The sequence below is a fragment of the Chiloscyllium punctatum genome, chromosome 30 (genome assembly GCF_047496795.1).
Source record: "Chiloscyllium punctatum isolate Juve2018m chromosome 30, sChiPun1.3, whole genome shotgun sequence".
NCBI classification, from domain to species: Eukaryota; Metazoa; Chordata; class Chondrichthyes; order Orectolobiformes; family Hemiscylliidae; genus Chiloscyllium; species Chiloscyllium punctatum.
Window position 1 is genome coordinate 11114962 of NC_092768.1, and position 70592 is coordinate 11185553.

General features: G+C 51.1%; 1 protein-coding gene and 1 non-coding gene across 4 annotated transcripts; both read left to right on the plus strand.

Annotated features, from left to right (window-relative positions):
• Positions 1 to 9517: 9517 nt before the first annotated feature.
• LOC140455160 (uncharacterized) lies at positions 9518 to 47865 on the plus strand. 3 transcript variants are annotated; one of them, XM_072549860.1, is made up of 8 exons: positions 9518 to 9977; positions 28798 to 28911; positions 29007 to 29108; positions 30108 to 30236; positions 38928 to 39008; positions 40058 to 40165; positions 43981 to 44073; positions 47522 to 47865. In XM_072549860.1, the coding sequence occupies exons 1-7, from the start codon at positions 9755 to 9757 to the stop codon at positions 44052 to 44054; spliced, it is 831 nt and encodes a 276-aa protein (XP_072405961.1). In that variant the 5' UTR covers positions 9518 to 9754; the 3' UTR covers positions 44055 to 44073; positions 47522 to 47865. The 3 variants fall into 3 exon arrangements, with proteins under 3 accessions (XP_072405961.1, XP_072405962.1, XP_072405963.1); XM_072549862.1 differs by lacking the exon at positions 40058 to 40165 and having other exon boundaries at positions 9526 to 9977; XM_072549861.1 differs by lacking the exons at positions 40058 to 40165; positions 43981 to 44073 and having other exon boundaries at positions 9524 to 9977.
• Positions 35206 to 35278, plus strand: trnam-cau (transfer RNA methionine (anticodon CAU)). The gene has a single exon. It is a non-coding gene; the product is annotated as a tRNA-Met (tRNA).
• Positions 47866 to 70592: the final 22727 nt, after the last annotated feature.

Sequence of the window (70592 nt, forward strand, 5' to 3'; positions counted from 1 at the left end):
CTCCCTCGCGCGCACGCTCTCTCTCGCTCTCCATCGCGCGCACGCTCTCTCTCGCTCTCCCTCGCGCGCACGCTCTCTCTCGCTCTCCCTCGCGCGCACGCTCTCTCTCGCTCTCCCTCGCGCGCACGCTCTCTCTCGCTCTCCCTCGCGGGCACGCTCTCTCTCGCTCTCCCTCGCGGGCTCGCTCTCCCTCGTGGGCACACTCTCCCTCGCTCTCCCTCGTGTGCATGCTCTCTCGCTCTCCCTCGTGCGCATGCTCTCTTTCGCTCTCCCTCGTGCGCACGCTCTCTCTCGCTCTCTCTCGCTCGCCCTCATGCGCACGCTCTCTCTCGCTCTCCCTCGTGCGTACGCTCTCTCTCGCTCTCCCTCGTGCGCACGCCTTCTCCCTCGCTCTCCCTCGTGCGCACGCTCTCTCGCTCTCCCTCGTGCGCACGCTCTCCCTCTCTCTCCCTCGTGCGCACGCTCTCTCGCTCTCCCTCGTGCGCACGCTCTCCCTCTCTCTCCCTCGTGCGCACGCTCTCCCTCGCTCGCCCTCGTGCGCACGCCTTCTCCCTCGCTCTCCCTCGTGCGCACGCTCTCTCTCACTCTCTCACGCTCTTGCTCTCTCTCGCTCTCTCACGCTCTCGCTCTGTCTCGTGCGCACGTTCTCTCTCGCTCTCTCTCGTGTGCACGCTCTCTCTCTCGCTCTCTCTCGCTCTCTCACGCTCTCGCTCTCTCTCGTGCGCACGTTCTCTCTCGCTCTCTCTCGTGTGCACGCTCTCTCTCGCTCTCTTTCGTGCGCATGCTCTCTTTCGCTCTCCCTCGTGTTCACGCTCTCTCTCGCTCTCTCTCGCTCTCTCTCTTGCTCTCTCTCGCTCTCTCTCGTGTGCACGCTCTCTCTCTCTCTCTCTCTCTCGCTCTCTCTCGCTCTCTTTCGTGCGCACGCTCTCTCTCGCTCTCTCACGCTGTCGCTCTCTTTTGTGCGCACGCTCTCTCTCGCTCTCTCTCTCGCTCTCCCTCATGCGCACGCTCTCTATCTCGCTCTCTCTCGTGTGCACGCTCTCTCGTGTGCACGCTCTCTCTCTCGCTCTCTCTCGTGTGCTCGCTCTCCCTCGTGCGCACGCTCTCTCTCGCTCTCCCTCGTGCGCACGCTCTCTCTCGCTCTCCCTCGTGCGCACGCTCTCTCTCGCTCTCCCTCGCGGGCACGCTCTCTCTCGCTCTCCCTCGCTCTCCCTCGTGGGCACGCTCTCCCTCGCTCTCCCTCGTGGGCACGCTCTCCCTCGCTCTCCCTCGTGGGCACGCTCTCCCTCGCTCTCCCTCGTGGGCACGCTCTCCCTCGCTCTCCCTCGTGTGCACACGCTCTCTCGCTCTCCCTCGTGCGCATGCTCTCCCTCGCTCGCCCTCGTGCGCACGCTCTCTCTCGCTCTCTCTCGCTCTCCCTCGTGCGCACGCTCTCCCTCACTCTCCCTCGTGGGCACGCTCTCCCTCGCTCTCCCTCGTGGGCACGCTCTCCCTCGCTCTCCCTCGTGGGCTCGCTCTCCCTCGTGTGCACACGCTCTCTCGCTCTCCCTCGTGCGCATGCTCTCCCTCGCTCTCCCTCGTGCGCACGCTCTCTCTCGCTCTCTCTCGCTCTCCCTCGTGCGCACGCTCTCTCTCGCTCTCCCTCGTGCGCACGCTCTCTCTCGCTCTCCCTCGTGCGCACGCCTTCTCCCTCGCTCTCCCTCGTGCGCACGCTCTCTCGCTCTCCCTCGTGCGCACGCTCTCCCTCTCTCTCCCTCGTGCGCACGCTCTCTCGCTCTCCCTCGTGCGCACGCTCACCCTCTCTCTCCCTCGTGCGCACGCTCTCCCTCTCTCTCCCTCGTGCGCACGCTCTCTCTCGCTCTCCCTCGTCCGCACGCTCTCTTTCGTGCGCACGTTCTCTCTCGCTCTCTTTCGTGCGCACGCTCTCTCTCGCTCTCTCTCGCTCTCCCTCGTGCACACGCTCTCTCTCGCGCTCTCTCGTGCACCCGCTCTCTCTCGCTCTCCCTCGTGCACACGCTCTCTCTTGCGTTCTCTCTCGCTCTCCCTCGTGGGCACGCTCTCTCTCGCTCTCCCTCGTGGGCACGCTCTCTCTCGCTCTCCCTGGTGGGCACGCTCTCTCTCGCTCTCTTTCGTGTGCACGCTCTCTCTCGCTCTCTCTCTCGCTCTCCCTCGTGCACACGCTCTCTCTCGCTCTCCCTCGTGCACTTGCTCTCTCTCGCTCTCTCTCGTGCACCTGCTCTCTCTCGCTCTCCCTCGTGCGCACGCTCTCTCTCGCTCTCTCTCGTGCACCTGCTCTCTCTCGCTCTCCCTCGTGGGCACGCTCTCCCTCGCTCTCCCTCGTGGGCACGCTCTCCCTCGCTCTCCCTCGTGCGCACACTCTCCCTCGCTCTCCCTCGTGTGCACACGCTCTCTCGCTCTCCCTCGTGCGCATGCTCTCCCTCGCTCGCCCTCGTGCGCACGCTCTCTTTCGCTCTCCCTCGTGCGCACGCTCTCTCTCGCTCTGTCTCGTTCTCCCTCGTGCGCACGCTCTCTCTCGCTCTCCCTCGTGCGCACGCTCTCTCGCTCTCCCTCGTGCGCACACTCTCCCTCTCTCTCCCTCGTGCGCACGCTCTCTCTCCCTCTCCCTCGTGCGCACGCTCACCCTCTCTCTCCCTCGTGCGCACGCTCTCCCTCTCTCTCCCTCGTGCGCACGCTCTCTCTCGCTCACCCTCGTGCGTACGCTCTCTCTCGCTCTCCCTCGTCCGCACGCTCTCTCTCGCTCTCTTTCGTGCGCACGCTCTCTCTCGCTCTCTATCTCGCTCTCCCTCGTGCACACGCTCTCTCTCGCGCTCTCTCGTGCACCCGCTCTCTCTCGCTCTCCCTCGTGCACACGCTCTCTCTCGCGCTCTCTCGTGCACCCGCTCTCTCTCGCTCTCCCTCGTGGGCACGCTCTCTCTCGCTCTCCCTCGTGCGCACGCTCTCTCTCGCTCTCCCTCGTGCGCACGCTCTCTCTCTCTCGCTCTCCCTCGTGCGCACGCTCTCTCTCGCTCTCTCTCGTGCGCACGCTCTCGCTCTCTTTCGTGCGCACGCTCTCTCTCGCTCTCTCTCGTGCGCACGCTCTCGCTCTCTTTCGTGCGCACGCTCTCTCTCTCGCTCTCCCTCGTGCGCACGCTCTCTCTCGCTCTCTCTCGTGCGCACGCTCTCGCTCTCTTTCGTGCGCACGCTCTCTCTCGCTCTCTCTCGTGCGCACGCTCTCGCTCTCTTTCGTGCGCACGCTCTCTCTCGAGCGCACGCTCTCTCGCTCTCTTTCGTGCGCACGCTCTCTCTCTCGCTCTCCCTCGTGCGCATGCTCGCTCTCGCTCTCACTCGCGCTCTCTCTCGTGCGCACGCTCTCCCTCGCTCTCTCGTGCACACGCTCTCTCTCTCGCTCTCCCTCGTGCGCACACTCTCTCTCGCTCTCCCTCGTGCGCATGCTCTCCCTCGCTCTCTCTCTCGCTCTCCCTCGTGCGCGCTCTCTCTCTCTCGCTCTCTCTCTCGCTCTCCCTCGTGCGCACGCTCTCTCTCTCGCTCACCCTCGTGCGCACGCGCTCTCGCGCTCTCGCTCTCGTGCGCACGCTCTCTCTCGCTCTCTCTCGTGTGCACGCTCTCTCTCGTGTGCACGCTCTCTCTCTCGCTCTCTCTCGCTCTCTATCGCTCTCTCACGCTATCGCTCTCTCTCGTGCGCACGTTCTCTCTCGCTCTCTCTCGTGCGCACGTTCTCTCTCGCTCTCTCTCGTGTGCACGCTCTCTCTCGCTCTCCCTCGTGCGCACGCTCTCTCTCGCTCTCCCTCGTACGCACGCTCTCTCTCGCTCTCCTTAGTGCGCTCGCTCTCTCTCGCTCTCTCTCTCTCGCTCTCTCTCGTGTGCACGCTCTCTCTCGCTCTCCCTCGTGCGCACGCTCTCCCTCGCTCTCCTTCGTGCGCACGCTCTCTCTCTCGCTCTCCCTTGTGCGCACGCTCTCTCTCGCTCTCTTTCGTATGCACGCACTGTCTCGCTCTCTCTCGCTCTCTTTCGTGCGCACGCTCTGTCTCGCTCTCCCTCGTGCGCACGCTCTCTCTCTCGCTCTCCCTCGTGCGCACGCTCTCCCTCGCTCTCCTTCGTGCGCACGCTCTCTCTCTCGCTCTCCCTTGTGCGCACGCTCTCTCTCGCTCTCTTTCGTATGAACGCACTGTCTCGCTCTCTCTCGCTCTCTTTCGTGCGCACGCTCTCTCTCGCTCTCCCTCGTGCGCACGCTCTCTCTCTCGCTCTCCCTCGTGAGCACGCTCTCTCGCTCGCTCTCTCTCGTGCGCACGCTCTCTCTCGCTCTCCCTCGTGCGAGCTCTCTCTCTCGCTCTCCCTCGTGCGCGCTCTCTCTCTCTCGCTCTCCCTCGTGCGCGCTCTCTCTCTCTCGCTCTCCCTCGTGCGCGCTCTCTCTCTCGCTCTCCCTCGTGCGCGCTCTCTCTCTCGCTCTCCCTCGTGCGCACGCTCTCTCTCGCGCGCACTCTCTCTCTCTCGCCCTCTCTCTCACATTCTCTCTCGCTCCCTCTCGTGCGCGCACTCACTCTCTCGCTCTCTCTCGTGCGCACGCTCTCTCTCGCTCTCCCTCATGCGCGTGCTCTCTCTCTCGCTCTCTCTCGTGCGCGCACACTCTCTCTCGCTCTCTCTCGTGCGCGCACTCTCTCTCGCTCTCTCTCGTGCGCGCGCTCTCTCTCGCTCTCTCTCGTGCGCGCGCTCTCTCTCGCTCTCTCTCGTGCGCGCGCTCTCTCTCGCTCTCTCTCGTGCGCGCGCTCTCTCTCGCTCTCTCTCGTGCGCGCGCTCTCTCTCGCTCTCTCTCGTGCGCGCACTCTCTCTCTCGCTCTCGATCATGCGCGCGCTCTCTCTCGCTCTCTCTCGCTCTCCCTCGTGCGCATGCTCTCTCTCGCGCGCACTCTCTCTCTCTCGCCCTCTCTCTCGATCTCTCTCGTGCGCGCGCTCTCTCTCGCTCTCCCTCGTGCGGATGCTCTCTCTCGCGCGCACTCTCTCTCTCTCTCGCCCTCTCTCTCGCTCTCCCTCGTGGGCACGCTCTCTCTCGCTCTCCCTCGCGCGCGCTCTCTCTCTCGCTCTCCCTCGCGCGCGCTCTCTCTCTCGCTCTCCCTCGCGCGCGCTCTCTCTCTCTCTCGCTCTCCCTCGCGCGCGCTCTCTCTCTCGCTCTCCCTCGCGCGCGCTCTCTCTCTCGCTCTCCCTCGCGCGCGTTCTCTCTCTCGCTCTGCCTCGCGCGCGCTCTCTCTCTCGCTCTCCCTCGCGCGCGCTCTCTCTCTCGCTCTCTCTCGTGCGCGCGCTCTCTCGCTCTCGTGTGCACTCTCTCTCGATCCCCCTCGTGCGCACGCTCTCTCTCGCTCTCCCTCGTGCGCACGCTCTCTCTCGCTCTCCCTCGTGCGCAGGCTCTCCCTCGCTCTCTCTCGTGCGCACGCTCTCCCTCGCTCTCTCTCTCGTGCGCACGCTCTCCCTCGCGCTCTCTCTCGTGCGCACGCTCTCCCTCGCTCTCTCTCGTGCGCACGCTCTCCCTCGCTCTCTCTCGTGCGCACGCTCTCTCTCGCTCTCCCTCGTGCGCGCGCTCTCTCTCGCTCTCCCTCGTGCGCGCGCTCTCTCTCGCTCTCCCTCGTGCGCGCGCTCTCTCTCGCTCTCCCTCGTGCGCGCGCTCTCTCTCGCTCTCCCTCGTGCGCGCGCTCTCTCTCGCTCTCCCTCGTGCGCGCGCTCTCTCTCGCTCTCCCTCGTGCGCGCTCTCTCTCTCGATCTCTCTCGTGCGCGCTCTCTCTCTCGCTCTCCCTCGTGCGCGCGCTCTCTCTCGTGCGCGCGCTCTCCCTCGTGCGCATGCTCTCTCTCGTGCGCGCGCTCTCTCTCGCTCTCTCGTGCGCGCGCTCTCTCTCGCTCTCTCTCGTTCGCGCGCTCTCCCTCGTGCGCGCGCTCTCTCTCGTGCTCGCGCTCTCTCTCGCTCTCTCTCGTGCTCGCGCTCTCTCTCGCTCTCTCTCGTGCGCGCGCTCTCTCTCGCTCTCTCGTGCTCGCGCTCTCTCTCGCGCTCTCTCTCGTGCTCGCGCTCTCTCTCGCTCTCTCTCGTACACGCGCTCTCTCTCGCTCTCTCTCGTGCGCGCGCTCTCTCGCTCTCGTGCGCGCGCTCTCTCTCGCTCTCTCTCGTGCGCGCGCTCTCTCTTGCTCTCTCTCGTGCGCGCGCTCTCTCTCGCTCGCCCTCTCTCTCACATTCTCTCTCGATCTCTCTCGTGCGCGCGCTCTCTCTCGCTCTCCCTCGTGTGCATGCTCTCTCTTGCGCGCACTCTCTCTCTCTCTCTCTCGCGCTCCCTCGTGGGCACGCTCTCTCTCGCTCTCCCTCGCGCGCGCTCTCTCTCTCGCTCTCCCTCGCGCGCGCTCTCTCTCTCGCTCTCCCTCGCGCGCGCTCTCTCTCTCGCTCTCCCTCGCGTGCGCTCTCTCTCTCGCTCTCCCTCGCGCGCGCTCTCTCTCGCTCTCCCTCGCGCGCGCGCTCTCTCTCGCTCTCCCTCGCGCGCGCGCTCTCTCTCGCTCTCCCTCGCGCGCGCTCTCTCTCTCGCTCTCCCTCGCGCGCGCTCTCTCTCTCTCGCTCTCCCTCGCGCGCGCTCTCTCTCTCGCTCTCCCTCGCGCGCGCTCTCTCTCTCGCTCTCCCTCGCGCGCGCGCTCTCTCTAGCTCTCCCTCGCGCGCGCGCTCTCTCTCGCCCTCTCTCTCGTGCGCGCACTGTCTCTCGCTCTCTCTCGTGCGCGCGCTCTCTCTCGCTCCCTCTCGTGCGCGCGCTCTCTCTCTCGCTCTCTCTCGTGCGCGCGCTCTCTCTCGCTCTCTCTCGTGCGCGCGCTCTCTCTCGCTCTCTCTCGTGCGCGCGCTCTCTCTCTCGCTCCCTCTCATGCGCGCGCTCTCTCCCTCGCTCTCTCGTGCGCGCGCTCTCTCTCTCGCTCTCCCTCGCGCGCGCTCTCTCTCTCGCTCTCCCTCGCGCGCGCTCTCTCTCTCGCTCTCCCTCGCGCGCGCTCTCTCTCTCGCTCTCCCTCGCGTGCGCTCTCTCTCTCGCCCTCCCTCGCGCGCGCTCTCTCTCGCTCTCCCTCGCGCGCGCGCTCTCTCTCGCTCTCCCTCGCGCGCGCGCTCTCTCTCGCTCTCCCTCGCGCGCGCTCTCTCTCTCGCTCTCCCTCGCGCGCGCTCTCTCTCTCTCGCTCTCCCTCGCGCGCGCTCTCTCTCTCGCTCTCCCTCGCGCGCGCTCTCTCTCTCGCTCTCCCTCGCGCGCGCGCTCTCTCTAGCTCTCCCTCGCGCGCGCGCTCTCTCTCGCCCTCTCTCTCGTGCGCGCACTGTCTCTCGCTCTCTCTCGTGCGCGCGCTCTCTCTCGCTCCCTCTCGTGCGCGCGCTCTCTCTCTCGCTCTCTCTCGTGCGCGCGCTCTCTCTCGCTCTCTCTCGTGCGCGCGCTCTCTCTCGCTCTCTCTCGTGCGCGCGCTCTCTCTCTCGCTCCCTCTCATGCGCGCGCTCTCTCCCTCGCTCTCTCGTGCGCGCGCTCTCTCTCTCGCTCTCCCTCGCGCGCGCTCTCTCTCTCGCTCTCCCTCGCGCGCGCTCTCTCTCTCGCTCTCCCTCGCGCGCGCTCTCTCTCTCGCTCTCCCTCGCGTGCGCTCTCTCTCTCGCCCTCCCTCGCGCGCGCTCTCTCTCGCTCTCCCTCGCGCGCGCGCTCTCTCTCGCGCGCGCGCTCTCTCTCTCGCTCTCCCTCGCGCGCGCTCTCTCTCTCGCTCTCCCTCGCGCGCGCTCTCTCTCTCGCTCTCCCTCGCGCGCGCTCTCTCTCTCGCTCTCCCTCGCGCGCGCTCTCTCTCTCGCTCTCCCTCGCGCGCGCTCTCTCTCTCGCTCTCCCTCGCGCGCGCTCTCTCTCTCGCTCTCCCTCGCGCGCGCTCTCTCTCTCGCTCTCCCTCGCGCGCGCTCTCTCTCTCGCTCTCCCTCGCGCGCGCTCTCTCTCTCGCTCTCCCTCGCGCGTGCTCTCTCTCTCGCTCTCCCTCGCGCGCGTGCTCTCTCTAGCTCTCCCTCGCGCGCGCGCTCTCTCTCGCCCTCTCTCTCGTGCGCGCACTGTCTCTCGCTCTCTCTCGTGCGCGCGCTCTCTCTCGCTCCCTCTCGTGCGCGCGCTCTCTCTCTCGCTCTCTCTCGTGCGCGCGCTCTCTCTTGCTCTCTCTCGTGCGCGCGCTCTCTCTCTCGCTCCCTCTCGTGCGCGCGCTCTCTCTCTCGCTCTCTCGTGCGCGCGCTCTCTCTCTCGCTTTCTCTCGTGCGCGCGCTCTCTCTCGCTTTCTCTCGTGCGCGCGCTCTCTCTCGCGCTTTCTCTCGTGCGCGCGCTCTCTCTCGTGCTTTCTCTCGTGCGCACGCTCTCTCTCTCGCTCTCCCTCGTGCGCGCGCTCTCTCTCGCTCTCTCTCGTGCACTCGCTCTCTCTCGTGCGCGCTCTCTCTCTCGATCTCTCTCGTGCGCGCTCTCTCTCTTGCTCTCCCTCGTGCGCACGCTCTCTCTCGTGCACTCTCTCTCTCTCTCGCCCTCTCTCTCACAATCTCTCTCGCTCTCTCTCGTGCGCACGCTCTCTCTCGCTCTCTCTCGTGCGCACGCTCCCTCTCGCTCTCTCTCGTGCGCACGCTCTCTCTCGCTCTCTCTCGTGCGCACGCTCTCTCTCGCTCTCTCTCGTGCGCACGCTCTCTCTCGCTCTCTCTCGTGCGCACGCTCTCTCTCGTGCGCACGCTCTCTCTCGATCTCTCTCGTGCGCACGCTCTCTCTTGCACACTCTCCTGTATGCACTCTCCCTCGATCTCTCTCTTGCACTCTCTCCTGCATGCACTCTCTCTCAATCTCTCTCTTGCACTGTCTCCTGCATGCACTCTCTCTCGATCTCTCTCTTGCACTGTCTCCTGCATGCACTCTCTCTCAATCTCTCTCTTGCACTGTCTCCTGCATGCACTCTTTTTTGCACACTCTCGTGCGCATGCTCTCTTTTGCACTCTCTCGTGTGCACGCTCTCTCACGTGCACACTCTCTCTCGTGCACATGCTCTCTCTTGATCTCTCTCGTGTGCACGCTCTCTTGCACTCTCTCCTGCATGCAGTCTCTCTCGATCTCTCTCCTGCATGCACTCTCTCTCGATCTCTCTCGTGCGCACGCTCTCTCTTGATCTCTCTTGCTCGCACGCTCTCTCTCGATCTCTCTCGCTCGCATGCTCTCTCTTGATCTAATCTCGTGTGCACGCTCTCTTGCGCACTCGCTGTCTTCCGTACACTCTCGCTCTCGCACACACTCTCTCACTTGCATTCTGTTTCGCACGTGATCTCTCGCTCGTGCTCTCTCTCTTGCTGTCTCACTTGCACTCTTTTATGCGCTCTGTCTGACTCGTGCTCTCTCTCGCACAGTCCACACGTTCTCTCTCTCGCACTCGCTCTCTCTCATGTGTGCTCTCTCGTGCTCTCTCTTTAGCTTGCACTCTCGCTCGTGCACGTGTGCTCTCTCTCTCACACGCACACTTTCTTGCTCATGCTCTCTCTTGTGCTCCCTCTCGTGCTCTCATTCTTGCTCATCTCTCACCCGCGTGCTCTCTGTCCCACACGTTCTCTATCCCATGCGCGCTCTCTCCTGCTGGAACATGAACGAGCCAAGGCTGGCACCAGGGTGATCTCTCAGTTGAATTGAGCAAGCTTTTGTAACTTTCCTTCTTTTTAACAGAGAAACTGCGAATCCCACAGATCATCCAGGAGCCTGCCCATATAATGAACTATGTCTGGTTGAGTTGTATTGTGAAAAAAGCAAAAGTAACTCACATCAGTTGGTGGAAGGATAACAAACAATGGGACTTGTGGGGTGCCAGTCTATCATTTGGAAACAGGACGTTGTTCATTCAGGACATGGAAGTGACCGATTGTGGTGTATATACCTGCATCGTGGAAAACGAGGTCAGCTCTAACAGAAACTCACATGTGCTCACAGCAGATGGTAGGACTTCACCGGTTGATACAATGTAAAGTAGATAAATATATTCTAAATAATCAAGGATGAGAAAAAGTACCACTCTCAGCTACTGTCTGAGCTACTTTGGATTATATTCTAACTGATGACCACTGAGATAGGCAATGTTTTGAGGAAGGGTCACTGGACTCCAGATGTTATCTCTGATGTCTCTCCACTGATGCTGCCAGACCTGTTCAGCTTTTCTAGCGATTTTTGTTTTTGTTTCTGAGGGGAAATGTCTTCCCCCAGAGAGTGGGGAGTTTGTGGAACTTTCTACTACAGAAAACAGTTGAGGCCAAGCCATTGAATGGTTTCAGGAAGGGGTTAGATATAGGTCTTAGAGCTAAAGGAATTTAGGGTTCTGTGGAGAAAGTTGGAACAGGGTACAGAGTTGGATGATTAATCATACCTGCTCGGATTATCACTATGGTCTTGAGGTTCAAATGGCACATTCCTGTTCTGATTTTCTATGTTTTGAAGTTATTGTGTTACTCACAGAGACCATAACTTTAAATAAAGATGAATTTCTGTTAGAAACGAAAATCGCTTCTTAATAATCGCTCTAGACAAATTCAGGAAAACAAAGTTTTATTAACAAGTCTGCAGAGTCGGGCACCCTTCTGAGTAAAAGGCGCGCTGAGGCTTACAAAGTTTCTCATTATATACAGTACAAATCCCTCCCCTCCTTGGCTCTAACAAGCCATGAGGTTCACATTCTTAAAAACATCATTATTCTTCGATTTACACCCTTATCACAAAGTCTGCAACAAATGTCTCCAGACCCTCCCCTCCCTGGCTCTAACGAGCCATGAGGTTCACATTCTTAAAAACATCATTATTCTTTGATTTGCACCCTTATCACAAAGTCTTCAGAGTCTCCAAAGTTGTTTCTCTCACCCTGCAGTATTATCAGTCAAGGCCTCATTCTTCCCTGCCTGTGTTAATGGTTTCATCAATCAAGGGCCTGTTTGTTTTTACTCTGCTCACAAATTGTCAGCATTCTGCACAATTTAAACTATTCTACTTTTGAGTATACAAAATGTTTTAGAAAAGAAACAAAAGTTTTGTCTTTTATTATAGATCAGTCTGTGGTCCAGGCACATCTTAAAGTTTAAACCGAAATTACCTCTCACAATTCCACCCTTTTCTTTCTTTAAGATGTGCCTGACCAATATAGCCCCCCCTCCTCAAGGGCCCGGGAAATCCTTGGTCTTTCGCAGCAACATCACTTTAAGTTCACGCGTCCCATGTTGTGGAACCACCACTGCCTGGAGTCGGGAAATATTTTTCTGAATTAAAAACTGAATACAGGGGGTTAGGCAGGGTAGTACGAGAAGAAGAATCATGCCCCCCCCCAACCACCAGCAACGCCGTGCGCCACCAGCTACCACCTAGGAGACCATCCCACCATCCGATGCCACTAAGAGGACGCCAAGATTGTACTGGCACATGGGCCAATTTCCGAATTTCATCGGAAATTTTCAAAACCGCTTTACCATTGTCGTCAATTTCTAGACAGCAGTTAGTCAGGTTAAACTTCCCGCACACGCCCCCCTCCGAGGCCAACAGATAATCCAAGGCAAGTCGGTTTTGATATATAGCAGCCCTCATCTGATCCTGCTGCTTAGCCAGCAACTCCAGGGCCAGAGCGGTCTGGTTAGTAATGACCTCTACGACTGCTTGGAGCCTGATAATTCGATTTAACATATAGATAGGAGTACGATATCCCCATGATCCGTCCTGTGCCCATGTAGCCGGCCCGTAGTATTCAATAATCCGGGCCGGTGGCCACTCATCCCCCCAATCACCGACTTGGATACCTCTTGGCGACCTACGCAGGGAGTCAAATAGTTTAATTCCCAAATCATCGCCTTCCTCCCGGGGTAATAGGAAGAATTCAGGTCGTATTAGACCCAGGAAGCATACTCCAGCCCATCCCATGGGGAGTTTGGAATATGCCTGATTACCGCATATCCAAAATAGGCCATCTGGAGCAGGCCCCCCCTGTTTCGCAACTTTATTCCACACCTCTTTTACCCCAGGAATGCCCTCATAAGGGCCGGAGCCGCTACAATTCCAAAACCGAGAGTCATCACCCAGCCTCACACAATTGCGGTTCTCCTGTTTTGCAATGTACCATGTGATATCCTTAGGCCACCAGACTTGTGTGGTTGCATTCAACACACTCTGACAGGGGCTGATACCCACCTCAATCTTCCCTTTCCCTTCAACACACAACTGGCCTTCCGGGCTGTTAGTCAGTCTCCACCTCTGTCCTTTTCTTTCGTTGACATGTGTCCAATTATACTGATGTAACTCCCATATATCTAAGCTATGACCAGACCACGGCCATTGTTCAGTCATATGCGGCCCCCCACAAACCCAGCAATTGCTAATATTTAACACGGTGGCTATCCTAGACGTAAGATCAATAAACAGGTTCTGTGTTACATCGGGAAGTTTGATCTCCTCTTCTACCTCCTTGTATATAGACGGCACCTTGGAGACAACGACCGTCCTTTGACGGTCCTGCTCTTTCTCTAACTTCCGTACAGTATTCTGTACTCTGGTCTCCCTGACTCTGTCCACATGTTCCTTGAGCAACATGGAGGGTAGGCCCCACTGCCCAGCTTTGTTAACACACACCCAGTGGTCATTTTTAGGGCATCCACGGACTTTGCCACCGTATCCTTTATTATACACCTGATAATAGGGTCTTCCACCCTCCCGACATTCTTGCCGTGCACTCACATCGTAACACCTATCGTCCACATAGGAATGGGACACAATGTTCCCGAGTAGATTCAAATCCCAAGTCTTACTATAGTTCGACATTTGTCACATCTCCCCTCACCCTCCCCCACATACAGGAGTAAATTGATCAATATCCCCACCAATACAGTCCAAGTAGAGTTCATTATTGCTGTCTTTTCAGTTTTACCACCAACGGCTTGTCCCCTTGCTCGCATGTCCAAGTGCTTTCTTCTTCAGATGGAACAGGCCCCTTTATCCTCGATGCGTGGACCCACCCTTTCTCTTTCGTCCGAACAGCTGCTTCAGTTGTTAACAGAACCAGGAACGGTCCTTCCCACCGCGGCTGGAGCTTTTCGGCCTTCCAGGTCTTAACAAGTACCCAGTCTCCGGGCTCCACCTTATGCAAGAGGAAGTCGAGCGGCGGAGTGTGAGCCAGGAGACCTTTCTTCCGGAGTTCTCTTGGGCAAATTTGACCTCAGTGGGATCCCTCCTGCGCCACGTGGTGTACCACAGATTGAGGTCACCTTTGATATTGACGCAAATGGCATCTTGAATGTCTCTGCTGTGGACAAGAGCACTGGCAAAGAGAGCAAAATCACCATCACCAATAACAAGGGCAGGTTGAGTAAGGAGGAGATCGAGAGGATAGTGCAGGAAGCGGAGAGGTACAAAGGTCAGGATGATATGCAGCGTGAGAAAATTACAGCCAAGAATTCCCTGGAGTCGTACGCATTTAACATGAAGAGTTCAGTGGAGGAAGAGAAAACGAAAGGCAAGATCAGTGAGGAAGATAAGAACAAAGTCATTGAAACGTGTAACCAGGCCATCTCCTGGCTGGAGGCAAACCAAACAGCAGAGAAGGAGGACTTTGAGCAGCAGTTGAAAGATTTGAAAAAAAAAAAAATGCAAGCCCATCATTGCCAAACTTTACCAGGGAGGTATGCCCGAAGGGCCATTCTCAGAACAAGTCAGAAAGGACCCTTCTGGTGGACCAACAATTGAAGAGGTTGATTGAAACTTTAACTCTCTTCAAAGTAATATCATTTTCAGTTGGTCTCTCTTCTCCACCATTCCATCCCCCCACCTCCCTGAAATTGCAACAGTCCTTTAGAATTTCTCGGGGCTTCTGTAAACCCAGTTGATTTGGACATTTGCACAGTTAGGTAAATGATGGCCTACATTTCTGAAGTTTGGGTGTTTGAATGGTAGCAATTAAACGTGTCAATGGTGAATTTTTCTGCAAACTGTTTCCTGTATGTTTTATACATTGAGTAGTTTACACCCTTTTAGCTGCTAATGGAGTTCTTTCTCAGTTTTCTGCACACTACAAGAATGCACCGTATGATTCAGAAATTCAGTCAGTTGTCACTAATCCTGAGAAGTTATTGTTTAGACAGGTTATACTTACAGTTAAGCAAGCCAGCTATTCTTTCTGTCATGTAGTTGGAACAGTGTTCCCTTATAATAAATAGTATACAACAGAGATTCTATTTTCATACAGACCACAAGAAGGTGGTGTTATAACAATTGGCAGCCTTTGCAGACTTAATTTGTATGCAATTATTGGGGAAAGTAATCACAATTAAATATCTTTGGTGGAAAATGCATAACATCCGAGCAGTGGCTATCAATAATACAATTTCTCTCCGTGCACAACCAATTTTCAGATGATGTCCTTTGTGTTCTCCAAAAGCTTGTTTAACCATTTGAATCATTAAGTGGATAGGACCAATTTTCATGCATTGTGTGTCTGTTGCTGTCATAAATGTTTTTTTGTTTGCAGCAAAATTTAAGTTTTTTTTTTGATACCTTCCAGACATTGATTCTCTCACAATCTTTTCCATTTTTATGACTTTTCTTTCAACTCTGTCTGTTTTTTTCCTTGGTTAATCATTCTTTGATATTCCCTTCCTGGAATCATTTTTCCTCACTGAGGAAACTGGGAGTCATGAACTATTTTCATAAAAGTGTGCAGTTGTTCATTAGTTGTCTTTTCTATTAAACTTCTTTCTGAGTCCACTCCAGTTAACTCTGCACAATGCCTACCTTCTTCGAGTTTATAGCACAGTTGTTTTCAACCCAAGTTTCTTACTCTTAACATGAATGCTAACTTCTATCATATTATGGTCACTGTAACCTTTAGAGTTTATTTTTACTTTGTGATCATGTATTAAACCTTCCTCAGTATATATTATCAGACGCAAAATAGCTTGATTCCCATTTGGATGTAGAACATATGATTCTAGAAAAGTGTCCTTCTGACTTCCTTAGGCAACTTGATTTTCCCAATCTACATGAAAATTAAAATCACCAGTGATAAATATACTGCCTGTTTTTTTACACACCTTATTTTCTCCCTGAACTATTCTGTCCCAAAGAAAGCTACTGTTGATGGGTCTGTGGACAACTCCCAGCAGCATCTTTACCCATTATTTTTATAAGCTCCCACTTATATGGATTTTACAACATATGTTTCCAAGATCATTTCCTGCTACTTATACTTATTCTATCTACAAATAACAAAACATACCCCAGCCCATCCCTTAATCGCCTTAGATCCCTTATTTCCCATTTCCGAGGACTTCGTATTTTTCCCGTGATAATCTATCACAATGTAGCCAATTCCCGGACCTTCAGTCCCGTGATCGCCCAGGTTCCTTTGCAGGCACCCCCGGTCTTTGGATTCCTGTGTCCTACGTCTCTGTGACACAGATCACAGGCACCCCGTAGGTACACGTTCCTCCTCAAACACGGTCTCTGCAAAATCCCTCACAGGCAAGCCCCGGTCTCTAGATACCTGAGTCCTACGTCTCTGTAGAAAAATCCACAGGCACCCCGTAGGTCCCCAGGCGTCCGGAAACACGGTCCCCGCAAGTTTTTCTTACCTGGGTTCGGTGCACCAAAATTACTCGATCGTTAACCGTCCCCACTGCCTCGGTTACACCCCTCCTTTGTTTTCCTGAGCCTCCCGGATATCACTCGCTCAAGCCGCGCGGGGCGACAAGCAAGGAATCAGGGACTGCTGAAATCAGCAGGGTGCACCTTCTCCGATGTCCTTCCTCAGCTCCCCCCGCGGCCGGAGTGTTGATCCCGGACGACGAGCCCCCAAGTTGTTAGAAACGAAAATCGCTTCTTAATAATCGCTCTAGACAAATTCAGGAAAACAAAGTTTTATTAACAAGTCTGCAGAGTCGGGCACCCTTCTGAGTAAAAGGCGCGCTGAGGCTTACAAAGTTTCTCATTATATACAGTACAAATCCCTCCCCTCCTTGGCTCTAACAAGCCATGAGGTTCACATTCTTAAAAACATCATTATTCTTCGATTTACACCCTTATCACAAAGTCTGCAACAAATGTCTCCAGACCCTCCCCTCCCTGGCTCTAACGAGCCATGAGGTTCACATTCTTAAAAACATCATTATTCTTTGATTTGCACCCTTATCACAAAGTCTTCAGAGTCTCCAAAGTTGTTTCTCTCACCCTGCAGTATTATCAGTCAAGGCCTCATTCTTCCCTGCCTGTGTTAATGGTTTCATCAATCAAGGGCCTGTTTGTTTTTACTCTGCTCACAAATTGTCAGCATTCTGCACAATTTAAACTATTCTACTTTTGAGTATACAAAATGTTTTAGAAAAGAAACAAAAGTTTTGTCTTTTATTATAGATCAGTCTGTGGTCCAGGCACATCTTAAAGTTTAAACCGAAATTACCTCTCACAATTTCCACACACCTATAGAAATAAACTGAAGGACTGTACTTCATGTTGCTTCATTCTTATGGGAACAAACAAAAATCATCAAAAATCAAATGTTTTACTGAGCTTGCAATCTCCAAATTACTGTCAGTAATGAGAACAGGAATAGGGAGGTAGGGCAGATGAATGTGTACCTAAAGAGATGGTGTAGGAGGGAGGGCTTTAGAGGTTTGGATCATTGTGATAGCTTCTGGAGTAGGTGAGAACTGTCCAAGCACCTGAAGCAGGAATGGGTCCAGTATCCTTGCTGGGAGCTTTTCTGTGCTGTTGGGGAGGTTTCAAACTGATAGGACATAGAATAGATGTACATTCAGGAGCAAAAACCCAACCAGACATCAAAGGAATGCAATGGCAGGTGGCTGTGAGCATATACTGCCTTCAGAGAGGTGTGCTGTGCTGTTCCTCTTACACAGGAATGGCGTCACTCACAGTGGTGCCAACATGTCTCCTTCAGACAGACCATTTGGAAACGGCTTCTCTGTTCTCCCAGTTTTGTAAAATGAGACAAAAGGATGATGAGTGAGTGGCCTCAGGGATCCCCACCCCCCCACCACCGAGCCACGAAGGCAGGCACGTTTGTTTTTGGTTAGTTTGTGGAGAAGGGTTTTGTTGGGCTGTAGTAGCTGTGTGCTTGACTTCTGTACTACCTGAGTGAAGTCTCAGTCACTGAGGCTTCCTCGTAAAAAGGCCAGAGTGACCACAGAGAGAGAGAGAGAGACAGCATGTTAGAGTTCTAATTGTTCTGCTGAGGTGTGTTTATGAGATGCTGCCTATATTGGAACAGTTAATGATTAGTAGTTAAATAATACATTAGCTTGTGAATTATTTCAGTAAAGTTATGCCAATTCTTCTTTTTGTTTTATTTTAACTGCATTGTAAGAATAAGGTGTGTTTTGATTCATGATGGACCAATCATAGAGATGTCCAGCACAGAAACAGACCCTTCGGCCCAACCCCCCATAGAGATGTCCAGCACAGAAACAGACCCTTCGGCCCAACCCCCCATAGAGATGTCCAGCACAGAAACAGACCCTTCGGCCCAACCCCCCATAGAGATGTCCAGCACAGAAACAGATCCTTCGGCCCAACCCCCCATAGAGATGTCCAGCACAGAAACAGACCCTTCGGCCCAACCCCCCATAGAGATGTCCAGCACAGAAACAGATCCTTTGGCCCAACCCATCATAGAGATGTCCAGCACAGAAATAGACCCTTCGGCCCAACCCCCCATAGAGATGTCCAGCACAGAAACAGACCCTTTGGTCCAACCCCCCATAGAGATGTCCAGCACAGAAACAGACCCTTCGGCCCAACCCCCCATAGAGATGTCCAGCATAGAAACAGACCCTTCGGCCCAACCCATCATAGAGATGTCCAGCACAGAAACAGACCCTTCGGTCCAACCCCCCATAGAGATGTCCAGCACAGAAACAGACCCTTCGGCCCAACCCCCCATAGAGATGTCCAGCACAGAAACAGACCCTTCGGCCCAACCCATCATAGAGATGTCCAGCACAGAAACAGACCCTTCGGCCCAACCCCCCTTAGAGATGTCCAGCACAGTAACAGACCCTTCGGTCCAACCCATCATAGAGATGTCCAGCACAGAAACAGACCCTTCGGCCCAACCCATCATAGAGATGTCCAGCACAGAAACAGACCCTTCGGCCCAACCCGTCAATGAGATGTCCAGCACAGAAACAGACCCTTTGGTCCAACCCCCCATAGAGATGTCCAGCACAGAAACAGACCCTTCGGTCCAACCCCCCATAGAGATGTCCAGCACAGAAACAGATCCTTTGGCCCAACCCATCATAGAGATGTCCAGCACAGAAACAGACCCTTCGGCCCAATCCCCCATAGAGATGTCCAGCACAGAAACAGACCCTTCGGCCCAACCCCCCATAGAGATGTCCAGCACAGAAACAGACCCTTCGGCCCAACCCCCCATAGAGATGTCCAGCACAGAAACAGACCCTTCGGCCCAACCCCCCATAGAGATGTCCAGCACAGAAACAGACCCTTCGGTCCAACCCATCATAGAGATGTCCAGCACAGAAACAGACCCTTCGGCCCAACCCGTCAATGAGATGTCCAGCACAGAAACAAACCCTTCGGCCCAACCCCCCATAGAGATGTCCAGCACAGAAACAGACCCTTCGGTCCAACCCGTCAATGAGATGTCCAGCACAGAAACAGACCCTTCGGCCCAACCCATCATAGAGATGTCCAGCACAGAAACAGACCCTTCGGCCCAACCCCCCATAGAGATGTCCAGCACAGAAACAGACCCTTCGGCCCAACCCCCCATAGAGATGTCCAGCACAGAAACAGACCCTTCGGCCCAACCCCCCATAGAGATGTCCAGCACAGAAACAGACCCTTCGGTCCAACCCCCCATAGAGATGTCCAGCACAGAAACAGACCCTTCGGTCCAACCCCCCATAGAGATGTCCAGCACAGAAACAGACCCTTCGGCCCAACCCCCCATAGAGATGTCCAGCACAGAAACAGACCCTTTGGCCCAACCCATCATAGAGATGTCCAGCACAGAAACATACCCTTTGGCCCAACCCATCATAGAGATGTCCAGCACAGAAACAGACCCTTCGGCCCAACCCATCATAGAGATGTCCAGCACAGAAACAGACCCTTTGGGCCAACCCCCCATAGAGATGTCCAGCACAGAAACAGACCCTTCGGCCCAACCCCCCATAGAGATGTCCAGCACAGAAACAGACCCTTTGGCCCAACCCCCCATAGAGATGTCCAGCACAGAAACAGACCCTTCGGCCCAACCCATCATAGAGATGTCCAGCACAGAAACAGACCCTTCGGCCCAACCCATCATAGAGATGTCCAGCACAGAAACAGACCCTTCGGCCCAACCCCCCATAGAGATGTCCAGCACAGTAACAGACCCTTCGGTCCAACCCATCATAGAGATGTCCAGCACAGAAACAGACCCTTCGGCCCAACCCCCCATAGAGATGTCCAGCACAGAAACAGACCCTTCGGCCCAACCCCCCATAGAGATGTCCAGCACAGAAACAGACCCTTTGGCCCAACCCATCATAGAGATGTCCAGCACAGAAACATACCCTTTGGCCCAACCCATCATAGAGATGTCCAGCACAGAAACAGACCCTTCGGCCCAACCCATCATAGAGATGTCCAGCACAGAAACAGACCCTTCGGGCCAACCCCCCATAGAGATGTCCAGCACAGAAACAGACCCTTCGGCCCAACCCCCCATAGAGATGTCCAGCACAGAAACAGACCCTTTGGCCCAACCCCCCATAGAGATGTCCAGCACAGAAACAGACCCTTTGGCCCAACCCATCATAGAGATGTCCAGCACAGAAACAGACCCTTCGGCCCAACCCATCATAGAGATGTCCAGCACAGAAACAGACCCTTCGGCCCAACCCCCCATAGAGATGTCCAGCACAGTAACAGACCCTTCGGTCCAACCCATCATAGAGATGTCCAGCACAGAAACAGACCCTTCGGCCCAACCCCCCATAGAGATGTCCAGCACAGAAACAGACCCTTCGGCCCAACCCCCCATAGAGATGTCCAGCACAGAAACAGACCCTTCGGCCCAACCCATCATAGAGATGTCCAGCACAGAAACAGACCCTTCAGCCCAACCCCCCATAGAGATGTCCAGCACAGTAACAGACCCTTCGGTCCAATCCATCATAGAGATGTCCAGCACAGAAACAGACCCTTCGGCCCAACCCCCCATAGAGATGTCCAGCACAGAAACAGACCCTTCGGCCCAACCCCCCATAGAGATGTCCAGCACAGAAACAGACCCTTCGGTCCAACCCCCCATAGAGATGTCCAGCACAGAAACAGACCCTTCGGCCCAACCCATCATAGAGATGTCCAGCACAGAAACAGACCCTTCGGCCCAACCCATCAACGAGATGTACACCTTCGCTCCAACCCGTCCATGCCGACCAGATATCCCAACCCAATCTAGTCCCACCTGCCAGCACCCGCCCCATATCCCTCCAAACCCTTCCTAATATACCCATCCAAATGCCTCTTAAATGATGCAATTGTACCAGCCTCCACCACATCCTCTGGCAGCTCATTCCATACACGTACCACCCTCTGTGTGAAAAAGTTACCCCTTAGGTCTCTTTTATATCTTTCCCCTGTCACCCTAAACCTATGCCCCTCTAGTTCTGGACTCCCCGACCCCAGGGAAAAGACTTTGCCTATTTACTCTGTCCAAGCCCCTTCTAATTTTGTAAACCTCTATAAGGTCACAGCTCACTCTCCAACGCTCCAGGGAAAACAGCCCCAGCCCCAGTCAAATCATATCTGGAACATAGCACCTTATCATTGCTTTTTAAAGATTATAAAAGTTAGGGTCTAGACTATCTCCATAATCTACTTTGGCAGGGTGTCTGGTCTGGTGCATAACATAGGATAGGGCACATGGGAGATCTAGAAAGTTCAGTTATATCTATTTTAATGGAAGGAGCTTGACTGATGAACTTAGAACATTGTTCAGCATGTGGGAATATGACTTGTTGCAATCACTGAGTTATAGTTGAAGGAAGGACAGGACTGACAGCTCCACATTCTAATTCCTGAAGAAGGGCTTATGCCCGAAATGTTGATTCTCCTGCTCCTTTGATGCTGTCTGACCTGCTGCGCTTTTCCAGCAACACATTTTCAGCTCTGATCTCCAGCATCTGCAGTCCTCACTTTCTCCTAGCTCCACATTCTAGGCTATCGAAATTTCAGGGCCGATAGCTGGGGGGTATTGCATTATTGATAAAGGGAACTATCTAAGGCTGCAGTTGCCCTTCATTCTGAGAGGAACATACTGGCCCTGAATTCTCACTATACTACCTTTAAAAGGCACCCATTTTCCAAATATCACACAGGTTTATTTGGAACATAGAGCACAGAATTTACAATGAAAGATCAAAGTGTCATACAACTGATGCGATGTATTGAACAAACCCAGATGCTGTAAAGTCTTTAATCACTTAGATGGCGTACAGATTTTGATTAATTAATATGCAAATCCCAGAATTTCTTTTAAGTCTGTGTCCTATGACCCTACCCCTGATGAAGGAGCTTCCAATTAAACCTGTTGGACTATAACCTGGTGTTGTGGGATTTTTAACTTTGTACACCCCAGTCCAACACCTGCTTCCAAATGTGGGTCTACCTGCAAGTACCTGCTCTCAGGTTATGTGGGCCAGATTGAAGCTCCTGATCTTGAAATTGGCTTTCCCCCAACTTATATACCTCTGCAGTGTTCTTATTCCTTTGTATGTTTCAAAAGCATTATAGTGAGTTATGGTCACTATCGCCAAAATGCTTATTTACTGAAACTTGACCAACCTGACTGGCTTCATTCCCTCGGAGTAGGTCTAACACTGTCCCATCTCTAGTAGGACCACTACATACTGACACAAAAGGCCCTTTTAGATGCCCTTTCAAAAGTCTACAGCTTACTAAGGCAATCCCAGTTAATGTTGGCAAAGGTGAACAATAACTCTGAGAAAGTAAGGACAACAGATGCTGGAGATCAGAGTCGAGTGTGGTGCTGGAAAAGTACAGCAGGTCAGGCAGCATCCGAGGAGCAGCAGAATCAACATTTCGGGCAGGAGCCCTTCATCAAGAATGCCTGGAACGTCGATTCTCCTGCTCCTCAGAAGCAGCCTGACCTGCTGTGCTTTTCCAGCACCACACTCTTGAATCTGAACAATAACTCTGTTTTGCTCACCTCTTTCTGATATCCTAGATATCTGCTGCTCTATCTCCTTCTGACTGTTGGAAGGAGGACATGCAAGGAAATCGGGTTAGTATGGAAGACATTTTGTGTGGGCCGAACGGCCTGTTTCCATGCTGTGGCATCGTATGACTTGCTATGACATCCTAGATCTTCCACTGAGACCCTCAGGCTAGAGCTTAGAAACAAGAAAAGGGTAATCAATTTGCTGGGATTATTGTACTGGCCTCCCAACAGACACGAAATATGAACAAGTATTCGACAGTTTAGTGAGCATAAAGCTGCATCTATCCTGAGGCTCTGATAAGATACTGTATATCCCCCAGGCTGCAAGGCAAGGCAAGGAGATTGTTGGGACCCTGTCAGATATATTTAGTACTCACTGGTCCAGGCGATTTGCCAGAAGGCTAGATGATAGCTAACTTGGTTCCTTTGTTCAAGAAGGGCAGCAGGAAATTACAGACTATTCACTCTGATCTCAGTAGTAGGGAATTATTCGTAAAAATTCTCAGACAGGATAAATCAATATTTGGAAAAAGAGGGATTGATCAGAGATAGCAGGGACTTGTTGGAGGGAGACCTGTCTGACTAATTTAATGGGGTTTTTGGAAAATGTGCCCAACTATATTGATGAAGGGAATGCAGTTGATGCCGTTTGTATGGACTTCTGTAAGTCCCTGATGGAAAGCTGGTCTGAAATGTACCGCCAGAATCCAAGGCGAGTTGGTAAACTCAATCCAAACCTGGTTTACAAACAGTAGGTAAAGAGGATGGTGGAAGGTTTTTGTAATTGGATGGAAGCCTGCAATCAGCAGCACACTAATGCAAACTACAGGGGACTACTAGGATGTGAATGTTCAAAGGTTTAATTGATGAAGGGAGGTGACATGAAAATTTGGTGAGCTATATATATTGAATCCCTACAGTGTGGAAACAGGCCATTCGGCCCAACAAATCCATACTGGCTGTCCAAAGAGCATCCTACCCAGAGCCATCCCTATAATCCTGCGTTTCCCATGGCAAATGCACTGAACCTACACATCCTGAACACTGTGAGTTCCCATGGCCAATCCTGCACATCTTCGGACTATGGGAAGAAACCCACGCAGACACAGGGAGAATGTGCTAACTCCACATTGACTGTCACCTGAGGGTGGGATTGAACCCAAGTCCCTGGTGCTGTGAGACAGCAGTGCTAACCACTGAGCCACCGTGCTGCCCTGGATGGTGCAGAGGATAGTGTCAGGGTACAGTCTGATATTGATCAGCTAGAGATTAGGCAGAACAGTGGCTGGTACATTTTAATCCTGATAATAGTGATTTTGGAAGGAACAATAAGGGAAGAATCTGCCCAATGAATGGCAGGTTTGTAGGGAATACTGAGGAACAAAGGGATCTTTGTGTACAAATCCATCGACCCCTGAACGTGTCAGCACAGGGAGATGGGATGGTGAAGAAGGCATTGAAAAGGTTTGCCTTCACTAGCTGGAGCAAAGAGGACTTGTTGCAACTTCGTAAAGCATCGGTTAGGCCACAGATGGAATAACTGTGTGTAGTTCAAGTCGCCACACTATTGGGAAGGATATGATTGCGTTGGAAAGCTTGAAGAGGAAACTCACCGGGATGTTGCCTGGGATGAAGAGGCTCGGTTAGGAGGAGAAACTAAATAGGCTGGACTTGTTCTCCTCAGAGGAGATCTGATTGAAGTATATGGAATTGTGAGATGTATCATGAGATGAATGGACAGCTCATATATTAGAGTTGATCTCTCTGCGACCTCTGTGTAGCCGTAACATTCTATTCCACACTCTGTTCTATTATCCTAATGTACTTACATAAGGTATGATTAGTCTGGTTAGCACGTAAAGCAATACTTTTCACTGTATCACGACGCCAGTGACAATAGTAAATCAAAACAAAGCCATGACAGATGTCTCTGAGAGGAGATTCGAGAAAAAGATTTTTCACTAAAATTAAGGAGAATCCAAAGAGTTTTTACAAATACATTAAGGACAAAAGGGTAACTAGGGAGAGAATAGGGAATAAGATCAGCAAGGCAGCCTTTGTGTGGAGCCGCAGAAAATGAAGGAGATACTAAATGAGTATTTTGCATCAGTATTTACTGTGGAAAAGGATATGGAAGATATAGTCTGTAGGGAAATAGATGGTGACATCTTGCAAAATGTCCATATTACAGGGGAGGAAGTGCTGGATGTCTTGAAACGGGTAAAGGTGGATGAATCCCCAGGACCTGATCAGGTGTACCCGAGAACTCTGTGGGAAGGTAGGGAAGTGATTGCTGGGCCTCTTGCTGGGATATTTGTATCATCGATAGTCACAGGTGAGGTGCCGGAAGACTGGAGGTTGGCAAATGTGGTGCCACTGTTTAAGAAGGGTGGTAAGGACAAACAAGGGAACTATAGACCGGTGAGCCTGACCTCGGTGGTGGGCAAGTTGTTGGAGGGAATCCTGAGGGACAGGATGTACATGTATTTGGAAAGGCAAGGACTGATTAGGGATAGTCAACATGGCTTTGTGCGTGGGAAATCATGTCTTACAAACTTGACTGAGTTTTTTGAAGAAGTAACAAAGAGGATTGATGAGGGCAGAGCAGTAGATGTGATCTATATGGACTTCAGTAAGGTGTTCAACAAGGTTCCCCATGGGAGATTGATTAGCAAGGTTAGATCTCATGGAAGGAGGAGAAAGTGAGGACTGCAGATGTTGGAGATCAGAGCTGAAAATGTGTTGCTGGAAAAGCGCAGCAGATCAGGCAGCATCCAAGGAGCAGGAGAATCGACGTTTCGGGCATAAACCCTTCTTCTCCTGAAGAAGGGCTCATGGCCGAAACGTCGATTCTCCTGCTCCTTGGATGCTGCCTGACCCTGCTGCGCTTTTCCACCAACACATTTAGATCTCATGAAATACAGGGAGAACTAACCATTTGGATACAGAACTGGCTCAAAGGTAGAAGACAGAGGGTGGTGGTGGAGGGTTGTTTTTCAGACTGGAGGCCTGTGACCAGTGGAGTGCCACAAGGATCGGTGCTGGGTCCTCTACTTTTTGTCATTTACATAAATGATTTGTATGTGAGCATAAGAGGTACAGTTAGTAAGTTTGCAGATGGCACCAAAATTGGAGGGTGTAGTGGACAGCGAAGAAGGTTACCTCAGATTACAACAGGATCTGGACCAGATGGGCCAATGGGCTGAGGAATGGCAGATGAAGTTTAATTCAGCTAAATGTGAGGTGCTGCATTTTGGGAAAGCAAATCTTAGCAGGACTTATACACTTAATGGTAAGGTCCTGGGGAGTGTTGCTGAACAAAGAGACCTTGGAGTGCAGGTTCATAGCTCCTTGAAAGTGGAGTCGCAGGTAGATAGGATAGTGAAGAAGGTGTTTGGTATGCTCTCCTTTTTTGGTCAGAGTATTGAGTACAGGAGTTGGGAGGTCATGCTGCGGCTGTACAGGACATTGGTTAGGCCACTGTTGGAATATTGCGTGCAATTCTGGTCTCCTTCCTATCGGAGAGATGTTGTGAAACTTGAATTGGAGATGCTGGTGTTGGACTGGGGTGTACAAAGTTAAAAATCACACAACACCAGGTTATAGTCCAACAGGTTTAATTGGAAGCACACTAGCTTTTGGAGTGATGCTCCTTCATCATCTGATGAAGGAGCGTCGCTCCAAAAGTTAGTGTGCTTCCAATTAAAACTGTTGGACTATAACCTGGTGTTGTGTGATTTTTAACTGTGAAACTTGAAAGGGTTCAGAAAGGATAAACAAGGATGTTGCCAGGGTTGGAGGATCTGAGCTACAGGGAGAGGCTGAACAGGCTGGGGCTGTTTTCCCTGGAGTGTCGGAGGCTGAGGGGTGACCTTATAGAGGTTTACAAAATCATGAGGGGCATGGATAGGATAAATAGACAAAGTCTTTTCCCTGGGGTCAGGGAGTCCAGAACTAGAGGGGCATAGGTTTAGGGTGAGAGGGGAAAGATATAAAAGAGACCTAAGGGGCAACTTTTTCACACAGGGTGGTAGGTGTCTGGAATGAGCTGCCAGACGATGTGGTGGAGGCTGGTACAATTGCAATATTTAAGAGGCATTTGGATGGGTATATGAATAGGAAGGGTTTGGAGGGATATGGGCCGGGTGCTGGCAGGAGGGACTAGATTGGGTTGGGATATCTGGTCGGCATGGACGGGTTGGGCTGAAGGGTCTGTTTCCGTGCTGTACATTTCTGACACTATGACTCATTCAGTGTGTGGTAGAAATGTGCCACGTCATCCTGAGAGGGTGGTGGAGACAAACTTCAGGAAGCATCTGGATGAGTATTTAAAATGCTCCAGCACTGTAGGTTATTGACCAAGTGCAGCTAAGTGGGTATAGTGTAGTTTGCTGTTTGTTGGTCAGTATCACCATGGTGGGCCAGTTTCTGGCCTACATGACTGTATAGCATAAGAGGTAACAAATACTTCTGAATTAAAAAAAAATGCTTCTGCATTAAACAGTGCAACTGAGACACACCAAGAGCTGTACCTTTATCGAATTGGCCTTTCAGCAGGTTCATTTTTCCCTGGCTGTTACATCCAATCCAATCTTGAAGTGTGTTTTGAAAATCTGACTCAGCTTGAGTATTCTGGAACTGACTTCTGACAGCATGACCCATGTCAGTGACTCCTTGTTTCTTCCATCTCTGCTCTAGCAAAATGTATTTTGCTTGATCACAAACATAAAGAAGCTTTCCCTGTTCTTCATAGCCATATGTGTATTCCCTGCCCCTACACCCCCCCTACCTCTCTCCCTCTCTCTCTCTTTTTCTCACCCTCTGTTTTGTGATTACTCATTTGCTTTGGGAAAAGTCTACATTTTCTTCTTGTGCAATGTCCCTTTCAGCCTAGGGTGAACTGGGACCTATTTTGAAGAAGGTTAATTGATGTGATTATGATGGAGGGAGCTGATGCAACCAAGTGATAATGTCCTTCTCTCTGGGTCAGACCAACCTGTCATGGACCAGTGTAATCACATGTCTCAATGGGTTGATACAAATATATCTTTTATAACATTCCAAGTTCACATGCAGATGAACAGTGAGGGAATACCCCTGGGTTAATCAAAAACTAATTGTATTCGGTTTGGGTCAGCCTTTGGCAGTTTGGGACACAGCTGAGAATTTGGGTTAAAAGGGAAGCAAGAGGCTGTCTGTCTGAATGGAATATTTTTCTTTCAGCAGATTTGTTTCTTTCTTGCAACGAGGGGAAGGTCATTGAAGATGATTGGAGCTGGGATGCTAGTTTGAGTAACTGCTGTAAGCATGTGCTGGCACTAAGGGGATTGATCTCCAAACACCATAACTGCCTTCCTTTACACCAGGTGCTGTGCTCATCATTGGCTAGGCTAGCAACCCTTGAGAAAGTTCAAAGTCACAACCCAACAGGTTATAGTCCAACAGGTTTCTTTGTAAGTACTCGCTTTTGGAGCACTAAGATATCAGCTGCATGACACAATGATCCTGTACTATAAATTCTGTGTCTTATGGCACTGTCCCACTGCTACCTGATGAATGAGCAACACTCTGAAAGCTGGTATTTTCAAATACACCTGTTGGACTCTAATCCAGTATTGTGTGAGCCAAGTCTAACACCAGCATCTCCTCATCATGCCCTTAGCAATGCACTGATGAACCACAGCAGTCCTCTGGGCAGAGCTAGACTACAGTGCTGTTAGGAAGGGAATTCCAGAACTTGTGAAGTGGCAGTGGAGGAATATGGAGAGATTTCCACGTCGAGTCAGTCAGTTACTTGCAGGGGGTGGTATTCCCACGCATATTCTGCCTTTGACCTTCTAGATAGTTGAGGTTGTGGCTTTGGAAGGTGTTGGTGGTGCAGCCTTGCTAAGTTACTCTAGTAGATGGTGCATACTGCTGCAGCTATGTGTCAGTGTTGAAGGGAGTGAAAGCTGTGGTGGTGGATGGGGCTCCAACCTAGTTTTCCAACCTCTTGTTTTAGATGTTGCTGGAGGTCTGGGAACACAAATAAATGTTCTACCATTGTTTAAAAAGAGAGAAAACCAAACACTGAGTAATTATAGACCTGCAACTGAGACTAGTTAGCAGGAAAATGATTGGAAACATTTCTGAGGGGCTAACATGGCTCCATGTTTGAGGAGGTTGCAGGGAGGGTTGATGAGGGTAGTCCATTTGAGGTAGGCTACTTAATTTTCCCAGATAAGGTCACAGAGGCAGAACCAGTTACAGAAGGGAAAAGCCATGGCATCCAACACAAAGGGGCAGCTTGGATCCAGAGTTCCTTCCTTTTCCAGTGAGGTTCTGCAGGCCTTAGTACTGTGTTCCTTGTTGTTGATGGAATCTATCAAAGATGTCGACTTGAGTATGGGAGGTTTGATTAAGAAGTTTGTCAGTTGTGCGAAGATTATCCGAGTGAACCGTAATGAACAAAAAAATTGTGGTCTGCAGGAAGATTTTGAGTTCATGTCAAATTGATTCACTTTGTGTGTTGTTTTCACATTTCAGAGATTCTCTTCATTCTCGTTGCTACTTTGTTCATCTCTGTTGTGGCTCTGACCAGCAGTTTGACCTCCATTGTTGGAGAAGCTATCATAATCATTGTCTTGAAGAAACTCCAAGGTATTCATTGACAATGTTAAAAGCATTCAGTAATTTCTACATCAAAAGATTGGTTGTTGGTTTTCATTTTGCTGCCCTTGGGTTTGTGTTCCTAGGTCCAGACCAGCAGAAGGAGCTGACCACCATTTTTGTGGCACTTCAGCTTGTGGCTGTCATCTGCCTGTTAATTGCAAGTGTTCTAGCTGTTTTTGAGTCGGGTAAGTGACCTGTTTAGCTGATGTGTAAACACACACTGGCTGCAGTCAGATACGAACCTGTGGCTCATACTATCAAATTGAACACTATCAATTTACAACATTGATGAAACCTCATACACGCTTTGTAGGTAGGTTACAAAAGTACATTTCAAACTGGGGGCGCAGGGGTGGAAGATACGCTCAGAGATGGACGTGCTGCAGGATCGTCATTTCCTTTCAAAGCACAGAGGAAACAAGTGGAGGAAGGTCCATGCTGGTCATTTTCTATTACATCTAAGTGATCACATTTTGAATGTAGTGTAATTCTCTTTCTTGTTAATCCTAAAGTTATCTTCCACCTTTGCTCTGATATTGTGCAGCTCAGATTCCAGGTTGATTTACGATTGCAAATGGTAACAGCACAACTTCTCAACTCATTTCCTCCCTCTCCAGCAAACCATGTCTCTTCAGGGAATGATTCAGCTTGTTCCACCAACACTTATAAAAGATTGGCATACGTTCCAGATTTATCCACACACTGTGTGAAAATCATTTTCCTCATGTCATCTCTGATTTATTGGCCAATCACCTTCAATCACTGCCCTCTGATTCTTGACCCCACCCAACTTCTCCCACTCATCTTTCCTCATCCCCTTCTCCCAATCCACTGCCTCCCTCTTCCCACTGATCACTCTCCTCCCCCTTGTTTCTCTTCTCCGGTCATCCAACTCCCCTTTCCTGTGCATCTCATTCTCCCCCACCTCTTTCAGTCCAGCCCCCACACATCTCCCTTCTTCCCCTTCCCATCCTCCCCTGCCACTCCTTCCCTCCAAAAACATTCTTCGGCCTGCTTTTCTTTGACAATGTGACAAATGTTTGCTTTGAAGATGGGAAGTTGACTCGGTAAGAAGCACACCATGCAAAGTTCCTGAAGAGAATTGACGTTTCTGAGGGTGCAGAACTGGATCTGTCTGACCACACTCTTATTTAACCAAGACCTCTATTCTGTCCCTTTCACAGGCTTCTCCACATTGTACAGATGTATCGCGGGGTTCGGGTGTTTGATGTGTGTAGCAGTGATCGTCTATGTTTCCATCCTCTTTCTTGGTCTGAATACAAACCGCACTCTGCCGTTCTTAAACATTAATGGTAAGCTGGAAGTCTGGTACTTCTGATTGGGGATTTTTAAAAATTTTCTCACGGGACGTGGAGATTTAAAAAATTTTCTCGTGGGACATGGATATCGCTGGCTGGGCCCAGCATTAATGGCCATTCCTACTTGTCCCTTGAGAAGGTGGGGGTGAGCTGCATTTACTGCCTCTGTCCCTAGTTGCCCCCCTTGAGAAGGTGGGGGTGAGGTGCATTTACTGCCCCTGTCCCTAGTTACCCCCCCCGAGAAGGTGGGGGTGAGCTGTATTTACTGCCCCTGTCCCGAGTTACCCCCCCTTGAGAAGGTGGGGGTGAGCTACATTTCCTACCCCTGTCCCTAGTTGCCCCCCCCTTGAGAAGGAGGGGGTGAGCTGCATTTCCTGCCCCTGTCCCTAATTGCCCCCTTGAGAAGGTGGGGGTGAGCTGCATTTACTGCCCCTGTCCCTAGTTGCCCCCCCTTGAGAAGGTGGGGGTGAGCTGCATTTCCTGCCCCTGTCCCTAATTGCCCCCTTGAGAAGGTGGGGCTGAGCTGCATTTCCTGCCCCTGTCCCTAGTTGCCCCCCCTTGAGAAGGTGGGGGTGAGCTGCATTTCCTGCCCCTGTCCCTAGTTGCCCCCCCTTGAGAAGGTGGGGGTGAGCTGCATTTACTGCCCCTGTCCCTAGTTGCCCCCCCTTGAGAAGGTGGGGGTGAGCTGCATTTACTGCCCCTGTCCCTAGTTGCCCCCCCTTGAGAAGGTGGGGGTGAGCTGCATTTCCTGCCCCTGTCCCTAGTTGCCCCCCTTGAGAAGGTGGGGGTGAGCTGCATTTACTGCCCCTGTCCCTAGTTGCCCCCCCTTGAGAAGGTGGGGGTGAGCTGCATTTACTGCCCCTGTCCCTAGTTGCCCCCCCTTGAGAAGGTGGGGGTGAGCTGCATTTACTGCCCCTGTCCCTAGTTGCCCCCCCTTGAGAAGGTGGGGGTGAGCTGCATTTCCTGCCCCTGTCCCTAGTTGCCCCCCCTTGAGAAGGTGGGGGTGAGCTGCATTTACTGCCCCTGTCCCTAGTTGCCCCCCCTTGAGAAGGTGGGGGTGAGCTGCATTTCCTGCCCCTGTCCATAGTTGCCCCCCCCTTGAGAAGGTGGGGGTGAGCTGCATTTCCTGCCCCTGTCCCTAGTTGCCCCCCCTTGAGAAGGTGGGGGTGAGCTGCATTTACTGCCCCTGTCCCTAGTTGCCCCCCCTTGAGAAGGTGGGGGTGAGCTGCATTTCCTGCCCCTGTCCATAGTTGCCCCCCCCTTGAGAAGGAGGGGGTGAGCTGCATTTCCTGCCCCTGTCCCTAGTTGCCCCCCCTTGAGAAGGTGGGGGTGAGCTGCCTTCTTGAACCGCTGCAGTCCATGTGCTGTGGGTAGACCCACAATGTCCCTTAGGGAGGGAATTCCAGGATTGGGACCCAGCCCCACTGAAGGAACGGCCGATATATTTCCAAGTCGGGATGGGGAGGGGCTCGGAGGGGAACTTGCAGGGGGTGGGGTTCCCGAGGTGTTTAATATTTATGTGTCTAATTTATGTTTAATATTTAATAGGTCTGTGTTTAATATTGATGATCCTATAAGCTACACGTGTTCAGATAGGTATCTGTTCTCTCTCTGTTGGCAGTTGACTGGTGTCCTCCAGTCAGCCCTGTTCCTACTGAATGAGAGGAGAGGTGAGGGGGAGGCAGCTGTTTCTAACCTGGCGTGAGGTGTCAGTTTGTAAACACCACCAGGTTATAGTCCAACTGGTTTATTTGGAATCCCCAGCTTTCGGAGCACTGCTCCTTCATCAGGTGAATAGACAGAAGGTTAAAGCAGCTTAAGCTGCCAACATGTCAGAGCTGCCTCCTCTGCAGTGGGAATGACCGAATGAGCATCTTCAGTCCTCGGCTTTTCCCTAGTCGTCCATGTTCTCTTCTACTGTGAGGGGAGAAGGAAGAGACCCAGGAGTGTGAGAAATGGAATGGTTTGGGAGTGCCTTTGGGGGATGGGGGGGATGTTGCATTCAGGTGACGATGAGTAGTGGTGATGGCTGGTGAGATAAGGAGCAAGGAATGGGATGGATGCAATTACAAGGCCTGAGGATCAAACTTGGGAAGAAGCCACACATGGGAATTTTGTGAAATGTGCCATGGCACTCGGCTTTCCTTCCCGGATAGGTAGTTGGAAATCTTGCAGTTTTGTGCTCCTGCTTATTGGGGACACAACTTGGAAGCAGGTGGGCATGATGTCAGAGGCAGCCTTCCTCTCTGAGTCTGTAGGAGACAGAACCTCCCAGTGATGTGTCGAGAAGATTGTAGGGCTGAGAGACTACTTTGTGTGTTCACCTTTGATGTTGTGGCCATTTCGGAGACATGGATAGGGCAGGGACAGGAATGGTTGTTGCAGGTTCTGGGGTTTCGATGTTTCAGTAAGAACAGAAAAGATGGTAAAAGAGGCGGAGGTGTGGCATTGTTAGTCCAAGGACAGTATGACAGTGGCAAAAAGAATGTTTGAGGACTCATCTACCGAGGTAGTAAGGAATGAGGTTAGAAACAGGAGAGGTTTTCGATAGGCCTCCGCATTGTTTCAGAGATGTAGATGAAAGGATAGCAAAGATAACTCTGGATAGGAACGAGAGTGACAGGATAGTTGTTATGGAGGCTTTTACTTCCCAGATATATTAACTGGAAAAGGTTTTGTTCAGTGTCTGCAGGAGGGTTTCCTGACACAGTATGTAGACAGGCCAACAAGGGATGAGGCCACATTGGATTGGTACTGGGTAAGGAACCCGGCCAGGTGTTAGATTTGGAGGTAGGTGAGCACTTTGGCGATAGTCATCACACTTTAACGATGAAAAGGATAGGTATATACCACAAGGCAAGAGTTATGGCTGGGGGAAAGGCAATTATGATGCAATTAGGCAAGATTTAGGATGCATAGGATGGGGAAGGAAACTGCAGAGGATGGGCACAATTGCAATGTAGAGCTTGTTCAAGGAACCAGCTACTGTGTGTCCTTGATAAGTATGTACCTGTCAGGCAGGGAGGAAGTGGCTGAGTGAGGGAGCCATGGTTAACTAAAGAAGTTGAATCTCTTGTCAAGAGGAAGAAGGAGGCATATGTTAGGATGAGACACGAAGGCTCAGTTAGGGCGGTGAGAATTACAAGTTAGCCAGGAAAGACCTGAAGAGGGAACTACGAAACAACAGGAGGGGACAGGAGAAGTCATTGGCAGGTAGGATCAAAGAAAACCCTAAAGCTTTGTATAGGTATATCAGGAATAAAAGAATGACAAGAGTAAGATTAGGGTCAATCAAGGATAGTAATGGGAAGGTGTGCGTGGAGCCGAGGTGATAGGAGAGACTCTAAATGAATATTGTTTCATCAGTATTCACACTGGGAAAAAGGCAATGTTGTTGAGGAGAATACTGAGACACAGGCGACCAGACTAGGTGGGATTGAGGTTCACAAGGACAAGGTGTTAGCAATTCTGGAAAGTGTGAGAACAGATAAGTCCCCTGGGCCAGATGGAATTTATCCTAGGATTCTCTGGGAAGTTAGGGAGGAGATTGCCGAGCCTTTGGCATTGATCTTTATGCTTCATTGCCTGCAGGGTTCAGAAAATGTTTACAAGGATGTTGCCAGGTTTGGAGGATTTGAGCTACAGGGAGAGGCTGAACAGGCTGGGGCTGTTTTCTCTGGAGCGTTGGAGGCTGAGGGGTGACCTTATAGAGGTTTATAAACCACCAGGGGCATGGATAGGATAAATAGACAAGGTCTTTTCCCTGGGGTTGGGGAGTCCAGAACTAGAGGGCATAGGTTTAGGGTGAGAGGGGAAAGATATTAAAGAGACCTAAGGGGCAACTTTTTCACCCAGAGGGTGGTACCTGTATGGAATGAGCTGCCAGAGGAAGTGGTGGAGGCTGGTACAATTACAACATTTAAGAGGCATCTGGATGGGTATATGAATAGGAAGGGTTTGGAGGGATATGGGCTGGGTGCTGGCAAGTGGGACTAGATTGGATTGGGATATCTGGTCGGCGTGGACGGGTTGGACCGAAGGGTCTGTTTCCATGCTGTACATCTCTATGACTTTAAGAATAGTGCCAGAAGACTGAAGGATAGCAAATGTTGTTCCCCTGCTCAAGAAGGGGAGTAGAGACAACCCTGGTAATTATTGACCTGTGAGCCTTACTTCAGTTGTGGGTAAAGTGTTGGAAAATGTTATAAGAGAGAGAATTTATAATAATCTAGGGATAATAATTTGATTAGGGATAGTCAGCATGGTTTTGTGAAGGTGGGTCGTGCCTCACATACCTTATTAAGTACTACGAGAAGGTGACCAAACAGGTAGATGAGGGTAAAGCATTTGATGTGGTGTATGTGGATTTCAGTTAGGCTTTTGATAGGTTCCCCTGTGGTAGGGTATTGCACAAAATATGGAGGCATGGGATTGAGGGGGATTTCACGGTTTTGATCAGCAATTGGCTAGCTGAATGAAGGCAGAGGATAGTAATTGATGGGAAATATTCATCCTGGAGTTCATTTACTAGTGGTGTACCATAAGGGTCTGTTTTAGGTCCACTGCTGTTTGTCATTTTTATAAATAACTTGAATGAAGGTGTGGAAGGGTAGGTTAGTAAATTTGTGGGTGACAGTCTGGTCGGTGGAGTTCTGGATAGTGATGAAGAATATTACAGGTTGCAGATAAGCTGCAGAGCTGGGCAAGGAGGTGGCAAATGGAGTTTAACGTGGAAACGTGTGAGGTGATTTACTTGGGAAGGCGCAACAGGAATATAGAGTGATGAGCTAATGGAAAGATTCTTGGCAGTGTAGATGAGCAGAGAGATCTTGGTGTCCATGTCCATAGATCCCTGAAAGTTGCCACCCAGGTTGATAGGATTGTTAAGAAGGCATACGGTGTGTTAGCTTTTATTAGCTGTTCAAACAGGCTTGAACAGGTCAAGATTGATGAAGTTGATGTGGCCTTCTTAGCGCAGTAGGCAGCGCGTCAGTCTCATAATCTGAAGGTCCTGAGTTCAATCCTCAGAGAAGGCAAGACTGTGGCATGCAGCTACACTGGCACCACCCCCCACCTTTTCCTCCGCTACATCGATGACTGTATCAGCACTGCCTCGTGCTCCCACGAGGAGGTTGAACAGTTCATCCACTTTACCAACACCTTCCACCCCGACCTCAAATTTACCTGGACCATCTCAGACTCCTCCCTCCCCTTCCTAGACCTCTCCATTTCTATCTCGGGCGACTGAATCAACAGAGATATTTACTATAAACCGACCAACTCCCACAGCTACCTAGACTACACCTCCTCCCACCCTGCCCCCTGTAAAAATGCCATCCCATATTCCCAATTCCTTCGTCTCCGCCGTATCTGCTCCCAGGTGGACCAGTTCCAATACCAAACAACCCAGATGGCCTCCTTCTTCAAGGACCACAATTTCCCCCCAGACGTGGTTGATGATGCTCTCCACCGCATCTCCTCCACTTCCCGCTCCTCGGCCTGAGCCCCGCCCCTCCAATCGCCACCAGGAGAGAACCCCAATGGGCCTCACCTACCACCCCACCAACCTCCATATACATCATATCATCCGTCGTCATTTCCGCCACCTCCAAACGGACCCCACCACCAGGGATATATTTCCCTCCCCTCCCCTATCAGCGTTCCAAAAAGACCACTTCCTCCGTGACTCCCTCGTCAGGTCCACAGCCCCCACCAACCCAACCTCCACTCCCGGCACCTTCCCCTGCAACCGCAAGAAATGCAAAACTTGCGCCCACACCTCCCCTCTTACCTCCCTTCAAGGCCCCAAGGGATCCTTCCATATCCACCACAAATTCACCTGCACCTCCACACACCTCATTTACTGCATCCACTGCACCCGATGTGGCCTCCTCTATATTGGGGAGACAGGCCGCCTACTTGCGGAATGTTTCAGAGAACACCTCTGGGACACCCCGACCAACCAACCCAACCACCCCGTGGCTCAACACTTCAACTCCCCCTCCCACTCCACCAAGGACATGCAGGTCCTTGGACTCCTCCATCACCAGACCATAGCAACATGAAGGCTGGAGGAAGAGAACCTCATCTTCTGCCTAGGAACCCTCCAACCACAAGGGATAAACTAAGATTTCTTCAGTTTCCTCATTTCCCCTCCCCCCACCTTGCCTCAGTCCCAACCCTCAGACTCAGCACCGCCTTCCTAACCTGCAATCTCCTTCCTGACTTCTCCGCCCCCACCCCACTCCGGCCTATCACCCTCACCTTGACCTCCTTCCACCTATCGCATCTCCAACACCCCTCCCTCAAGTCCCTCCTCCCTTCCTTTTATCTTAGCCTGCTTGGCACACTTGCCTCATTCCTGAAGAAGGGCTCATGCCCGAAATGTCGATTCTCCTGCTCCTTGGATGCTGCCTGACCTGCTGCGCTTTTCCAGCAACACATTTTCAGTGCTGGAAATGTTGGCAAACATTAGGATTGTTAAGTCGCCAGAGCCAGACCAGATTTATCCGAGGTTGCTCCGGAAAGTGAGAAAGGAGGTTGCTAAGCCGCTGGCGAAGATCTTCGCTTCCTCACTCTCCACGGGAATCGTACCGGAGGACTGGAGGGAGGCAAATATTGTTCCTCATTTCAAGAAGGGGAATAGGTAAATCCCTGGCAATTAGAGACCGGTCATTCTTACGTCTGTGGTCAGCGAGGTTTTGGAGAGAGTTCTGAGGGATAGGATTTATGACTATTTGTTAAAGCATAGTGTGATTAAAGGCAGTCAGCATGGCTTTGTGAGGGGCAGGTCCTGCCTCACTAATCTTATTGAGTTCTTTGAGGAGGTGACGAGACAGGTCGTCGAAGGTCGAGCAGTAGATGTGGTGTATGTGGATTTCAGCAAGGCATTTGATAGGGTTCCCTATGGTCGGCTCATTCATAAAGTCAGGAGGTATGGGATACAGGGAGATTTGGCTATCTGGATTCAGAATTGGTCAGCTGACAGAAGGCAGAGAGTGGTTGTAGATGGAAAGTATTCTGCCTGGAGGTCAGTGGGGGTGAGTGGGGTCCCGCAGGGCTCTGTTCTTGGGCCTCTGCTCTTTGTAGTTTTTATAAATGACTTGGATGAGGAGGTTGAGGGGTGGGTTAGTAAATTTGCAGATGACACAAAGGTTGGAGGCTTTGTCGATAGTATAGAGGGCTACTGCAGGCTGCAGCGCAATATAGACAGGATGCAGAGCCGGGCTGAGAAATGGCAGATGGAGTTCAACCTGGATAAATGCAAAGTGATGCATTTTGGAAGGTCAAACCAGAATGCTGAATATAGGATTAAAGACAAGATCCTTGGCAGTGTGGAGGAACAGAGGGATCTGGGTGTGCAAGTACATAGATCCCTCAAAGTCGCACCCAAGTGGATAGGGTTCTTAAGAAAGCATATGGCGTTTTGGCTTTCATTAACAGGGGGATCGGGGTTAAGAGCCGCGAGGTTTTGCTGCAGCTCTACAAGTCCCTGGTGAGACCACTCTTGGAATATTGTGTCCAGTTCTGGTCACCCTACTATAGGAAAGATAAAGAGGCTTTGGAGAGGGTGTAAAGAAGGTTTACCAGGATGCTGCTTGGACTGGAGGGCTTGTCTTATGGAGAAAGGCTGAATAAACTCAGACTTTTCTCTGTGGAGAGGAGGAAGAGAGGTGACCTGATCGAAGTATACAAGTTATGGAGAGGCATGGATAGCTAGAGACAGAGACTTTTCCCCAGGGCAGGATTGACTGGTACAAGGGGTCATAGTTTGAAGATATTAGGAGGAAGGTACAAAGGAGATGTCAGAGGAAGGTTTTTACGCAGAGTGTTGTGAAGGAATGGAATGCGTTCCCAGCGGTGGTGGTGGAAGCAGAGTCATTGGGGATATTTAAGCGACTGCTGGACATGCAGATGGAGAGCAGTGAGTTGAGGGGTGCACAGGTTAGGTTATTTTATTTTAGATTCGGAGTAATCCTCGGGTCAACATCATGGGCCGAAGGGCCTGTTCTGTGCTGTACTATGTTCTGTTATTGGTAGAGGGATTGATTTTCGGAGTCACGAGGTCATGCTGCAGCTGTACTAAACTCTGGTGCGGCTGCACTTGGAGTATTGGGTACAGTTCTGGTCACCACATTATAGGGAAGATGTGGAAGCTTTGGAAAGGGTGCAGAGGAGATTTACCAGGATGTTGCCTGGTATGGAAGGAAGGTCTTACGAGGGAACTGAGGCTGTTTTTGTTAGAGAGAAGAAGGTCGAGAGGTGACTTAATTGAGACATACAAGATAATCAGAAGGTTAGATAGGGTGAACAGGGAGAGCCTTTTTCCTCAGATGGTGATGGCTAGCATGAGGGGACATAGCTTTAAATTGAGGGGTGATAGGTATAGGACAGATGTCAGAGGTAGGTTCTTACTCAGAGAGTAATGGGGGGGAGGTGTAACACACTGCCTGCAACAAGAGTAGACTCACCAACTTTAAGGGCATTTAAATGGCCATTGGATAGGCATGTGGATGGTGATGGAATAGTGTAGGTTAGATGGGCTTCAGATTGGTTCCACAGGTCAGAACAACATAGAGGGCCGAAGGGCCTGTACTGTTCTGGAATGTTCCATGTATATTGACATTCATGTCATGTCTCTTCCAAGTAGAACAGGCTGATTTTCATTACTTTCTCTCTTGACAGTTCATTGTTTGATCCTGTTTGTTTGTGGATTTCTTTCGGTGATAATTTCAACTCTCTTACTTCATCAATCAATACAAATTGGTGAGTAGCTGAGATATTAGAATCAATTCCACACTGTAAGTAATCTAATCTAATCTAAATAAGAGAATCTCAAACATTAGAGTCCTTCCTATTTCCATTTGGACTGGAGGGAAACCTGAAAGTTCCCCACATGAACACAGAAAAAGACTTCACCTCCTGAAATATCAGTATCAAGGCTTATTTTGGGAAGACTTGAATATTAAAGCAGGGGTGTACTTCTGAGGCTCTGTTAGGATCTGGTCAGATCACATTTGGAGTACAATCTTGGGCCCCATATCTTTGGAAGGAAGTACTGGTCCTGGAACATGTTCAGAGGAGATTCACGAGAAAGCTTAACACATAAGGAACGTTTAAGGATTCGATGGGGTTTAGAAGAATGAGGGGGGGATCTAATTGAATGGCCTGGACAGGGTGGATGTTGGGGAGATGCTTCCATTGGGAGGAGAGACTAGGACCAGAGGGCACAGCCTTAGAGTAAAGGGAAGGCCTTTGAGAATGGAGAGAAGGAGAAACGTCTTCAGCCAGAGAGTGGGGAACCGATGGGATTCATTGCCACAGAAGGCTGTGGGGGCCAGGGCAGTGAGGATATTTAAGATGAAGGTAGATAGGTTTTTGGGTATCAAGAGGGTCAAGGGTTACGGGGAGAAAGCGGGCAAATGGGGTTGAGAAACCTATCAGCCATGTTTGAATGGTGGAGCAGGCTGGATGGGCTGAATGGCCTAATTCCTGCTCCTGTGTCTTATGGCCTGTTTATTACATCAGGGATGGTTGTGTGGAAAGGATTCCCATCGGGAACATTGTGCAAGATTACTGTTTTGCACTACTTGGATACTTAATATTAGTATCTCTACAATCTACAAACTGTCATTGCATGTTGATGATCTGTGTTTAATAATTATGATCCTATTTCTCTGAATTCAGCCTGTTTTAATATTGATGTCCCAATGACTTGTATATGACACTGATTCTTCCAGTATGATTAATTGTCCGAATTTCAGGAAAGGATAACATTAAAGTAACCTTGTCTGTCTATACATTGCATGCTGCAGCTTCACTCTGCCAATTTCCCCCCGAAATGTTAATTACAAGGAGTTTACTTGCTGTGCTGGTCTACTTAATCCCTATGTTTGCATCTGTCATCTACTACATCACATACTGTAAGTAAGAAGTTAGAATTCTGTCTTATGTGTAATTCTCCATCTGATTGTAAAGTCTGTTCTTTCTCCTGCATCTTTTCGATGTGTCATGAAGATGTCCCCATGCTGAATTGGTCTGGAAATGGTTACCTGTTTATTGCACTGATGGTTTGTTTGACCTCAGCCCTAGGTCAGTAATCCACCAAGGGCAGTCGTGGGACGTGGCTGGGCTAATCTGTCAAAAAAGGAGCCCTGTTTCAGATTCCTGAGATTAGACAGCCAATCAGAGGCCATACACTGCTGAAAGATTAGCATCACCATGATTATGGGTAGGCACTGCTGGTGAAGCTGGGAAAAGGAGGTGAAGGCACTTTCTGAAAATACAATTGGTTACAGATGTCAGGCTGTCAGACACTGACCCCAAATGGAAAGTTCTTGCTTGGGTCAGGATCCAGCTTTCATGTACCTGTGTAAATGGCCTGATGTTGGTGATCCACCATGTCAGACAGGCAAGATGCAGCATCTGACCCCACACTGGTGCTGAAGACTAAACTAAACCAGAAATCATCAGTTCCATCAGCCCCCCAACTATCCTCCAGCAGCTTCGAAATCCTTCTCAGCACTACAGAGAGTCAGCAATAAGATTAATGATTGAATACTGTTTATGTGACATATAAGAATATAAAACCACAAGAAATATTCAGTTCCTCATGCCTACTCTACCATTCAATAACATCTGAACTGTCTCATTCTGGCTACAAATCCACTTTCCTGTTTCTTCCCTATAATCCTTGACTTACTTGTTGGTAAAATCCTAATTCAGCCTTAAAGTATTCACTGACTTGCCCCCCCCCCCCGCCTTGTGTGGTTAGCTCAGTTGGCAGGACTGGTTTTCGATGCAGAGTGACACCAAGAGTGCAGGTTCAATTCCTGCACTGGCTGAGGTTACCATGAAACTCGCCCCTTTTCAGCATCGCCCCTTATCTGATACTTGGTGACCCTTGCGTTAAACTTACCACCAGCTGTTTCTTTGTAATGAGAGAGCAGCCCTATGATCCAATAGGATCAGCCAAATTTGTCTTTAACTTAATGATAACTTGTTTGCATTGTAAGAATTTTACAATCCAAGAAAGTAAACATTCAAAAGTATTGATTGCTTTTGATTTCGAAGCAGGTTTTTGGTTAAAGTTCCCAGAAAACCTGGCTGAGGTTAGATACAGGTACATTTTCTCCAGGAGAAAAAGAGTCAGTTCAGAACAGTTAGAAAATAGGTTACCTCAGTGTAAGGATTTTAGTTAGAAAATTCCAGACCAGAAGTGTTTGGATCAAAACCTAGAAAGGTTATATGATGCTAAAAACATTTAAGCTCAGACTTATCTGGTCTGAGAGACTAATCAAGGGCAAATTTGTCAAACTCTCAGGACCAGGAATTGAAAGAAGTCAAATCAATGGATGTGATAGAGAGAGGGCTATCTCTGATAGTTGGGAATTGTAAAGTGATGGTGTTGGGATAGATAGGAGTTTTGAAATGTTTTTTAAATCTTTCAGATTGTGTTATATGTAAATAGCACAAGTTATTCTATTTTATCTTTTATTTTGTGTCATAAAATTCTTTTATAATTAAAATGAAATCTGCAGCTTTGCATGCTGGTGTTTCAGTGAAAGACCACCATATTATTATTTTTAAACCAGGTTTCAGTTTAGGATCTGACCTATCCAGTAGTAACATCATCTGGGATCATGTAAGATGTTCCTGTTTATTTGCCAATGGAAGACCTTTGGATTTGGTTTAATGATGTTGGGCTGCTGGTCTCTTATACCCTTCACCTCTCTTGTTTCCTTTTTAACTTGCATTTTGAAATGTCTCTATTGAGCGATACTTCACTTTGGAAAGGATTTGCTTGTCTGTGTCCAGCTGAACTGCCTATAATTCCCAGTTTTCATTTTGCTTCCTTTCTTAAATAGAGGGCTTACATTATCTAACCCTAAATCTTTCGGAAAGTTTCCATAGTTTATAGAGTCTTGGAAGAAAATCACCCGTGTGTCTACTATTTCTAGGGTGGTTTTTTTTAAGTACTCAAGGATGTAGCTAATCAGGGCCTGGGAATCCCATCAATTTTCTCAACCCTATTTCGGTACTAATCCAGATTTCATGCAGTACCTCAGTCTCTCACTAAATTCTGTTGGAGTGGTTGGAATGAGGTTGACCAGGTGCATCATGTTGAATAGGAGATCCCTGACTGGGGCTGTCAGTCTGGGCTAATCAGGGAGTCGCTGAGACTCCCCTCACTCTCGGGACTGACTCTGAGCTAATTGGTCAGAGTCCACCTACTGTGCATGTGGAAGTAAACAATGACATGGTGATAGGATACCGGCTTCTCTGGGGTTATTGCACCCGGGTGTTTCCCCAACATCTCTAGGATGTTATGGCTGTCTTTCTTTACGAAAATATAGCAAAAGTACATTTTTCGATGATCAGCCATTTCTCAGCTCTCCATTATCATGAGGGAGGTGATGACCCAGTGGAACTATCGGTGGATTTTTACTCCAGAGGCACAAGGAATATTCTGGGCCTTGTGTTTCAATCCTGCCAAGGCAGAAGGTGCAATTTGAACTCAGTAAATCTCTGGAATTCAGGGTCTCTGATTGTAAGGCACCGTCATTTGTCTTCACCAATCTTTTTCCCTTCACATACCAATGGAAACCTTTGTAATCGGCTTTAATGTTCCCCATCAGCTTATTCTCAGACAATGCCTTTCTCCTTCTTTGCAGAATTCTAAACTTCTCCCACTCCTCAGGGCTGCTATTTGTTTTTCTGGCCAGTTTGTCTGCCTCTTCTTTAGCTCCAATAACCTTGCCTCTAATTTCCCTTGTAACCTTTTGTGGCCCACCAAGATAGCTATCAAGAGGATAAACAATTTGCAGAGAGATTGTAATCAGGTTCAGTGAGTAAGCAAACATTTTGCAGATGGAGTGCACTGTGGGAAAATCTGAACTGGTCCACTTTGGCAGGAAGAATACAAACCCAGTCTATTGTATAAATAAAGAGAATCTGCAAAACTCTGAGCTACCAAGGGAACTAGGTGCACCAGTTCACGAATCCGTTATATTAGAATGCAGGTCCAATTAGTGAACAGTAAGGCTATGGCAGATCAGGGCTTATTGCAGGTAAACATCTTGAGGTTTTACTGCAGCTGTACAAGTTCAGATTGAGGACACATCTGGAGTAATGTGTACAGTTTTAATTTCCTTACTGAAAAAAGGATATCACTACATTAGAAGCACTTCAGTAGGGGTCATTCAACTCTTTCCTGGGATGAGAGCTGTTTATTTTCGGAGGAAAGGTTGAACAAGTTGGATCTGGACTCATTGAAGTGTTGAAGGATGAGAGAGGACCTCAGTGAGACTTGACAGATCCCGAGGGGACTCTGAAAGGATTTCTCCTATTACAAGCAATACGGTTTAAAAATAGGAGCTCTCTCTTTTAAGAAGGAGTTGAGAATTTCTTTTTTTTTCCTGAGGCTTGTGAGTCTGTGACATTCTCTTCCCCAGAACCCAATTGGACCCATGTTCAGACAAATGAGGGTTTTGAAAGATGAGAATGTGACTGGGGAGTAGGGTTGAGACGACAACTAGCTCTGATTGAAAAGGGATGCAGACTGCAGGGACTGAGAGGCTTAAACCTGCTCCAAAGTCTGAGACCTGTGCTCCTTTATCATTAATTCTCTCAAATTAATGCTGCCCATCTGAGTTCTCAGGAGAACCTCATTGTTTACGATGTCATCCCAGCCTCTCAAATTGCAGCTTTTACACTCTGTTCATTTCTATCCCAACAGTTCGAGAACTGGAACTGTATCTAAAGTTGAAAGCAGTCAGACGAGCAAATGTACACATTTCCATACCAAATTAACACAGTGCTTTCAAACAAGGTATAGTATAAAGAAGCAGAATACAAAAGGCTGAGAACTTACAAATGTTCCGAGGGAAATTCATTACTGCAGTACCCGAAGATAGCTTTGTACCACACGGTGCGGTGTCGGTGTGGTCCGTGCAGCACGGTGCGATGTCGGTGTGGTCCGTACAGCACAGTGCGGTGTCGGTGTGGTCCGTGCAGCGCGGTGCGGTGTTAGTGTGGTCTGTGCAGCACGGTGCGGTGTCGGTGTAGTCTGTGCAGCACGGTGCGGTGTTAGTGTGGTCTGTGCAGCACGGTGCGGTGTTAGTGTGGTCTGTGCAGCACGGTGCGGTGTTAGTGTGGTCCGTGCAGCACGGTGCGATGTCGGTGTGGTCTGTGCAGCAGGGTGCGGTGTTAGTGTGGTCCGTGCAGCATGGTGCAGTGTCGGTGTGGTCCGTGCCACACGGTGCAGTGTCGGTGTGGTCTGTGCAGCACGGTGCGGTGTCGGTGTGGTCTGTGCAGCACGGTGCGGTGTCGGTGTGGTCTGTGCAGCGTGGTGCGGTGTCGGTGTGCTCCGTGCAGCGCAGTGCGGTGTCGGTGTGGTCCGTGTAGCACGGTGCGGTTTCTGTGTGGGCCGTGCCTCACTGTGCAGTGTCGGTGTGGTCCGTGCAGCACGGTGCAGTGTCGGTGTGGTCCGTGCCACACGGTGCAGTGTTGGTGTGGTCTGTGCAGCGTGGTGCAGTGTCGATGTGGTCCGTGCAGTGCGGTGTCGGTGTGGTCCGTGCAGTGCGGTGTCGGTGTGGTCCGTGCAGTGCGGTGTCGGTGTGGTCCGTGCAGCACGGTGTGGTGTCTGTGTGGTCCGTGTAGCACGGTGCGGTGTCTGTGTGGTCCGTGCAGCACGGTGCGGTGTCAGTGTGGTCTGTGCAGCGCGGTGTGGTGTCGGTGTGGTCTGTGCAGCGCGGTGTGGTGTCGGTGTGGTCTGTGCAACACGGTGCGGTTTCGGTGTAGTCCGTGCCACACGGTGCAGTGTCGGTGTGGTCTGTGCAGCACGGTGCGGTGTTAGTGTGGTCTGTGCAGCCCGGTGTGGTTTCGGTGTGGTCCGTGCAGCACGGTGCGGTGTCAGTGTGGTCTGTGCAGCACGGTGCGGTGTTAGTGTGGTCTGTGCAGTACGGTGCGGTGTAAGTGTGGTCTGTGCAGCACGGTGCGGTGTCAGTGTGGTCTGTGCAGCACGGTGTGGTGTCGGTGTGGTCTGTGCAGTACGGTGCGGTGTCGGTATGGTCTGTACCGCACGGTGCGGTGTCGGTATGGTCTGTACCGCACGGTGCGGTGTCGGTGTGGTCTGTACCGCACGGTGCGGTGTCGGTGTGGTCTGTGCAGCACGGTGCGGTGTCGGTATGGTCTGTGCAGCACGGTGCGGTGTTAGTGTGGTCCGTGCAGCACGGTGCGGTGTCGGTGTGGTCTGTGCAGAGTGGTGTGGTGTCGGTGTGCTCCGTGCAGCACGGTGCGGTGTCTGTGTGGTCCGTGCCTCACTGTGCGGTGTCGGTGTGGTCCGTGCCCCACGGTGCAGTGTCGGTGTGGTCCGTGCCACACGGTGCAGTGTCGGTGTGGTCTGTGCAGCACGGTGCGGTGTCGGTGTGGTCCGTGCCACACGGTGCGGTGTTAGTGTGGTCTGTGCAGTACGGTGCGGTGTCAGTGTGGTCTGTGCAGCACGGTGCGGTGTTAGTGTGGTCTGTGCAGTACGGTGCGGTGTTAGTGTGGTCTGTGCAGCGCGGTGTGGTGTCGGTATGGTCTGTACCGCACGGTGCGGTGTCGGTGTGGTCAGTACCGCACGGTGCAGTGTCGGTATGGTCTGTGCAGCACGGTGCGGTTTCGGTGTGGTCTGTACTGCACGGTGCGGTGTCGGTGTGGTCTGTGCCGCACGGTGCGGTGTCGGTGTGGTCTGTACCGCACGGTGCGGTGTCGGTGTGGTCTGTACCGCACGGTGCGGTGTCGGTGTGGTCTGTACCGCACGGTGCGGTGTCGGTGTGGTCAGTACCGCACGGTGCGGTGTCGGTGTGGTCAGTACCGCACGGTGCGGTGTCGGTGTGGTCAGTACCGCACGGTGCGGTGTCGGTGTGGTCTGTACCGCACGGTGCGGTGTCGGTGTGGTCTGTACCGCACGGTGCGGTGTCGGTGTGGTCTGTACCGCACGGTGCGGTGTCGGTGTGGTCAGTACCGCACGGTGCGGTGTCGGTGTGGTCTGTACCGCACGGTGCGGTGTCGGTGTGGTCTGTACCGCACGGTGCGGTGTCGGTGTGGTCAGTACCGCACGGTGCGGTGTCGGTGTGGTCTGTACCGCACGGTGCGGTGTCGGTGTGGTCTGTACCGCACGGTGCGGTGTCGGTGTGGTCTGTACCGCACGGTGCGGTGTCGGTGTGGTCTGTACCGCACGGTGCGGTGTCGGTGTGGTCTGTACCGCACGGTGCGGTGTCGGTGTGGTCTGTACCACACGGTGCGGTGTCGGTGTGGTCTGTACCGCACGGTGCGGTGTCGGTGTGGTCAGTACCGCACGGTGCGGTGTCGGTGTGGTCTGTACCGCACGGTGCGGTGTCGGTATGGTCACAGCTATTACCACGACGCTGGGTTCACAGAGAGGTTCATTCAGATTTAGAAAAGTGGAAGAAAATGAAGGCAGGCCAGGTCATGGATCTATCCAGCATGAAAACCGATCCCTTGGTCCAACCTCTCCATGTATACCAGATATCCTCAGTTAAGCTGGACCCATTTGCCAGCATTTGGCCCATATCCCTGTAAAACCCTTCCTTTTCACGAACCCATCTGGATGCCTTTTAAATGCTGTCATTGTACCAGCCTCCACCACATCCTCTGGCAGCTCATTCCATACACGTTACCACCCTCTGGGTGAAAATGTTATTCCTCAGGTCCCTTTTAAATCTTTCCCCTCTTCCCTTAAACCTCTGCCCTCTAGTTTTGGATCTTGAGGAAAAGACTGTTTGTTGACCCTATCCCCGCCCCTTTATGATTTTATAAACCTCCAAACGGTCCCCCCTCAGCCTCTGACGCTCCAAAGAAGTCCCAGCCTATTCAGCCTCTCCTGCTAACTCAAACCCTCCAACCCAGAACACATTTATAAGGATGTTGACAGGGTTTGAGGGTTTGATCTATGTCACTCTGACTGTTCCCAATGAAAGGATCAAGCCCTGGCATAAGGCTGCAGGGAGGGATGCAGGTTAAGGAAGGGTATTGGAGAGGAGTTAAAAAGATCATGGAGTCAGGAGACACCTAACCTCACAACTAACGAAGGCTATCAGGCTGCAGATCCTTCTCCTACAACACTCTTGTTCTGTAAAAGATCGGAACAGTACCTAACCACATTTCCTAACAGCCTTACATAAACAAACTGAGTTGGTCTTGGTGCTGCATATACCCAAAGGATTTTAGTTTTCGTTTTAGTCCGTAGTGATTGAGTTGGTCTTGTTTTCCAGGCAGCTTAATCACAACAAGAAGCAGATGTCGACGCTTGCTGTCTCCTGTCCTTTTCCACAGGCTGCTCTCTTTAAACAAAGGCTTAATACAGGAGCCACAATAAACTGCAGATAATATCAGCTTGTGGATTAAAAACCTCGTCAGTAAGAATTTCAATCAGAACTTCAATGATTATGGAATGTTTCTAACCAGCTGTCTGTCCAATAGACAGCTATGAGCATTGCTGTTGTTAAAAGGAAGGAATACTGTATTTTTTTTGTGCATAAATCACCAGATGCTGACAATTGCTGGGATGTCATACCCTTTGTCATTGCAATTTTCAATAAAATGAAAAAGCAGCTCTTGCAGACACACTGACTGGTGTCATCTTTCACCTACTCCATTACCAGGAGGAAATGATCCACATACACAGCCCTATTACTGCTAGACCACAATATACCCAGATACTGCTGGCCTGCCTTCATACTTTCCTCAGAAAGGAAAACATTTGGCACAGACCAGCTGAATCCCTGCGGAGGTCACATCCCTCTGTCTGAGCTTCCTTGTGTCTTACCAGTTATTCAGTACTTCCTTGACTTGTGACTTTTTAAAAAGTACATAACTACACACTGACCAGGATTAAATACCATGTGCTATCCAGCCAATCTGTCTATATCCTCCTGTAACTTTCACCTACTTCCTCACTGTCAATCTCCCAACCTTTGTTTATGTCACCCACCCTCTTCCCCCAGGTTCATGTCGATATTGTTTATTTAAACCACAACCAATCAGGGTCCCAGCCCTAATTCCTGCAGTGTACCACTGGACACCAGCCTTCAGTGACACAAAGTCTTCTACCACCCTCTGTCTCCTACCACTAAGACAATTGCCTGCTTTTACCTTCTCGGATTGGTTTCCAGTCTGGGACCTTGTTCAAAGCTTTGCTGAAATCCATGTCAATTACATCTACACACCTGGATACCTCCTCACAAACTTCTATCCAGTTCATTTGGCCTGAATAAAGCCATGCTGACCATCCCTGATTAAACCTTGCCTTTCCATGAGGAGATTAGTTGTCTCCTTCAGACTTTTTTTCCAAATTTCCTTACTAATAACAGTGAGACTCACTGGTCTGTAATTCTGTGCAATCACGGAAAACTGCAATCACGTAACTGTTCTCCAGTCCTCTGGCAATTCCCCCGTGGTTCCCCCTCAATCTGCTCTGTTATAGGGAAAACAACCTGAGCATATCTTCATCACTGAGAATCTCCTCTGAATCCCCACCACTGCAATCACACCCTTTTTGGAGTGTGGTTTAAGCACAGCTTTGTACAGCTCCAACCTAACTTCCCTGCTTTTATTAATCCAATACATGACTGGAAAAAAGTGTCCCATATCCCTTCTTAACTACCTTATTAATCTGTCCTGCCTCATTCAGGGATCTGTGGATGTGTACAACCGAGATCCCTATATTACTCTGAGCTCCCTAGTGCTCTGCCATTCACAGAGTGCTCCCTTGTCTTGTTCCATCACCCATGACCTCAGACTTTCCAGGGTTAAATTCCATCTGCTCCTGATCTGACGATCACCCAAACAATCTTCATGTGATCTGCAAACTTACTTATTAATCTCCACCACATTCCCACCCATATCGTATATACATGTCACAAACTATAAGGGTCCCACTGCTGATCCCTGTGCCACTCCACTGGACAACAGACTCTGGTTACACAAACATTCTTCCACCACCACCACCCTCGGTCTCCTGGCACTAAGCTGATATGATTAGATTCCCTACAGTATGGAAACAGACCCTTCGGCCCAACAAGTCAACACCGACCCTCCAAAGAGTAACCCATCCAAACACATTTCCCACTGACTAATGCACCTAACACTGGGCAATTTAGCACGGCCAATTCACCCTGACCTGCACATCTTTGGACTGTGGGAGGAAACCGGAGCACCCGGAGGAAACCCACACAGACACTGGTCGCCCAAGGCTGGAATTGAACCTGGGTCCCTGCGCTAACCACTGTGCCGCCCCACGATATTGGATCCAACTTGCCAAGTTACCCTGAATCCCCACATGCTTTTACCTTCTTCAATACTTTGTCAAATGCTTTGCTGAAATCCATATCAACTGCCCTACCCTCATCTACATATCTGGTCACCTCCTTGAAAAATTCTATCAAATTTATCAGGCCTGCTGTCCCTCTGACAAAGCCATGCTGACTATCCCTGATCAAACCTTGCCCCTCCAAGTGGCGAATAAGTCTCTCCCTGAGAATCTTCTCCAGTAGTTTCCCCACCACTGATGTGAGATACACTGCTCTGTAATTCTCTTTTATGTCTACCACCCTGTTCCCCAGTCTTCTTAAGCTGAAGGGATCAAAGATTTTGGGAAGAAAGTGGGAACAGGGGACTGAGTTGGATGATCAACCCTGATCATATTGAATGGGGGGGGGGGGGAAGCAGGGCTAAATGGCCTTCTGTGTGTCAAATTGAAAGAAAAATTGTACATTCCTTCCAATGTTTGTGGAGATGAAAAGGTAGCAGAAAGTTTAATAATCAGCAAAAGATCATGAAAAAAAAGGAGAAAGCTGTATCTGAAGAAAGCTGATCTACACTCACTGATGTTTGCACACTTGTGGAAAGACTCTGGTCAGGAATTCGAAATAAAACAGAACTGAGAAGGAATAGGGCTCTCTATTGTTTGGAATTCTCTTCCACGTTGAGCAGTAAAGGCTGGGTCCATTGAATCTATTCAAGGCTGAGTTAGAGAAGCAAGTGGTTATGAGGGATTATAGGTAGGAGGGTAGAGTTAAGGTGATCATTCCAAACAGCAAAGTCAGCTCAAGAGGCTGAAAGATCCACTTCTGCTTCCAATTCCTACATTCTCCTTACAGAGTTTTAATCCACCATCTATAGAAAATATTGCTTTCTCCCTACAAACAAACTTCAGAGTTGAGTTATCCTGAGTACTGTACTGGCTGAGTGTATACAGGCAGTTCTGCTATAATGCAGTAGGTCAGTTCTCGTGCAATCCTGTCTTATAAGGAAATTGTGTAATAGCAGCACCATCGAAACTAAAGGGGTTGGAAACGTGTTATAACCAATACACGCTTTAGAAAGTGTCCCCAGTTCATCCATCATATTATAGTGAATTTGCATTAACAAAATGCACATGATAGCAGAACGACCTGGGGAGTACTGTTCCTTGGTTCAGATTCATTCTGTTCACTGCATCCCTCCAATTATTTGCCACTTACATTATTAAAAATGCTGCCAACTCATTGCTAGTTTGCTCTCCTCAACACATTATCCCATTTCTTGTAATCTTACATGAGCTGTTGTTTAATGGTTTCAAAGCAATTTTTTGAGAAGATTTGTAGCTCAGGTTGAGGTTCAGGTTGTAAGTTTGCTGGCTGAGCTGGAAGGTTTGTTTTCAGATGTTTTGTAACTGTGCTTGGTAACATCTTCAGTGAGTCTCTGGGTAAGTGCTGGTGTACTGTCCAGCTTTCTACTTGTGTGTCTGGGTCTGTTCGAGTGGGTGACTTAAATCTGTAATGTTTACATATGTATGCATGCATATATAGGCTTAACAAGTGTTATGGACCAGACTGAAACCCCTCAAAACATTCAGAAAATAGTCTAGACCTTACATTTACCTTTAGAATAACAAGTTAGTAAAGATGCAATTCGATTGGTCAAACCACTTGACATTAAGTAAAATACGCTTTACTTTTACACTTCAGTTAAAAATCAGACAAAATTTTCAAAGATTTAAATGACTTAAGCATTTCAATAGAGTTAAAGTTAACAAATTATTTATGTTAACTATTACAAATGGACTGTTCTTGATGAAGGGTTTATGCTCGAAACGTTGATTCTCCTGCTCCTCGGATGCTGCCTGACTGGCTGTGCTTTTCCAGCAACACACACTTTGTTCCTGTTCCAATGTAGTAACTTGCTATAAATACACCTTTAGCAAAGGCTAATTTAGTTAAATAGATTTATTTATTTCCTACAGCACGTATGCAACATCTTCTCTGTCAGCACTCCACCCCACCCCCACTATTGCATAAATATTACCCCCTCAACAATTCCCAGCCGTTCTGATGAAGAGTACTCTAGACCTGAAATGTTAGCTTGCTGTCCCTCTCCATGGATGCTGCCTGGCCCACTGTGATCTATGGTGAAGTGGGAGTTGATACGGGGTATGCTAACAAGGAGCATACAGACACAAAATGGTCGCTGAGCTATAGGTTGGTCACTTAGCACACAAGATAGCTGCTGAGACATTACATGGGAAAATACAGCAAAGGACACACAGATACTGCCTGAGGTCAACAGGGTACCAGTATAATAGACACAGATGGTTAGTTTAAGGTGGGAAGGGGAGAGAATACACATCGGTAATGTCTACTGCCCACCGAAGTGTCAGAGTCCAGCCACCATCTTCAATAGATATGTGAACTACCTGAGACTGCTTGTATACAAGGGTTCATACTTCAGATTTGCAGTAATGGAAAACTTCTCAGGAAGAACGATCACTGCAGCAATGGACCTCTGCGTAGCTGCTGAAACTGACAATGACTCTGTAATGTTTTCTGTAAACAATCCATGCTGTACAAACACAGACTCGGTACTTGAACAATTATACCATGAAACGTATAAAGTATCATGACGTATGCTCAGAGGGGGAGAGAAGGCTGGCAGCTGACAGCTGTGTTTCCAGACATATCTCTCTCTCTCTCTCTCATTTTCTCTCTCTCTCTCTCCTCTCTCTTGCTCTCTCTCTCAGTCTCTCTCTCTCTCATTCTCTCTCTCTCTGTATCTCTCTCTCAGTCTCACTCTCTCTCTCATTTTCTCTCTCTCTCTCTCTCATTCTCTCTCTCTCTCTCTCAGTCTCTCTCTCTCTCATTCTCTCTCTCTCTGTATCTCTCTCTCAGTCTCACTCTCTCTCTCATTTTCTCTCTCTCTCTCTCTCTCTCCCCTCTCTCTTGCTCTCTCTCAGGCTCTCTCAGTCTCTCTCTCTCTCTCAGTCTCTCTCTCTCTCTCATTTTTTCTCTCTCTCTCTCTCTCCCCTCTCTCTTGCTCTCTCTCAGTCTCTCTCTTGCTCTCTCAGTCTCTCTCTCTCTCTCTCATGCTCTCTCTCAGTCTCTCTCTTGCTCTCTCAGTCTCTCTCTCTCTCTCTCATGCTCTCTCTCAGTCTCTCTCTTGCTCTCTCTGTCTCTCTCTCTCTCTCTCTCAGTCTCTCTCTTGCTCTCTCAGTCTCTCTCTGTCTCTCTCAGTCTCTCTCTTGCTCTCTCTGTCTCTCTCTCAGTCTCTCTCTTGCTCTCTCAGTCTCTCTCTCTCTCTCTCAGTCTCTCTCTTGCTCTCTCTCAGTCTCTCTCTTGCTCTCTCAGTCTCTCTCTCTCTCTCTGTCTCTCTCTCTCTCTGTCTCTCTCTCTCTCAGTCTCTCTCTCTCTCTCTCTCTCAGTCTCTCTCTCTCCCACCCCCCCAGGGCTCCACTTTCTTTGTACAATAAACCCTGCCATTGAATCCCAGTTCTGACTCTGAGACTGGTGATTTTCCCCACAATGATTGGTGCTGTGAGCAGGGTCTCCTATTCCTGGTGTTCTGGTCAAAGGCCACCATCAGAGAGTTGGGGTAAGAGACACTTTGAAGAGTCAGACTGGGCCAAAGACTCAGTTTAAAAGGCTATTGTAAGGTATAACTTGTATGATGGTACTGGCCTGTGTAGAAGTCCATGCCTGAAGAGGGTAAGTGGGAGAGTACTAACTGGTGTGATAACCAGCTGCTTGTGCTGAAACGACCAGAGGACAAGATAGTGCCTGCCTCAGACTGGTTGTTAGAGGGGTAGCCTACTCACATGATGGTTGGGAATTGAGATGCCAAGGGCACTAGGCGCTGTGATGCACAAGTGGCAAAGTCAGGTAGGGGCAGAGTCCATTTAGAGCCTAGTCGAAGGTTAGCTGCTGTCTGTTATTGTGTTTTAAATTGAAGTGGTGAGGAAGAGGAGCTGATCACTGTGACCAAAAGCCAAACTCCAGTGGAGCAGAACGTTACTGAGGTGGGAAGGGTGGACACTGTGAGTAGCCATGATACTCCGTTGGTCCATAGCAGAACGACAGAGCTTGAATAGTGGCGATAGCTGGGAGGGTAAAAGGTTCCCCCGGATAGAGAGCACCCTGGGCTAAAGGTAGGTTTCTGGGCCTATGGGCAGTGTTGGGTCAGTAGAGGTGGCTGGGAAGGTAAAGGAGTCCTGATAGAGAGCGCACCCTATTGAACCAACATTCCCAGCCAACCAGTAGGTACTGACGAGTAGTGGTGGTCGTGAGAGTAGAAAGGTCGCACCAGTAGAAATCACACCTTGCTACAGGCTGCTATAGCCGTACAGACGGTGCTGGGACAGTATTAGTGGCCATGGGATAGAGTTAAGGACACTTCACTGTTGGTGGTGTCCAGGGTTACACAATCTGTGAGATGGCAGATCAGAATTTTAAAGGGAATACTGCAGGTTCCCTTATTGAGAAATAGAATACAGACTGGCGTTGACGGATAAAGAAAGGGGGGTTTGAACCCATTCCAGACATTAGTACAGCAGCAGAATTGGATTGACAAACAAAAATGAAATAAAACTAAAAAGATCGGGGTAATGTCAGTGTATCAATCAGCAGGCCGAATTGAACAGGTGGAGAAAGGGCCAAAAACAAATTGAGCTGGAGGACAAGATAAAGGAGCTAGAACACAGATTAGAAAAAGTACAGGAGGAAAGGGAGACTGACTCTCTCCCTTCCTATGAAACCGTCCAGCAGGGACCAACTGCTCCCTCAGCAGAGCAGGAGGTGCAAGAATATAACCTAGCGCCAGTCACTAGGGGAGGGATAGAGTTGCAGCGAAAGGCAACAGATCATGGCCTCCCTGGGCAAGTTACAGCCTCACAGTGCAAACGTGAGGTTCTGGGAACAGCTAGATGGTATATGGGGAGGGCACCAACTGTACTTGAGGGATAGACACCAGCTGGTCTGGGCAGCCTGGGGATGGGTAGCTGGCAGACCCGAGACCACAGCAGCCTGAGACCATAGGGGAAGGATGGTGGACACATGGCCGTTGCCCTTACAGCTAAGATAGATGCCCAACAGGAAGAGATCCAGCGGGTATTAGGAAATGCTCCCACGAACTGGAGCAAAATTCCGATCACCAAACAGCTGAAAGGGGAAGGAGCCTCTGAGTATAGGGAACAATTATTTAGCATATACCAGGAGTGGTCAGGACAAGCAAACCGAGTTTGTGGGGACCAGACTTTCAGAGACTGGCTCTCTCGCGCCTATCAATCCATCCTGAAAATGGAGTGATAATGTCCCAAAGTGATGATGACCTGGTAGAGGAGGCTAGCGGGATGCGGGAGACAGAAGTTCCCACAATAAAAAAAACCTGACAGAGCAGCCTACCAGAACAGAGGTGAAGGCAGAACCAAACTCTCCTGCCACAACCGGGACACTTTGACAGAGATGTCCGGCCCCACAGGCAGGGAATAGGACAAGGAACAGCAGCCACTGCAATAGAGCAGGGCATACAGAGGCAGGGAAAAGCATGGGGGAACCCCAAACAACACCCGGAACACCACGGAACCGCAGGACTCCTGCGATCCACAGAGCTGACAGCCAGCTGCCCCCGTTCATAAGGGTAAGGGAAAGGGGAGGATTTACGTACCCACAGGAGTTGGAGGTAGGAAATGTGAGACACTGGTAGACACAGGAGCAGCTGTATCTATCACCAACTTACCCTTACCCCACACAAATATAGTGATCCACCTTACCGGGGTAGAAGGGGATAAGACACCTGCTTACTTAAACAAGACTACCCGCCTGGAAATCAATAACATATATATCCCTCTGAGATGTTATGTACACCAAAAGAATGAAGGCACCATAATGGAAACGACTCATTGAAGGAATACAAAGTCTCGATTGACTGTGCAAAAGGAAAACTGATCTGGCCAAAACAGGACGACTGAAAGACCGAGATTGGGAAACTTACAAGTCACCAGTAGGGAACTGGAACCTTGAAAGGGGGGGATTCGGAACCTTCTGCACCTCCAACCCCGAGGCATGGGCAGAGACAATACTAGACATGTGTTTAGTTGAGATAGACCCTATAATGGTGCCCGGACTGGAGTATAAGCCCCACCAGCAGTACCCAATCAGACCTGAAGCAGAGAAGGCCAGTTGCAGAGATAGTTAAAGAACGAGTGAGACGAGATCCTCAGAGTGATCACAAGTACAACCAATTCCTCAATATGGTCATTAATAAAACCTGATGGGAGCTTTAGACTCACCGTTGACTATATGGGGCTAAATAAGGTCACCCCCAAAATGCATCCCATTGGAGCAGAGCCCTCCACAATTCTAAACAGATTGGCCCCTAAGCACAACCTTTTCACCATATTAGACACAGGTCCACCCCACCACACTCTGGATTCCAGAATAAATTCACCTTCACAGTAAGGGACTGTAAATGTGGACTCAGCTTGTCACAGGGGATCCACACTATCTTTCACTGAGTGATGAGCAACATCTTCAACAAAACAGATTTACCAGAAGGGAGCATGGCCCTACAATACGTGGACGATATCCTGATTGCTTCGGAATCCGAATCAGGACACTAGGAAGTTTTACACCGTGTGTTGTGTGAACTGGCAGCCCCACAAAATCGGAAATAGGACAAGCCCATGTGATATCCCTGGGACACCTTATATCCCAGGGAGTCAAGGAAATACCAAGTGGACAAAAGAAGACAATTCAGCAAATGCCACAACCCGTTACTGTAAGGAACTTTATACCAGAGTTCACAAGATTGGCTGAACCAATTCAAAAACTAATCAAAGGGGGCAAGTCCTCCTCGGAACCTGTGACCTGGGCACCAGAACAGGCAGAGGTTTACAGTGAGCTAACAACTCAGGTTAATATCAGCCCCTGGGCTAAGGCTGCCAGATCCCAGTAAAGACTTCCACACACACTGTAATAATGAGGGAGGATTTTACTCCGTAGCGGTCACACAGGACCACAGGAGCAGGAAGAGACCCATGGAAGGGCCAGTAGGCACCAGGCTGCCCAGATGCAGAGTGGCCTTAGAGTGTGCTGCTTGGGCCGTGAGGATCAGCAAACCCATAGTAATGGCAAGGAACGTCATCCTCCAAACCAAACACACCCGAGTGGAAATGTTAAAACACTGGGAAGCTGAGCACCATCCGCCAATATGTGAAGGGCAAAGTGGGAGGCAGTACTCCTCCCACCAAAGGCAGTCCGTGGTAATAGTTCAGGAGACTCTATAGTTAGAGGGACAGACAGGCGGTTCTGTGGACATGGGCGAGACTCTCGGATGGTTTGTTGCCTCCCGGGTGCCAGGGTCCGAGATGTCTCAGACCGTGTCTTCAAAATCCTTAAGGGGGAGGGTGTGCAGCCAGAAATCGTGGTGCACATTGGCACCAATGACATAGGTAGGAAGAGGGGTGGGAAGGTCATTCGGGAGCTCAGGGAGTTAGGCTGGAAGCTAAAAGCTAGGACGGACAGAGTCGTCATCTCTGGGTTGGTGCTGGTGCCACGTGACAGTGAGGCAAGGAATAGGGAGAGAGTGCAGTTGAACACGTGGCTGCAAGGATGGTGTAGGAGGGAGGGCTTCAGGTATTTGGACAATTGGACTGCATTCTGGGGAAAGTGGGACCTGTACAAGCACCTGAACCAGAAGGGCACCAATATCCTGGGAGGGAGGTTTGCTAGCACTCTTCGGGGGGGGGGGGGGTTAAACTAATTTGGCAGGGGGATGGGATCCAGACTTGTAGTCCAGCAAGTAAGCTAGCTGTGTGTCAGGATGTCCAAGACTGTAGGAAGGCTGTGGAGAAGGTAGCACTGACAGGGAATACTTGCGGACACAGAGATGGGCTCAAGTGCGTATACTTCAACGCAAGGAGTATCAGAAATAAGGTGGGTGAACTTAAGGCGTGGGTCGGTACCTGGGACTACGATGTTGTGGCCATCACGGAAACGTGGATAGAAGAGGGACAGGAATGGCTGTTGGAGGTTCCTGGTTACAGATGTTTCAGTAAGATTAGGGAGGGTGATAAAAAAGGAGGGGGGGTGGCATTGCTAATTAGAAATGGTATAACGGCTGCAGAAAGGAAGTTCGAGGGGGATCTGCCTTTGGAGGTAGTATGGGCTGAAGTCAGAAATAGGAAAGGTGCAGTCACTTTGTTGGGTGTTTACTATAGGCCCCCCAATAGCAGCAGAGATGTGGAGAAACAGATTGGGAAACAGATTTTGGAAAGGTGCAGAAGCCACAGGGTCGTAGTCATGGGCGACTTCAACTTCCCAAATATTGATTGGAAGCTCTTTAGATCAAGTAGATTGGATGGGGCGGTGTTTGTGCAGTGTGTCCAGGAAGCTTTTCTAACTCAGTATGTAGATTGTCCGACCAGAGGGGAGGCCATATTGGATTTGGTACTTGGTAACGAACCGGGACAAGTGATGGGCTTGTTAGTGGGTGAGCATTTTGGTGATGGTGACCACAATTCTGTGACTTTCACCTTGGTTATGGAGAGAGATAGGTGTGTGTAACAGGGTAGGTTTTACAATTAGGGGAAGGGTAAATACGATGCTGTAAGACAGGATTTGAGGAGCATAGATTGGGAGCATAGGCTGTCAGGGAAGGATGTGGTGGAAATGTGGAACTTTTTCAAGGAGCAGATACGACGTGTCCTTGATATGTATGTACCGATCAGGCAGGAAAGAGATGGTCGTGTGAGGGAGCCTTGGTTGATGAGGGAGGTTGAATGTCTAGTAAAGAGGAAGAAGGAGGCTTACATAAGGTTGAGGAAACAGGGTTCAGACAGAGCAGTGGAGGGATACAGGATAGCCAGAAGGGACCTGAAGAAAGCGATTAGGAGAGCTAAGAGAGGGCATGAAAAATCCCTGGCGGATAGGATCAAGGATAACCCCAAGGCATTCTATGCGTATGTGAGAAACGTGAGAATGACGAGAACGAGGGTAGGTCCAATCAAGGACAGTAGTGGGAGACTGTGTATTAAGTCGGAAGAGATAGGAGAGGTCTTGAACAAGTACTTCTCTTCAGTATTTACAAATGAGAGGGACCGTATTGTTGAAGAGGAGAGTGTGAAACGGACTGGTAAGCTAGAGGAGATACTTGTTAGGAAGGAAGATGTGTTGGGCATTTTGAAAACCTTGAGGATAGACAAGTCCCCCGGGCCTGACGGGATATATCCTAGGATTATGTGGGAAGCAAGAGAGGAAATTGCAGAACCGTTAGCAATGATCTTCTCGTCTTCACTGTCAATGGGGGTGGTGCCAGGGGACTGGAGAGTGGCGAATGTTGTGTCCCTGTTCAAAAAAGGGAATAGGGATAACCCCGGGAATTACAGGCCAGTTAGTCTTACTTTGGTGGTAGGCAAAGTAATGGAAAGGGTACTGAGGGATAGGATTTATGAGTATGGCCGATGGTGTATTAGCGTTCGTTAGCAGAGGGATTGAATTCAAGAGTCGTGAGGTGATGTTGCAGCTGTAGAGGACCTTGGTTAGGCCACAGTTGGAGTACTGTGTGCAGTTCTGGTCACTTCATTTTAGGAAAGATGTGGAAGCTTTGGAGACGGCGCAGAGAAGATTTACCAGGATGTTGCCTGGAATGGAGAGTAGGTCGTACGAGGATAGGTTGAGAGTTCTCGGCCTTTTCTCGTTGGAACGGCGAAGGATGAGGGGTGACTTGATAGAGGTTTATAAGATGATCAGGGGAATAGATAGAGCAGACAGTCAGAAACTTTTTCCCCGGGTACAACAGAGTGTTACAAGGGGACATAAATTTAAGGTGAAGGATGGAAGGTATAGGGGAGATGTCAGGGGTGGGTTCTTTACCCAGAGAGTGGTGGGGGCATGGAATGCGCTGCCTGTGGGAGTGGCAGAGTCAGAATCATTGGTGACCTTTAAGCGGCATTTGGATAGGTACATGGATGGGTGCTTAATCTAGGATAGAAGTTCGGCACAACATGGTGGGCCGAAGGGCCTGTTCTGTGCTGTATTGTTCTGTGGGGTGGCCGCACCACAGGATGGGCCTGTTCTGTGCTGTATTGTTCTATGGGGTCGTTCCACCACAGGATGGGCCTGTTCTGTGCTGTATTGTTCTGTGGGGTCACCCCCCCACAGGATGGGCCTGTTCTGTGCTGTATTGTTCTATGGGGTCGCCCCACCACAGGATGGGTCTGTTCTGTGCTGTGTTGTTCTGTGGAGTCGTCCCACCACAGGATGGGCCTGTTCTTTGCTGTATTGTTCTATGGGGTCACCCCACCACACGATGGGCCTGTTCTGTGCTGTATTGTTCTGTGGGGTCACCCCACCACAGGATGGGCCTGTTCTGTGCTGTATTGTTCTGTGGGGTCACCCCCCCACAGGATGGGCCTGTTCTGTGCTGTATTGTTCTGTGGGGTCACCCCACCACAGGATGGGCCTGTTCTGTGCTGTATTGTTCTGTGGGGTCACCCCCCCAAAGGATGGGCCTGTTCTGTGCTGTATTGTTCTGTGGGGTCACCCCACCACAGGATGGGCCTGTTCTGTGCTGTATTGTTCTGTGGGGTCACCCCACCACAGGATGGGCCTGTTCTGTGCTGTATTGTTCTATGGGGTCACCCCACCACAGGATGGGCCTGTTCTGTGCTGTATTGTTCTGTGGGGTCGCCCCACCACAGGATGGGCCTGTTCTGTGCTGTATTGTTCTGTGTTCTGTGGGGTCACCCCACCACAGGATGGGCCTGTTCTGTGTTGTATTGTTCTGTGGGGTCACCCCACCACAGGATGGGCCTGTTCTGTGCTGTATTGTTCTATGGGGTCACCCCACCACAGGATGGGCCTGTTCTGTGCTGTATTGTACTATGGGGTCACCCCACCACAGGATGGGCCTGTTCTGTGTTGTATTGTTCTGTGGGGTCACCCCACCACAGGATGGGCCTGTTCTGTGCTGTATTGTTCTGTGGGGTCACCCCCCCACAGGATGGGCCTGTTCTGTGCTGTATTGTTCTATGGGGTCACCCCACCACAGGATGGGCCTGTTCTGTGCTGTATTGTTCTATGGGGTCACCCCACCACAGGATGGGCCTGTTCTGTGCTGTATTGTACTATGGGGTCACCCCACCACAGGATGGGCCTGTTCTGTGCTGTATTGTTCTATGGGGTTGCCCCACCACAGGATGGGCCTGTTCTGTGCTGTATTGTACTATGGGGTCACCCCACCACAGGATGGGCCTGTTCTGTGTTGTATTGTTCTGTGGGGTCACCCCACCACAGGATGGGCCTGTTCTGTGCTGTATTGTTCTGTGGGGTCACCCCCCCACAGGATGGGCCTGTTCTGTGCTGTATTGTTCTATGGGGTCACCCCACCACAGGATGGGCCTGTTCTGTGCTGTATTGTACTATGGGGTCACCCCACCACAGGATGGGCCTGTTCTGTGCTGTATTGTTCTGTGTTCTATGGGGTCACCCCACCACAGGATGGGCCTGTTCTGTGCTGTATTGTTCTGTGTTCTGTGGGGTCGCCCCACCACAGGATGGGCCTGTTCTGTGCTGTATTGTTCTGTGGGGTCACCCCACCACAGGATGGGCCTGTTCTGTGCTGTATTGTTCTGTGTTCTATGGGGTCGCCCCACCACAGGATGGGCCTGTTCTGTGCTGTATTGTTCTGTGGGGTCACCCCACCACAGGATGGGCCTGTTCTGTGCTGTATTGTTCTGTGGGGTCACCCCACCACAGGATGGGCCTGTTCTGTGCTGTATTGTTCTATGGGGTCACCCCACCACAGGATGGGCCTGTTCTGTGCTGTATTGTTCTGTGTTCTGTGGGGTCACCCCACCACAGGATGGGCCTGTTCTGTGTTGTATTGTTCTATGGGGTCACCCCACCACAGGATGGGCCTGTTCTGTGCTGTATTGTTCTGTGTTCTGTGGGGTCGTCCCCCCACAGGATGGGCCTGTTCTGTGCTGTATTGTTCTGTGGGGACACCCCACCACAGGATGGGCCTGTTCTGTGCTGTATTGTTCTGTGTTCTGTGGGGTCACCCCACCACAGGATGGGCCTGTTCTGTGCTGTATTGTTCTGTGGGGTCGCCCCACCACAGGATGGGCCTGTTCTGTGCTGTATTGTTCTATGGGGTCACCCCACCACAGGATGGGCCTGTTCTGTGCTGTATTGTTCTATGGGGTCGTCCCACCACAGGATGGGCCTGTTCTGTGCTGTATTGTTCTGTGGGGTCACCCCACCACAGGATGGGCCTGTTCTGTGCTGTATTGTTCTATGGGGTCGTCCCACCACAGGATGGGCCTGTTCTGTGCTGTATTGTTCTATGGGGTCACCCCACCACAGGATGGGCCTGTTCTGTGCTGTATTGTTCTATGGGGTCACCCCACCACAGGATGGGCCTGTTCTGTGCTGTATTGTTCTGTGGGGTCGCCCCACCACAGGATGGGCCTGTTCTGTGCTGTATTGTTCTATGGGGTCACCCCACCACAGGATGGGCCTGTTCTGTGCTGTATTGTTCTATGGGGTCACCCCACCACAGGATGGGCCTGTTCTGTGCTGTATTGTTCTATGGGGTCGCCCCACCACAGGATGGGCCTGTTCTGTGCTGTATTGTTCTGTGGGGTCGTCCCACCACAGGATGGGCCTGTTCTGTGCTGTATTGTTCTATGGGGTCGCCCCACCACAGGATGGGCCTGTTCTGTGCTGTATTGTTCTGTGGGGTCGCCCCACCACAGGATGGGCCTGTTCTGTGCTGTATTGTTCTATGGGGTCGCCCCACCACAGGATGGGCCTGTTCTGTGCTGTATTGTTCTATGGGGTCGCCCCACCACAGGATGGGCCTGTTCTGTGCTGTATTGTTCTATGGGGTCACCCCACCACAGGATGGGCCTGTTCTGTGCTGTATTGTTCTATGGGGTCGCCCCACCACAGGATGGGCCTGTTCTGTGCTGTATTGTTCTATGGGGTCGCCCCACCACAGGATGGGCCTGTTCTGTGCTGTATTGTTCTGTGGGGTCGCCCCACCACAGGATGGGCCTGTTCTGTGCTGTATTGTTCTGTGGGGTCGCCCCACCACAGGATGGGCCTGTTCTGTGCTGTATTGTTCTATGGGGTCGTCCCACCACAGGATGGGCCTGTTCTGTGCTGTATTGTTCAGAGGGGTCGTCCCACCACAGGATGGGCCTGTTCTGTGCTGTATTGTTCTATGGGGTCGTCCCACCACAGGATGGGCCTGTTCTGTGCTGTATTGTTCTGTGGGGTCACCCCACCACAGGATGGGCCTGTTCTGTGCTGTATTGTTCTATGGGGTCGCCCCACCACAGGATGGGCCTGTTCTGTGCTGTATTGTTCTATGGGGTCGTCCCACCACAGGATGGGCCTGTTCTGTGCTGTATTGTTCTGTGGGGTCACCCCACCACAGGATGGGCCTGTTCTGTGCTGTATTGTTCTATGGGGTCGTCCCACCACAGGATGGGCCTGTTCTGTGCTGTATTGTTCTGTGGGGTCACCCCACCACAGGATGGGCCTGTTCTGTGCTGTATTGTTCTGTGGGGTCACCCCACCACAGGATGGGCCTGTTCTGTGCTGTATTGTTCTGTGGGGTCACCCCACCACAGGATGGGCCTGTTCTGTGCTGTATTGTTCTATGGGGTCGTCCCACCACAGGATGGGCCTGTTCTGTGCTGTATTGTTCTGTGGGGTCACCCCACCACAGGATGGGCCTGTTCTGTGCTGTATTGTTCTGTGGGGTCACCCCACCACAGGATGGGCCTGTTCTGTGCTGTATTGTTCTGTGGGGTCACCCCACCACAGGATGGGCCTGTTCTGTGCTGTATTGTTCTATGGGGTCACCCCCCCACAGGATGGGCCTGTTCTGTGCTGTATTGTTCTATGGGGTCGCCCCACCACAGGATGGGCCTGTTCTGTGCTGTATTGTTCTGTGGGGTCGCCCCACCACAGGATGGGCCTGTTCTGTGCTGTATTGTTCTGTGGGATCGCCCCACCACAGGATGGGCCTGTTCTGTGCTGTATTGTTCTATGGGGTCACCCCACCACAGGATGGGCCTGTTCTGTGTTGTATTGTTCTGTGGGGTCACCCCCCCACAGGATGGGCCTGTTCTGTGCTGTATTGTTCTATGGGTCACCCCACCACAGGATGGGCCTGTTCTGTGCTGTATTGTTCTGTGGGGTCACCCCCCCACAGGATGGGCCTGTTCTGTGCTGTATTGTTCTGTGTTCTGTGGGGTCGTCCCACCACAGGATGGGCCTGTTCTGTGCTGTATTGTTCTGTGGGGACGTCCCACCACAGGATGGGCCTGTTCTGTGTTGTATTGTTCTGTGGGGTCGTCCCACCACAGGATGGTCCTGTTCTGTGCTGTGTTGTTCTGTGGGGTCGTCCCACCACAGGATGGGCCTGTTCTGTGCTGTGTTGTTCTGTGGAGTCGCTCCACCACAGGATGGGCCTGTTCTGTGCTGTATTGTTCTGTGGGGTCACCCCCCCACAGGATGGGCCTGTTCTGTGCTGTATTGTTCTATGGGGTCGTCCCACCACAGGATGGGCCTGTTCTGTGCTGTATTGTTCTGTGGGGTCACCCCACCACAGGATGGGCCTGTTCTGTGCTGTATTGTTCTGTGTTCTGTGGGGTCACCCCACCACAGGATGGGCCTGTTCTGTGCTGTATTGTTCTATGGGGTCGCCCCACCACAGGATGGGCCTGTTCTGTGCTGTATTGTTCTGTGGGGTCGCCCCACCACAGGATGGGCCTGTTCTGTGCTGTATTATTCTGTGGGGTCACCCCCCCACAGGATGGGCCTGTTCTGTGCTGTATTGTTCTATGGGGTCACCCCACCACAGGATGGGCCTGTTCTGTGCTGTATTGTTCTGTGGGGTCGCCCCACCACAGGATGGGCCTGTTCTGTGCTGTATTGTTCTGTGTTCTGTGGGGTCACCCCACCACAGGATGGGCCTGTTCTGTGCTGTATTGTTCTATGGGGTCGCCCCACCACAGGATGGGCCTGTTCTGTGCTGTATTGTTCTGTGGGATCACCCCACCACAGGATGGGCCTGTTCTGTGCTGTATTGTTCTGTGGGGTCACCCCACCACAGGATGGGCCTGTTCTGTGCTGTATTGTTCTATGGGGTCACCCCCCCACAGGATGGGCCTGTTCTGTGCTGTATTGTTCTGTGTTCTATGGGGTCGCCCCACCACAGGATGGGCCTGTTCTGTGCTGTATTGTTCTGTGTTCTGTGGGGTCACCCCACCACAGGATGGGCCTGTTCTGTGCTGTATTGTTCTATGGGGTCACCCCCCCACAGGATGGGCCTGTTCTGTGCTGTATTGTTCTGTGTTCTATGGGGTCGCCCCACCACAGGATGGGCCTGTTCTGTGCTGTATTGTTCTGTGTTCTGTGGGGTCACCCCACCACAGGATGGGCCTGTTCTGTGCTGTATTGTTCTGTGGGGTCGTCCCCCCACAGGATGGGACTGTTCTGTGCTGTATTGTTCTGTGGGGTCACCCCCCCACAGGATGGGCCTGTTCTGTGCTGTATTGTTCTGTGTTCTGTGGGGTCACCCCACCACAGGATGGGCCTGTTCTGTGTTGTATTGTTCTGTGTTCTGTGGGGTCACCCCACCACAGGATGGGCCTGTTCTGTGCTGTATTGTTCTATGGGGTCACCCCACCACAGGATGGGCCTGTTCTGTGCTGTATTGTTCTGTGGGGTCACCCCACCACAGGATGGGCCTGTTCTGTGCTGTATTGTTCTGTGTTCTGTGGGGTCACCCCACCACAGGATGGGCCTGTTCTGTGCTGTATTGTTCTGTGGGGTCACCCCACCACAGGATGGGCCTGTTCTGTGCTGTATTGTTCTGTGGGGTCACCCCACCACAGGATGGGCCTGTTCTGTGCTGTATTGTTCTGTGGGGTCACCCCACCACAGGATGGGCCTGTTCTGTGCTGTATTGTTCTATGGGGTCGTCCAACCACAGGATGGGCCTGTTCTGTGCTGTATTGTTCTGTGGGGTCACCCCACCACAGGATGGGCCTGTTCTGTGCTGTATTGTTCTATGGGGTCGTCCCACCACAGGATGGGCCTGTTCTGTGCTGTATTGTTCTGTGTTCTGTGGGGTCACCCCACCACAGGATGGGCCTGTTCTGTGCTGTATTGTTCTGTGTTCTGTGGGGTCACCCCACCACAGGATGGGCCTGTTCTGTGCTGTATTGTTCTGTGTTCTGTGGGGTCACCCCACCACAGGATGGGCCTGTTCTGTGCTGTATTGTTCTATGGGGTCACCCCACCACAGGATGGGCCTGTTCTGTGCTGTATTGTTCTGTGGGGTCACCCCACCACAGGATGGGCCTGTTCTGTGCTGTATTGTTCTATGGGGTCGTCCAACCACAGGATGGGCCTGTTCTGTGCTGTATTGTTCTGTGGGGTCACCCCACCACAGGATGGGCCTGTTCTGTGCTGTATTGTTCTATGGGGTCGTCCCACCACAGGATGGGCCTGTTCTGTGCTGTATTGTTCTGTGGGGTCACCCCACCACAGGATGGGCCTGTTCTGTGCTGTATTGTTCTGTGGGGTCACCCCACCACAGGATGGGCCTGTTCTGTGCTGTATTGTTCTGTGGGGTCACCCCACCACAGGATGGGCCTGTTCTGTGCTGTATTGTTCTATGGGGTCACCCCCCCACAGGATGGGCCTGTTCTGTGCTGTATTGTTCTATGGGGTCGCCCCACCACAGGATGGGCCTGTTCTGTGCTGTATTGTTCTGTGGGGTCGCCCCACCACAGGATGGGCCTGTTCTGTGCTGTATTGTTCTATGGGGTCACCCCACCACAGGATGGGCCTGTTCTGTGCTGTATTGTTCTGTGGGATCGCCCCACCACAGGATGGGCCTGTTCTGTGCTGTATTGTTCTATGGGGTCACCCCACCACAGGATGGGCCTGTTCTGTGTTGTATTGTTCTGTGGGGTCACCCCCCCACAGGATGGGCCTGTTCTGTGCTGTATTGTTCTATGGGTCACCCCACCACAGGATGGGCCTGTTCTGTGCTGTATTGTTCTGTGGGGTCACCCCCCCACAGGATGGGCCTGTTCTGTGCTGTATTGTTCTGTGTTCTGTGGGGTCGTCCCACCACAGGATGGGCCTGTTCTGTGCTGTATTGTTCTGTGGGGACGTCCCACCACAGGATGGGCCTGTTCTGTGTTGTATTGTTCTGTGGGGTCGTCCCACCACAGGATGGTCCTGTTCTGTGCTGTGTTGTTCTGTGGGGTCGTCCCACCACAGGATGGGCCTGTTCTGTGCTGTGTTGTTCTGTGGAGTCGTCCCACCACAGGATGGGCCTGTTCTGTGCTGTATTGTTCTGTGGGGTCACCCCCCCACAGGATGGGCCTGTTCTGTGCTGTATTGTTCTATGGGGTCGTCCCACCACAGGATGGGCCTGTTCTGTGCTGTATTGTTCTGTGGGGTCACCCCACCACAGGATGGGCCTGTTCTGTGCTGTATTGTTCTGTGTTCTGTGGGGTCACCCCACCACAGGATGGGCCTGTTCTGTGCTGTATTGTTCTATGGGGTCGCCCCACCACAGGATGGGCCTGTTCTGTGCTGTATTGTTCTGTGGGGTCGTCCCCCCACAGGATGGGCCTGTTCTGTGCTGTATTGTTCTGTGGGGTCACCCCCCCACAGGATGGGCCTGTTCTGTGCTGTATTGTTCTATGGGGTCACCCCACCACAGGATGGGCCTGTTCTGTGCTGTATTGTTCTGTGGGGTCGCCCCACCACAGGATGGGCCTGTTCTGTGCTGTATTGTTCTGTGTTCTGTGGGGTCACCCCACCACAGGATGGGCCTGTTCTGTGCTGTATTGTTCTATGGGGTCGCCCCACCACAGGATGGGCCTGTTCTGTGCTGTATTGTTCTGTGGGATCACCCCACCACAGGATGGGCCTGTTCTGTGCTGTATTGTTCTGTGGGGTCACCCCACCACAGGATGGGCCTGTTCTGTGCTGTATTGTTCTATGGGGTCACCCCCCCACAGGATGGGCCTGTTCTGTGCTGTATTGTTCTGTGTTCTATGGGGTCGCCCCACCACAGGATGGGCCTGTTCTGTGCTGTATTGTTCTGTGTTCTGTGGGGTCACCCCACCACAGGATGGGCCTGTTCTGTGCTGTATTGTTCTATGGGGTCACCCCCCCACAGGATGGGCCTGTTCTGTGCTGTATTGTTCTGTGTTCTATGGGGTCGCCCCACCACAGGATGGGCCTGTTCTGTGCTGTATTGTTCTGTGTTCTGTGGGGTCACCCCACCACAGGATGGGCCTGTTCTGTGCTGTATTGTTCTGTGGGGTCGTCCCCCCACAGGATGGGACTGTTCTGTGCTGTATTGTTCTGTGGGGTCACCCCCCCACAGGATGGGCCTGTTCTGTGCTGTATTGTTCTGTGTTCTGTGGGGTCACCCCACCACAGGATGGGCCTGTTCTGTGTTGTATTGTTCTGTGTTCTGTGGGGTCACCCCACCACAGGATGGGCCTGTTCTGTGCTGTATTGTTCTATGGGGTCACCCCACCACAGGATGGGCCTGTTCTGTGCTGTATTGTTCTGTGGGGTCACCCCACCACAGGATGGGCCTGTTCTGTGCTGTATTGTTCTGTGTTCTGTGGGGTCACCCCACCACAGGATGGGCCTGTTCTGTGCTGTATTGTTCTGTGGGGTCACCCCACCACAGGATGGGCCTGTTCTGTGCTGTATTGTTCTGTGGGGTCACCCCACCACAGGATGGGCCTGTTCTGTGCTGTATTGTTCTGTGGGATCGCCCCACCACAGGATGGGCCTGTTCTGTGCTGTATTGTTCTGTGTTCTGTGGGGTCACCCCACCACAGGATGGGCCTGTTCTGTGCTGTATTGTTCTATGGGGTCACCCCACCACAGGATGGGCCTGTTCTGTGCTGTATTGTTCTGTGGGGTCACCCCACCACTGGATGGGCCTGTTCTGTGCTGTATTGTTCTATGGGGTCACCCTACCACAGGATGGGCCTGTTCTGTGCTGTATTGTTCTATGGGGTCACCCCCCCACAGGATGGGCCTGTTCTGTGCTGTATTGTTCTGTGGGGTCACCCCACCACAGGATGGGCCTGTTCTGTGCTGTATTGTTCTGTGGGGTCACCCCACCACAGGATGGGCCTGTTCTGTGCTGTATTGTTCTATGGGGTCACCCCACCACAGGATGGGCCTGTTCTGTGCTGTATTGTTCTGTGGGGTCACCCCACCACAGGATGGGCCTGTTCTGTGCTGTATTGTTCTATGGGGTCACCCCACCACAGGATGGGCCTGTTCTGTGCTGTATTGTTCTGTGGGGTCACCCCACCACAGGATGGGCCTGTTCTGTGCTGTATTGTTCTATGGGGTCACCCCACCACTGGATGGGCCTGTTCTGTGCTGTATTGTTCTATGGGGTCACCCCACCACAGGATGGGCCTGTTCTGTGCTGTATTGTTCTGTGGGGTCACCCCACCACAGGATGGGCCTGTTCTGTGTTGTATTGTTCTATGGGGTCACCCCACCACAGGATGGGCCTGTTCTGTGCTGTATTGTTCTATGGGGTCACCCCACCACAGGATGGGCCTGTTCTGTGCTGTATTGTTCTGTGGGGTCACCCCACCACAGGATGGGCCTGTTCTGTGCTGTATTGTTCTGTGGGGTCACCCCACCACAGGATGGGCCTGTTCTGTGCTGTATTGTTCTGTGTTCTGTGGGGTCACCCCACCACTGGATGGGCCTGTTCTGTGCTGTATTGTTCTATGGGGTCGTCCCCCCACAGGATGGGCCTGTTCTGTGCTGTATTGTTCTGTGGGGTCGTTCCACCACAGGATGGGCCTGTTCTGTGCTGTATTGTTCTGTGTTCTGTGGGGTCGCCCCACCACAGGATGGGCCTGTTCTGTGCTGTATTGTTCTATGGGGTCGTCCCCCCACAGGATGGGCCTGTTCTGTGCTGTATTGTTCTGTGGGGTCGTTCCACCACAGGATGGGCCTGTTCTGTGCTGTATTGTTCTATGGGGTCACCCCACCACAGGATGGGCCTGTTCTGTGCTGTATTGTTCTATGGGGTCACCCTACCACAGGATGGGCCTGTTCTGTGCTGTATTGTTCTGTGGGGTCACCCCACCACAGGATGGGCCTGTTCTGTGCTGTATTGTTCTATGGGGTCACCCTACCACAGGATGGGCCTGTTCTGTGCTGTATTGTTCTGTGGGGTCGTCCCACCACAGGATGGGCCTGTTCTGTGCTGTATTGTTCTGTGGGTTGGCCCCCCCACAGGATGGGCCTGTTCTGTGCTGTATTGTTCTGTGGGGTCACCCCACCACAGGATGGGCCTGTTCTGTGCTGTATTGTTCTATGGGGTCACCCTACCACAGGATGGGCCTGTTCTGTGCTGTATTGTTCTATGGGGTCACCCCACCACAGGATGGGCCTGTTCTGTGCTGTATTGTTCTATGGGGTCGCCCCACCACAGGATGGGCCTGTTCTGTGCTGTATTGTTCTGTGGGGTCGCCCCACCACAGGATGGGCCTGTTCTGTGCTGTATTGTTCTGTGGGGTCACCCCACCACAGGATGGGCCTGTTCTGTGCTGTATTGTTCTGTGGGGTCACCCCACCACAGGATGGGCCTGTTCTGTGCTGTATTGTTCTATGGGGTCACCCCACCACAGGATGGGCCTGTTCTGTGCTGTATTGTTCTGTGGGGTCACCCCACCACAGGATGGGCCTGTTCTGTGCTGTATTGTTCTGTGGGGTCACCCCACCACAGGATGGGCCTGTTCTGTGCTGTATTGTTCTATGGGGTCACCCCACCACAGGATGGGCCTGTTCTGTGCTGTATTGTTCTGTGGGGTCACCCCACCACAGGATGGGCCTGTTCTGTGCTGTATTGTTCTGTGGGGTCACCCCACCACAGGATGGGCCTGTTCTGTGCTGTATTGTTCTATGGGGTCACCCCACCACAGGATGGGCCTGTTCT

What these genes read in the sequence shown, in the direction of transcription:
- LOC140455160 (XM_072549860.1), top strand. Translation starts at nt 9,755, where the DNA reads ATGAACTATGTCTGGTTGAGTTGTATTGTGAAAAAAGCAAAAGTAACT. An exon ending in ACATGTGCTCACAGCAGATG is followed by an intron (nt 9,978 to 28,797) that starts GTAGGACTTCAC and finishes TTCACATTTCAG; the next exon opens with AGATTCTCTTCATTCTCGTT. An exon ending in TGTCTTGAAGAAACTCCAAG is followed by an intron (nt 28,912 to 29,006) that starts GTATTCATTGAC and finishes TTGTGTTCCTAG; the next exon opens with GTCCAGACCAGCAGAAGGAG.